General features: G+C 34.8%; 2 protein-coding genes, 1 long non-coding RNA gene and 1 pseudogene across 11 annotated transcripts; 1 reads left to right on the forward strand and 3 right to left on the reverse strand.

Annotated features, from left to right (window-relative positions):
• Nucleotides 1–8,615: 8,615 nt before the first annotated feature.
• Nucleotides 8,616–13,445, reverse strand: FATB (fatty acyl-ACP thioesterases B). 2 transcript variants are annotated; one of them, XM_086602657.1, is made up of 7 exons: nucleotides 13,212–13,445; nucleotides 12,307–12,828; nucleotides 12,071–12,204; nucleotides 10,814–10,927; nucleotides 10,490–10,661; nucleotides 10,283–10,351; nucleotides 8,616–9,128 (listed from the first exon to the last, which is right to left on the reverse strand). In XM_086602657.1, the coding sequence occupies exons 2-7, from the start codon at nucleotides 12,793–12,795 to the stop codon at nucleotides 8,877–8,879; spliced, it is 1,230 nt and encodes a 409-aa protein (XP_086458783.1). In that variant the 5' UTR covers nucleotides 12,796–12,828; nucleotides 13,212–13,445; the 3' UTR covers nucleotides 8,616–8,876. The 2 variants fall into 2 exon arrangements, with proteins under 2 accessions (XP_086458783.1, XP_086458784.1); XM_086602658.1 differs by lacking the exon at nucleotides 13,212–13,445 and adding an exon at nucleotides 13,020–13,209.
• Nucleotides 13,446–28,350: 14,905 nt separating this feature from the next.
• Nucleotides 28,351–54,032, reverse strand: LOC147510833 (uncharacterized). 8 transcript variants are annotated; one of them, XM_086602662.1, is made up of 16 exons: nucleotides 53,980–54,032; nucleotides 47,773–48,019; nucleotides 47,325–47,405; nucleotides 46,982–47,080; nucleotides 46,257–46,400; nucleotides 46,150–46,179; nucleotides 44,954–45,016; nucleotides 44,696–44,806; nucleotides 43,744–44,072; nucleotides 43,521–43,637; nucleotides 43,273–43,367; nucleotides 40,493–40,693; nucleotides 40,235–40,351; nucleotides 37,361–37,464; nucleotides 37,159–37,259; nucleotides 28,351–28,630 (listed from the first exon to the last, which is right to left on the reverse strand). In XM_086602662.1, exons 3-10 carry the CDS (start codon nucleotides 47,388–47,390, stop codon nucleotides 43,583–43,585), a joined length of 897 nt encoding a protein of 298 aa, XP_086458788.1. In that variant the 5' UTR covers nucleotides 47,391–47,405; nucleotides 47,773–48,019; nucleotides 53,980–54,032; the 3' UTR covers nucleotides 28,351–28,630; nucleotides 37,159–37,259; nucleotides 37,361–37,464; nucleotides 40,235–40,351; nucleotides 40,493–40,693; nucleotides 43,273–43,367; nucleotides 43,521–43,582. The 8 variants fall into 8 exon arrangements, with proteins under 8 accessions (XP_086458788.1, XP_086458792.1, XP_086458789.1 ...); XM_086602666.1 differs by lacking the exon at nucleotides 28,351–28,630 and having other exon boundaries at nucleotides 37,054–37,259; nucleotides 43,744–43,995; XM_086602663.1 differs by lacking the exon at nucleotides 28,351–28,630 and having other exon boundaries at nucleotides 37,054–37,259; nucleotides 40,258–40,351.
• Nucleotides 47,411–50,278, forward strand: LOC147510834 (uncharacterized; annotated as a pseudogene).
• A 13-nt stretch (nucleotides 54,033–54,045) lies between the features above and the next one.
• On the reverse strand, nucleotides 54,046–55,576 carry LOC147510835 (uncharacterized). The gene is made up of 3 exons (XR_015219041.1): nucleotides 55,288–55,576; nucleotides 55,123–55,197; nucleotides 54,046–54,357 (listed from the first exon to the last, which is right to left on the reverse strand). It is a non-coding gene; the product is annotated as an uncharacterized LOC147510835 (long non-coding RNA).
• Between the last annotated feature and the right edge of the window lie 16,513 nt (nucleotides 55,577–72,089).

Here is a 72,089-nt window from a genome sequence, read left to right on the forward strand (position 1 = left end):
TTTTTCTGTTAACTGGTTGGCTTTGGTTTTGCAGTAAAGAATTAGTATATAGTTTTGAGATTATTTGGAACTTGGAATATATGTAAATATTCAACGCATTGAAAGAGAAATTTCACTGTAAGTGCATCTCATTACTTCGATTAAGATTTGCTTATCTGGCTCTTATTTGTTTCTAATGCTCACCGTCCATCTAATCAAAATTCCTATTAGTTGTAGTTATTTTGCTTTGATTGTGTTTCGACACTAATACTTACAAAGAGAAGACCATAAATCATTTACAGTGCAATTCACTGACTTAGAGGTTTTATTTTTCAAGTTTGTGCTTCAATGATTTGGAGTTTTGCGGAACAAGTGAAATGTTCAAGCAAATTGTTCTTTTACTTTCTGCAGAGGTGATCCCATCTCGTTTTTTTTAAACCCCTATGTAGCTAGAGTAGAATAATGGAATTTTATCATTGTTTTTTTTTTCTATGATATATTACAGCTCATTGAATTGGCATAAAATCATTGCTTGTTATAGATCTTGCATGTATTAGTCATTTTCATATAATAACAATGTCTGTACCTATGTGTATTAGTCTAGACTAGTTCTAATTAAGGGTGGTTGCCTTATTATTGGGTGGGCTTAAGTTCGTTTAATCATGCTAGATGTGTGTCTTACAACATGGGGCGTCCAATAAAATAGTAAGGCTTTATTGTTCAGTTTTTAACATCACTAAGTATATGTGAATTGACAAAGTAGGGACTGGTCTCGGACAAAAATGCACTTATTTCTCATTCATCTTGGTGGTGAAATACAGTGATTTAGTGGACTGAGGTATAGTTATCTTTGTGATTGAGAATTGATTCTCTAGTGAATTGTTTTGTGCTAGCTTTTCAGCTGCATTCCTCCCAAGAATGAACATTCTTTCAGGCACCTTGTGGCAGCTACAAGGTCATCTACTGGGATCATTTTCTTGCAGTTTCTAATTGGCATATGTTTTTCTAGTTTCTTAACTTCAATTATTAGTTTCTAATTGTTAGGTGGCAGATTCGAGATCAATCAACAGACTGGGATTTACCAGTTAACCAACCTGTGTTACTGAAAAATTATTAGTAGGTATGTTTTCTTGATATTCAAAATTGATTTTCTTGTGATGTATGATTGATTTTTAATATGGTGTTCATTTGAATGATATAATGGTACCTTAGTTTTATTGCTTGCTTATATGTTTTAACCTTGGCATGAGTTTTACCAGGAATGCCAGGGTAACCAATTAGAGCATCTTTAGGAGAGATACTTTATAAGCATCAAACACCAAATTTCAACAATTTGGTGTTTTTTCATTTTCAGGAGAGTCACATATTGATGAAAACACCAAAAAAATACCAAACCAAACACCCAATCAGCCAAAATTTGGTTCCAGCTTTGGTGTTGTATCAAATCTCTCATGCGGTTTTGGAAAAACCGCGCGGCTTTTCTAACACCGCATGGGCTTGGGCTGCTAAGTGGGCTTCTATGGCGCGGTTTTGTCAACACCGCCTGGGCTTGGGCTTCTATTGGTGCGGTTTTGCCAACACCGCGTGCATTTTTTCTAAAAATTAGGAACTGTGCAAAACAAGAAATTAAGAATTGTGCAATTGAAGAAATTAGGAATTGTGCAATTGTATCTAAAAATGATAAAAATGATTATGATTATGTATCCAAAATGATAAAAATGATCCAAAACCTATGATTATGATCCAATATCCAAAATTATCCAAAACCTATCATATTACATAAAATTTATTTAGCTATCTTCTTATGCCTCTTACCACTTGATGCCTCTCCTCTATCTATTTGGATGTTCCGAAGCTGCTCCTCTAAATTCCTAACCTGAGAACCAAGATCTTCTCTATCTGCACGAAGGTTAACTACCTCAGCCTGAAGTTCTTCATATCCCTGATGTTGTTGCGTGTACACCTGCTGAATATCCTCATACGCTTTTCGAGTCTCGTCATACGCACGTTGAGATTGGTGATATGTTTGAGAATATGCCTCCTTTCTTTCTTGGCTATAATGATACACGGCAGTCATCATCCCATCAAACATACGAACCTTGTTCTCATATCTTTCCAGAACCTCAGCCTGAAAATCTAAGAAAATACAGTATGAGTACATATTATATATATAATGAATAAGATAAATAAAACAATTAAACTCATTGTGGTATACTGATCAATCTATGGCTCTAACTCATAGAAACGAGCATCAGGCACCTCGGGAATGGAAATGTAAGTAGCCTCCCCATCAGGTCCACACACGGCAAACATCTGAGGATTACTGGCAGACACAGGAGCTAGATGATATGCATTCAAAGGTTGTGGGTTGTAAACAGGCTGTGGCGGATGAGGAATACGTAGCTCACATCTCATCCCTTCTAGTCCCACAAACTCGAAGTTACTAGCTCGACCAACAGGGGGCAACAACGGACCCATGGAGACACGGTTCCACCATCTATAATCGATCGGCGATCCGCTTCAACAACAAAAGAAGACGCATCTGGCCAAGGACCACAACTGGCATGAACTTCATGAACTTGAGTTCTACTCCACGACTTAGCATCACTAACATCTGGTATGAGAGCACATGGAACTCCATAATGTCCAGTCATCTGTCTCCAACATCTATCGCCACAGTACCAAACCTTACAGTCACGTGCGGCAAAAACAACTCTGTGACGTGACAAAACATAAGCATGTTGCACAATTGGATCGTCGAAGGCAGTAGACAAACGCCAAGGTCTCCATTCAATAGATGACAATGATCTAATATCAATCTGAGCACGAGCCATACAGATATTATTTCTAATATGCCCCCTATTACGAGTCAAGTGAGGCCCTGACTAACTAGCAAATCTAGGGCGAGTATCAATAATCATGTCTATGTTAGGACAAAGACAACGGAAGTACTCATAAAACCAAATCTCTAAAAGTCCTGTGAATCCTGCAATTTGAACACTTCTACTTCTGAATGTCTGTGAAGATTTATCTAACGCCGATATCAATGTGGTATATACTGAGCTACCAAGGTCATAATCTCTCATATTATGCAAATCATAAACATAAGCATAATATCCAAGTCGTACCGTAGAATGACCATTTGGAAACAGAACATGCCCAATAAAAAACATCAAAAATGCCCTAACATACACATCAGCACCCTCATTACCTGGTAGAATAGCCAAAGCTAACTCCGCTCATGTATCAGGATCCAAGAGGGTTCCATATATGCAGTTTTAATATGAGATAGCTTAATGCCATAAGAATCATAAGCATCCACATCTAAGTGAGGAATACTCATAAGCATACTACCAATGTTCTCATAATTTGTATTAAAAGGTATCAGTTGGCCTATACCGATACTTAACCCATAAATCATGGTGAAGTCTAGTGGTGTGAACCCTAACTCCACACAAAGAAAATGAAATGTATGAGTTGTGTATTCCACCATCTTTCTACTAAAGCTATAACCATTGCCCAATCAGCCTTCTCATAATCTACATTAACCAAAAGACCCAAAGGTGTACACAGAATACTATCTCTAATATGTACAAACTCTAATATGTACAAACTCATCCAAACTCTTAATAACCTTCCACCACTCTCTAACACCAAGTAAAGCCGATCTAACTCGGTAGTCAATAACTTGCTGATATTATAAAAACAAAAATAATGCATATAAGATAAATAATTAATTGGTTCAACTCAACTAATTAATATATAATATTCAAAATATTTAATCAAAACTAATTAATTACCTGAGAATCAGCCACTGCACTCTGCACGTGTTTTGTATCATGTGTAGAAGACACAACTTGCATAGAAATAGCACGCGGTGTTAAGAACACTGCGCGGTTTTTGGAAAACTGCGTGGACTTGGGCTTGTCAGATGGGGCTTCAGTGCTGCGGTTTTGGGAAAACCGCATGGGCTATATGGCGCAGTTTATCCAAAACCTCATCATTTGATATCGAAAATTTGATGTTTCTCCTAAAGATGGTTAGTGTTTGGTTTGGTTCAAAAATTTGGTATTTTTTTGGTTTCTCTCCTAAAGATGCTCTTATATAACCATTTCTTTGAAGACAATAAGAAAGTCATCATTAACATAAAATAGGCTTTATATGTCCCGCCTCTCGTAGACAAACTTGATATGAAGGAGATATATCATGTCTTCAGTACTTGAAACATAAACTAATTAGCAACATAAATTGCAGTAATTACCATAAATCTAAGAAACTAGGTACGGTACGATATAAAGGATCAACATTTCACTAAGAATTATAAAGGGCGCTGACACAAATTTCATGTTTTGACCTGCTTCAAACAACAATCCATTTTCCAACGCACATCTAAAAGATACATCAGGTCTTCCACATCCCACTGCATGTGGCATCATGTTCCCAACCTGTAATTACCATATGCGCGCCTTAAAGTGAGCATCCATATATAGAGCTGCATTTTGGGCATGAAACCCATCCATCAATACGAAGTGCATATCCTCTGACGGTTTCCAATGTTGTTTCCTTTGCGTTTATGAACCAATTATTTATTTGTTTCTGATCCAAACCAGTTGATTCTGCTGAAGCAACCTTCTATGTCTCTGACGGATATGGCCATTTATAGTGTAGTTCCCACCAATTGAGTATCTTTTGCCTGGCTTCCTTTGGCAATTTGCCTCTTTTCTATTTCTTTGAAAGCTCTTGCTTGAGGCTGCCTAGGTAACCACTATATTTTTTTCAACAGGTGATTCTTTAGTTTTATGTCATTAGTGCAACACCAAGAACTGCAGAGTATAAGAAACTCCCTCTTGAAGGTGTGTTCGTGATTACTCATTTGAGAATAATCTTCCATGACTCTTTTTTTTGTATAAGTTTTAGAGTTAAGGCAGACTAGCTTTGATGAGGATGTTATTCAATTTGTTACTGTTATTTATTTTTTTGTTGAAGATATGTATTATTCAATGGGGTATGTAACCAGTGGAAGTGTTCATGTAAACTAGTTTGCATATATAAGACAAAATCATATTGAATTTCCAGTAACATTCAATTGGGTTTCTCATCTTAGTCTCTCCAATTACCTTGTGGACAAATTAAACAAGTTAGAACATGGCAAGGGTTGTTTGATTAAGCATTTGCTCCCTAGGGGTTGTTTAATATATTTGACATTGATATGCTCATGTAGTTAGTGGTTGTTTAATATATCCGACATTGATATGCTCATGTAGTTACGTTAATGAGACTAAGACTTAGTGAATCTAATGATTGGGATTTGAAAGGGTTAAAGTTTCATTTCATTTAGTTGAAGTGCGATTTCACGAGTTGAAGTGCTGTTACTTTTGCTTACAACTTATGGATTTGTTTCATGAGTTGAAGTGCAATTTCTTGTATGTTTTTGACCCCTTGTTTTCATGTTGGATATGGCTAGATTTTCTCATTGGATATAATCAAGAAGTGCAACAAGAGTTTTGGTTGCTTAGGCTTCGTTTTCTAGGAAATTAAAGTGAAACAAGAATTGTGTTTGCTTAGGCTTATTTTACTAGGAAAAGTGAAGCAAGGATTGTGGCTGCTAAGGCTTATTTTGCAAGGAGGAGCCTTCAAACTAGTTACCATCTTCTTTTGACTAAGGTATGTCTTCATCTCAAGGGGATTATATCAAGATGGTGTTGAATGCTTATAAGAAGGTTATATATATCTATATCTTACTTATATTAAGTTATAATTACCTCTTGATCATTGATCGCGCAGATGACAAACTTAACACTCAGAGATACCTAGACACAAGATGAACTTGATGTTGCTTGACTTGAAATTATGAAGTTCGTCCAACATAATGGAATGTTCGAGCCAGCCGTGGTGTTTCCAATTATGGTGTGGCGATTGATCTCACCATTTGCATATTGGTGTTGTCAAACTCTTTTGATGTATAGGTAGAACAAGTATATTACTCTTTTGATATAGTGGAAGGAACAAGTTGCTCACTATTTTGATGTTTTAGATGGAACAAGTAGATATGGATAGTTCTTTCTTTATTGACTCGAAAATGCTATCAAATTCTTTTAGCAATTCATTGTCTCATGTTGGATAAATTTGTTTCTTTTGTTTGTTGCACTATATATTTTTTATATTGAGCAATGCGTTTTTAAATTCGGTATGGATAGGGTGAAAATGGGCAGGTTGTAGTTTGTGAGTCATTTTGCCGGTTGAATATGATGAAAATCAACTGATCAGGGTGTAGTTCTTTTAAAAAAAGGATCTATAGACCATGGTTTTGCAAAAACAGTGGTATAAGGAGACTATATAAGCCACGGTTTGCATCAGAAATAGCAAATCATACAGACTATTAACCACGGTTTTCGAAAATATAATACCATGGTTTGTTCTGAAACCGTGGTAAATAAGGGGTACTTAATACCACGGTTTTGCTAGAAATATTTGGGCCTGCTGATACCATGGTTTATGGTTTAGAAACAGTGGTTAAAAGGCTTTTACCACTGTATATAACAGTGGTTAATGAGCATTTCTGTAGTAGTGTTGGGCCTGCTAAAAAGCCAATGTAGCACTTTTTAGCATCCCATTATAGCAGCCCTCCATTGGACTTGCTCTAAATCAGTACTTCAATAGATGTTTTATATAATACTATATTACTAGACCGACCAAAAAAAATACTAGATTACTAGTTGTCCATCACTAGCATCTATAAAGCAAATCTGGAAGCAAATTATTATCAATCAACAAAATAATAACTTTGGTCCAAAATCCACCTCAATCATCGCATCTACAAATTAACAAGCCTAAATCTATTCACAAACTTGTTTGTAAGGGGCATCCCACCAGTCACGTGATGTGCACAAGACTCACATGCAACAACTCTTTCAGTATAACACGACCCCAGACATATGGATATCTGTCACACTCGTAGACGACTCCAAGCACTTGCTACATCTGAAGACTCGCATACTCAGCAGCCCCAATGACTCATCACTCAACCCTACCTCATGACGTTATCACATGTCACTGTCATCATTACTAACATTATCTTTAAGTTTTTTTCCCGACATAATACATGAACCATTAGAGCCACTCACCATCACTACACCCTATGCCAACTCAATTAAGTCTAAACACCTACAACTGCTACCCCATGTGTCTTTTATAGAAACATGTCATTCATCTCGACCACACATCTGTACTCATCAGTACACGTGTTGCATTTGATGCACACTCCTAATGTCTATAAAAGCCACCTTCAAGAACTATGTGTGACTTGATTCCAGTCTGGTCAATTAATCCTAACCTGAGTTACTAACTCTCAACTCACTACTATCTCCCAATATACAGACTGGATACGTAGGCATCTTCATCTACATGAAGAGCAGCCATTAACAACAAACCAAACTATCTCTTTTTTTCATCTTAACTTAAGAGCTAACTCTTAACATGGTGTAATGTCCTAATAATCCAAAAGGATAATTTTAGACATTTACATTGTTGATTGGCTTGTTAATAAGCAACTCGTATAGGATCTTGGGTAAGACCGTGTGGCATGAAGAAACTCGTTTGAACATTTCCTGAGTTTGTTAATTAATTCTTATGAAAAGAGTGATAAACTGATAATATTAAGAGAAACAACTAGTGATTATCGGGTGGGGAGGGAAGAGAAACAACTACTGCGTTTTAGACTAAGGTACTAAGCGCCACTCATGAGAGTTTTGTAGTTGCTCATTGCTCCCCATCTATAACCAATAAACCATACTATTGCTTATTTGCTTTTGCTTATAGATTGTTGAACAATTAAAAATACTCTTAGACTAGCATATCAGCTACAATAGCATTATCTATTTATCTCACAATTATGTAATGTCACTAAATCTTTTTATTATTACTATTTTGTTACTTTTATAGTATGACCAGCAAAAGAGAGCAAAACTGCCATTCCTCTGATATAGACTATTTGGCCCACCCTGAATTCCCCTACTATTTGGATAGATCAGATATTATTTTCTCAAAAATAGTCAAAGTGCAAGATTCAGAATCCTTTCAAATTTATTTTCAAGTGTCTATCAGTGATTCCTAAATAGACAAATTTTCAGAGCAGATCCAGCAAAGAGACGATGACAGATATGGCCAGGGGAAAAGGCAAAGCGGACTAATTTAAAGTTCAAAGCAACTTTATCTAAACGGGTCCAATAATCCAATTATGTGGGCCTTTAACCAATTGTCTGGTTTTTGTTTACTGCTATGGACAAGTAAACAATTAAATGATAAAAGAAATTAAGTTTCACACGTGGAGAGAGGTTTGGTCGCTACTGATTACCTAATCTTACCTGTTTTTATTCCTCTTCTAAAGTATTCAGAACCGCACAACATGGACAACCATTTTGCACATGACCATCAATCTGGACAACTACTTATGGACCCACAGAACACAAACAACATCCATCGATTTCTCTGCTGTATCCGGGTCCAAATCTCCATATACATCATTTCCATATTCTAAGACTGTCAAATAAGATACAGCTTTCATGGGAATTTTCTTCTTTTTTTGTTTCTTTTTTTTTTCGAAGAAAGAACTATGAAGTATGAACAACAACGCTCTGTGAAATAACTTCTCTCTCCAATTCATTTCAGTAAATAAACATGCCACTCCAGGTAAAAGACATACATCAACCACTAATTACATAGGCTTCCATTTAGTAAAACAACAAAAATAAATAAAGAAAAAAATATAAAAAATGAGAAAACAAAAAAGAGGGGTGGGGTAAAAGATATCTGAGGAAATATGCTGGATTCACAAGAGCAGTGTGAGATACATAGATAAGACGTTTGCTACCAGGAGAAGAGAGCCAACACCAGGTTTGCTACATGCTCTCTGCCGGAATTTGCCCCACAGATCCATAGTTGTTAATGCGCTTAGGCCTCCACAAGGTCCTTCCGCGCACAATTTCAGGTCCGTTCTCCAGACGAAGCAAGTGAACACACTCAGGCAGATCATTAGCCCCATCCTTGCTGACAGCAGTCAAAGATTGCAGCACATTGTCCTTTCGACACTCTTTCCTATATTCTAGAGCAATGCCTGCAAGCTCATGATTCTCCAGCATTGAAATAGAACTCTGCAACATAGATATTATTGTTCAACCTCCAACACAACTATCAGACTAAAACCAAAAAGAAACAGACTACAAACTTTGTGAAGGAAGACAAATGGAAGAGCCTTTATTTATTTTAACTTCTTTTCGGTTTTTCCTTTTTGATTTGGGTGGTTTGGGGAGAAAGATTTGATTCCAAAAGTATTTTTCTGGCACAATGAAAACGGCTTCAAAAGAACGTAGTTAACAACACATTCCATTTCATCTGAAACCATGATGCCATTAACCTACTTTCAATATACAACCATCAGTGTTGTGAATTAAGCTCTAGTAGCTACTAAAGATTGGAGTTTACAGCACTACTCTAGATGGTCAACAGGTCTACAAGCATTTGGAGAGGGCTTGCAATTTTCTTTATCAGCATTCAGTAAGAAAAGTAAGATCACATTCAAAATGATGGCAAGTATTCATTTATCCTATGAACTGTTAGAGCAGTGCAGAAAACGGAGGTACTACTGCTCAGGAGCAATGGCAAACTTCATAACTAATAAGCATAAACAACTGGAATAATGCCTAATAATTATAAACAACTTCATAACGCTTCTGTTTCTGTTTCCTAATACTGATCCCGAGACACAATACCCAGAGGAAAAAGAGTACACTGCTCAAAGGACTTGTAATTCGATTACTCTTCCACAAGTGATTTAATAAAAGGACCGCATGATTCCAGAATAAACTCTTCCACTAGTCAACTTACAGAAAAGGGTGATGGCAAAATAATAACCACTAGTAGGTATTTATCATAACAAACAAAATTAAAAAGCTAGAATTAGCCCTTAAAACCCCGTGTTTCCCTAAATAAGTACAGCAAAACTATGTCACAGATTTTACTTGAGATTTGTCAGCAGTGGACCTAGAACTGATCCAAAAAATAATTAAGTGTGATATGGTTAGATATGAATCCCAAGCATTTTCTTATCTTATTGGAAGGTGACTAGCTTCCCATGGCTACCAGACATTCCCTACTATTTTAATAACTCCTTCAGAGTTGCAGAGCCAAGTAACAACAAGAAATGAGAAGCTATTTACACAAAGATATAAGCTTAAGAAGAGAACAAAAAAACACCAGAAGAAAGGAAGGTGGGGGGGGGGGGTGTGATCCAGAAAAGATGAACTACCTCAAGAATCCAGCCAATGTACTTGACATTGTTCACATGCTGATTGAGATCCAAATCATTCCACCGAGGCTGGAGAATACACAATTAAGGTGATTATGAGAGATGTTTTTTGTAACATGGTTTCATTAGAAGAACAAGTTAGCGAAGGCCAAAACAATTGGTAGAAAAATAAATATATAAAGCCTTAATACTCCCCATCTGACTTACAGTTAATCCTGTTCGGACATAATCCGCAGTGTCATCATCGAGTTTTGGTAGCTTCCTGCTATCTTCCTCAACAATAGGAGGACAGTCCATATAATAGGGTTCTATTTCTACTCTAACCTCATCTGGAAGCTTAGATAGTTTCCTTGTACTGGTATTCATCAACACCCACACACTGCATCACGTAATAACAAAAATCACGGAATAAAAAAAAAATCAATCAGCTAACCCAGCGATTTCCATTTGGTTCCAATAACAGGTTAAAGAGATCCTGCTGATATAGAAAGTAATAACTTTAATCCAGTGAACTTAAATGAGTTTTCGAACCTTGACGCTCGTGCGAGGGTTTCACCAGAAATACCATCGCGGATAAGCCAATCACGCCGCATACCATTCTTCCCGTTTGGAGCAACCCAAGTATCTACTTGAACAACATCACCCCTGCCAAGGCATAAAAGGAAATATATAAGATTTATTTCTTTTATCACACATATATAACATGTGTCTTTTGAAAGAGTCTTTTACACGTTTCTCCAAAGGATCACTCAAGTCTTCTAGCCACCGTGACTTAATAATTGTAGGTAAGAAATCATAGATAACCGTGCTTATAAGTTATAACTAATATATCATCCACAAAGAATTAAAATTTCAGATTTTCAGCAGCTATAACATCTTTAGAAGTTGTTGGCATCCACAGTTTCATTGAACATTTGCACTAGTCAGTATTAGCAGTCATCTTCTTTTCTTTAGAATGAATTTTAACATGACAAAATTACGTATTGATCTTTATTGTCCAGCTCTTCAATGAACATGCAGAAAGTGATATGTGCATTTAAGAGAAGAGGCAAAACTCAAAAACCCTCCAGAAAGATGTCAAGTGACCTGATATCCAATCATGTACAAGGGGGGCAGAAAGAAACCACTTGTACCATCTTTTCTTTTTTGCAAGAGCAAGCTGGGTTTAGGTGGACCACTACCAATTTTCATACTGGACCACTACTCGTCTCCATAAATCAAAACTTCCCTCTGGTGCATAAAGTACCCTACGGCATATATCGGTTTACAAAAGAACCCAGCTGTTGAGAGAAAGGCATTGAAAACCAAGCTACAGTTATTAGCTAAATAATCTTGGCTTGGTTGGTCCCCCTGTATATGTGATTATACCAGACTCATTTGAAGCAATTAACTATCTAAGATCAAATAACTCAACAACAGGACCAAATTAAATTGTTCTCCTAGACTCGTACGTTTACAACTTTTGAGATATATTAATACTGATTACCAATTGTTTCAGCAGCTATTCCAAATGTGTCTTTTAGGTTATATTTTAGTAATTTTACGCATTCTACTCTACCCATAACAAGTTCCAAATAAAGATTCCACATCCACATTGTATGAACTTCTATATCCATGATTTTCCACTTCCCCACAGTAAAACAAATACATTGAAAAATATGCTTTAGTTTGTATTTATTTATAGAAGAACCCCCTGTGCAACTATCAAAATTGAGGACTATAAAGCAGATGAAAGGTAATCAAATGTAATGAGCCAAATGAAATATGCTAGGAAGTGAAGAAGCTTACCAAGTAGGATAACGATTCACAGAAATCTGCATTTTAGCTACCACCCAAATCAAGTTTCTACTGGTCATGGCTTCCGTTGAACCAAAGCCATCACCTAGCAGCCCCACAGTCTTAGCATGATTAAGAGCTGTTTCCTGCACATACCAAAGTCATGTAAGAAATCAAACATACTTAAGAACAAAAGTATACACATGAATACTACAACGCTATACAAAAGTTTTTTGTTTTTTCCTTGCCTGTAAATGGTTCATAAACGATTCTATAGACGTAGTCCCATCAACCCCTATCTCATACGATCTAATCGAAAAATTCTGTTGAAAAACAAGTCCATCCTGAACTATCTTCCCTAAACCAAAAGGATCTACAAGCATATCAGATCTCCTTGGTTTCCAATCAAGAAGTGTCCATTGCTTCTCAGCTGCCAAAAACATCGCTGTTATAGCAGTAAGAAGAACACTCCAATCAGGTAATTGATTAATAAACGTTCTAGCCGGTACTGATGACGTAGACATCTCCTCATTCTTAGCTGGTGGATAAGTAATTGTCCCATTAATTTTAGGTGAGGCTTGTGCATTAGCCTTAACTTTCAAACCACCAGACAACGAAGCTGGTTTCGAAGAATTGATACCCCTCGTTTCCAAATTATCTGATCCCCCCTTCATTGCCGCCTTTGTAGACGAGGACGCAACAGGGAAAAATGCGGCTGTGGCGGCGGTGGCAACCATCACAAATAACTCTTGCCTAAATTTCCAATCACCCTTCAAAACATAAACAAATTCAAAAAATTATTAATATCCTCAAATTACAAAACTAACATAAATTCCATTATCTAACGGATCTAATAAACCCATCCCATTTATAAAACATTCATTTGGAAACAAATTTTTTTCAAACAAGAATAATGTGAGTGTCATAAATTTTATCCGCCAGGAAAAACACAAACTTTTACCAATATCCAATCATATAAAACGAATATAATGTGACAACCATCAATTTGTCCACATTTTTTCCAACAGATCTGAACAACCCCTCATTTACATATTTCAAAAAAATCTTTACATAAAACCACCGTAATGAATGAGCTTAAAATACGGACAAAAAACAAACACTCTAACAAATGAGACAAAAGTATCAGCCTTACCAATTTTCTTTTTCTTTTTTTTTTTTAAATGAAACAACAACAATTGTTTTCACTCTCTTTCTTTTTCAAGGGTTTTCGGGTTTTACGGGAGTTTCAATCTCAAAAAAAAAAAAAGAGCGAAACAAGAAACCGGGAAACTAACGACACCAAGATGAAGAGAGAGAAATAAGGGAAAGGCGAAGAGATGTTTGTTTGTGTTTATTAATAGAGTTTTTTTTTTTTTTTTAAGTGTGCAAATATTTTGTTACGAGACACTTCTATATATACTCGCCACCTGTACGTGCTTCCCTGGTTCAAAGTTCAAGTACGTTAGTCAAAGTGGAATTGACTTACTTGGCCTTGGTTATTCATTTGAATTACGTTGTACACGTTTGACGTTTTTGTAATTAAGAGAGATGGAAATGGAACCACTTTGGTTCAACTACTCATTCGGTTTGCACCATAAAAGAGTCGTTCGCATGGAGTTATAGTGGTGGAGCCCTAAGGTTATTAGGCATGGTGTTGTGCATGGGTCACTAGTCTACCTATGTAGACTAGGTAAATTTTTATATTTCTGGAAAATCTTCTGCTCTGCTCTCTCTGGGAAATGTAAGCCAGTCTGGAAAATATAGATACTTTTCGAACTAGACCTTTGATTTTTCGATGATGTATATGTGAGAATATGATTTCATAACAATGTATATCACAAAATATCAAAGGGTATGCACGGTCTACTCTTTCTAGCTCAATATCTATCTATCTATATATCTATTTATATATTAATATGAAAACTCTTAAAATGAATATTTTTCTAGCTCTCTTAAAATTCCACATTATCCGTTCCAATTATAATAAGAATTCTTCTCTTATTGAAAAAGAAAAACGGGATATCCCTTCTATTAAAAAATATTCTTGTTCAAAAATAGTACTTTTAATTAAAACAAGAATCATTTTCCTCTTAAAAATAGGAATCACACTTTTAAATTGAAAACGGGATCCCTCTTCCAATTAAAAATTGGGTTTTTAAAACTTAATTAAAACAATTTGTTGATAAATTAAATCAGGTTTTTAAACTTTTGTTAGGAAATTTTTATATGTATAGTTATGATTGTTGAATGTATAGTTATGATTGTTGAACAAATTTTTTAAAAGAGTCAGTGTGTATGCACAGGTCTATTTTCTAGTTAATATATAAAGCTCCCACAAGTGGTATTTTTTTAGCTCTCTTAAAATTTCACGTCATCAACTCCTATTAAAACGGGAATTCCTCTCCTATTAAAAAAAAAATCTAACACTTCTAATTAAAATGGAAATCATTCTCCTATTAAAAATGGGAATCACACTTCTATATTAAAATGGGGTCTTCCCCCAATTAAAAAACGGGTTTTTAAAACTGAATTAAAATAAGTTGTTAAGAAATTAAAATGGGTTTTTAAGACTTGATTAAAATAATTTGTTATTAAATTAAAATGGGTTAGTGACGAAAACAGAAATCATGATTTATTACAAAATTTATATATGTATAATTATGATTGTTGAGCAAGCTTTTAAAAGAGCCGATGCGCGGGTCTACTTTATAGTCAATCAATATATTAATATTAAAGTTCTCACAATGGATATTTTTCGAGCTCTCTTAAAATTTCACATCATCAACTCCTATTAAAATAGGAATTATTTTCTTATTGAAAAGATAAATTTTTACACTTATAATTAAAACGAGAATCTTTCTCCTATTAAAACGGGAATCACACTTCTAAATTAAATTAACTATTAAAACGGGATTCCTCTCCCAATTAAAAAATGGGTTTCTACCACTTAATTGAAACAATTTGTTAGAAAATTAAAATGGATTAGCAATGAAAATAGAAATAACGATTTGTTAACTATAAAATTTCCATATGTATAGTTATGATTGTTGAGCAAATTTTCAAAATAGCCGGTGTGTATGCACGGGTCTACTTTTATATATTAACTTGTTAGTAAATTTTGTAGAGATGTTCTTTATGGTTAGTAGATCATATGCACAAAATATTAGGTTTTAAATCATTTTGTATGTGAAGTTGTGGGTTGTTTTATATTTTGTACTTATTTAAGGTCCCTTTAGGAGCCGAGCTGTGTGTGTGTGTGTGTGTGTGTGTGTGTGTGTGTGTGTGTGTGTGTATATATATATATATATAATGATAATGATAAAGTCATTCCCGAGCCACTCCATCGACTTACAAATTGAATTAAGACCTGAGTTTTTTGTGGATATGATGTTCTTACAATAGATATCATGCCTACGAAATTTTGTCCGATTTGGATATGTCTAACCTTGCGAAAACTAGTATTCAATTTTGAACATTAATCTAACGGTCCAGAATTTTCCGATTTCATAATAATATTTGATTAGGTTATACATATTTGAATGAGCCGAAATTTGGTGGGCATGTTATTCATGGTGGGGAGATCATATCTACAAAATATCAGCCCTTAATTCAATCAGTATGATGGGATATGGTTTTGTACGTTTTGGGAGTGGCTATAATGGGAGTGGTTCTATCCCTCCACATATGGGAAGGGATAGAGCTACAAGCACTGTAGCCACATTATAGGCACAGTCTATCCCAACCCTCTACTCACTTAAGATCTAACGAATCCAGTTTTAACTCAGAAATAAGGAATATGCACTGTAGCTACAGTACATAATTTTGGAAACTTGTTTGACTGCAACCAAAAAAGAAATTGAACAAAATTTAGATCGGAAACACCTTCTTCTCCACTGAAACATTCCTTTTTCCTCTCTCTCCAAAATCACAATACACCACCACTCCAAAATATTAAAGGAATGGATGACTCCTTTATTAGATTAGATTTACCCGAACCTTTCTAAACACCGCACAATTCAGCTGTCTGCATCTTAGATTCTCTAGAGGTACTATTGATGATGCTCTCGCGTCTTCCAACCTTTGAAGTCTCTGCAAGCGCAACAGGTCAAAAAAAAATTTCCAAGAGATCGGATTTGGCTCGATTGTTTCAGGATCCTACTTCCACGACATTTTCAAATGCAACAAGGTGTAGACAACCAACAATATTTCTCTAATGAATGAGTGTTATCACTACACATATTGCACATAGTTCTTTCTATCTACAATAACAAAAATCAAAACAAACAAACATCCATTTAGCTACAGCGAAAAACATATACTAAATTCAGTTTGCATCTTAGATTTCTTTCCATCTACTAATTACAGTTAATAACAACAAATGAAGATGAGAGTAAAACCCAAACTTGATTTTAGTTATTTCCACAAAACAACAACAACTAATAATAAGATTTAATAATGGGTAGGAAATCGAATATTATGTACAACCATAAATATGATGACCAACATTGAAAAGATTTAAGGGTGAACAAATAGTACGTTAATAATTAAAGAGAGAAGTCGATTAAAGATCGAGAAATAAATAAATTGAGAGAGTGAACTACCATCTCGAAATTTACCTCGAACGAAGCACACAAACCGAAAGAGAGAAACCCGCTCGTGATAGTCACCAAATTTTGGAGAGAAGGAGAGAAGAGTGTTTCACAATAGAAGATCGATCTAATTTTGGAGAAGAATATTTCAGAGAGAAATAGATCAATCTTTTGTTTTTTGGTTTCGGTCAAATTGTTTCCCCAAAATTACCCCTCCTTATTTTCACGTTATCGCAAAATTAGATTATGAATTGAGTTTAAGTCAAATCTGTTGGATTGGAAACAGACAGATGGATGGGATTGGTTGTGGCTACAGTGCCTGTGGCTCTATCCCTCCCCTATATATATATATATATATATATATATATATATATATATATATATATATATATATATATATATATATATATATATATATATATATATATGTGGGAGATGATTATTAAATTGTTGTAGTTATTTGGGGTATGTTGTTGTTTATTTGGGTGTGATCTGAATAAATCAATATAAAGAGTTGAAAGTGTGAAACTCGCCTTAATTATATCATTTGTAATATGTGAATTGCTAATTAATGAAATCATGTAGATGTTGGACTTGTACACGTTGATGCTTAACAGCTATAAAAATCACAATTCCTTAAAAACAATGTATATATATATATATATATATATATGTGGGAGATGATTATTAAATTGTTGTAGTTATTTGGGGTATGTTGTTGTTTATTTGGGTGTGATCTGAATAAATCAATATAAAGAGTTGAAAGTGTGAAACTCGCCTTAATTATATCATTTGTAATATGTGAATTGCTAATTAATGAAATCATGTAGATGTTGGACTTGTACACGTTGATGCTTAACAGCTATAAAAATCACAATTCCTTAAAAACAATGTAGAATTGTAGGTTCTACAAACTTCTACCTTTGACATATGTAGTTACACACATTTAGAGTTTTTCATAATGCATAACAACTTTGATTTAGGGTCCTATTATTGGTACACCCCAAATTGTGTTGGGCAGACTCTAGCTCAATTTCAGCCCAATTTGGGGTCTGTAATTATGTTGGGCACAATATAGACTCCAATACACCTCCCACCACCAAAGCCCGAACAAAAAGAAACCGGAAAAAACTGGTTAGAATCAGTTTCTTATTTCTTCTCCTTCGTGCCTTCTTCTTCAATTTCAATTCGCTATGTCGAGAATTCTCTGAGCCGTTGCTGCCATTTAGGTGTTGGGAAAGTTTCAAGCTAGATCTTGATTTCTTTAGAGTTCATAAATTTCATATACAAATTTTCGTATGTTGGGTGCTTAAATTATTGATATCTCACTCTTTTGCTTCTTTTGGATTCTTGGTCTTGTGCTTTATGCTCTTTGGTTTGATTTGAAGTTGAGTTTTGTAGAGGTTGAGATAATCCAGATGATATTGATGAAATAGAGCAATCTATGTGCTTGAATTTGGTGTGCGTGCTTCAGGGATTGTTGACTGTAATCCAAATTGTAAAAAGCTGAAGACGACCCAATGTTTGTTTTGTTTTTAACTCATTGAATTCTCTTGTTCTATTAGGAAAAAGGTTAACCAGATCCACCACCAAACTTATCAAGTCAGTACAAAGAGAAACACAAGAAAGCGAAGAAAGACATTATTCTATTTAGTTATTGTCATATTCGTATCCTGTCTCTAATTTGCGATCCTTTTTAAGTTAAAATTTTCATAGACTGCTTTTTAATGGAACTTCATCCTGCAACCCATTTTCATTTAATTTGCTTGGTTTTTGGAGCGGTATTGTAGTTTCGTGAGAAGGGTATCCATTTGACCTACGGGTATCTTTTGAAATAATATGAAACAACTCAACCAATGTCGCCCAAGTCCAAAATTCTAGCAAATTTTTCGAGTGACTCCCACATGCATGCCGCATTTTCTATTTCGAAACGATTTAGCAGTGTCGCTCTAGCTTCCCCTAAACGACTTCACTAGGTTGATTGAGCGAACTACATAGCAGTATTTATGGGCGTTTAGAGATGTTTGTTTTTGGAAATTTTTAGACTGAGAATTGTTTTTTGGAATTAGATTTTAAGAATTATCTTAGAAAAGGGAAGCCATTTTCACATTTGAATTTGTAAAATTTTAAACATTTCTTAAAATTTTGTATTTTTATTGATCAAATTTTGAGTGGATTATTTTTTAATTGATAGCAATTTATTAATATGGGGTGAAGCTAGTTTTTTCGCGAATTTCAAATAACCTACAAAATTTCAAATAACTATGTATTTTGTAATTTGTGTGATTAATAATTTCAAACTGCACTGCGGTGTAATGAAAGTGGAGCTTAAACTACACAACGGTGTAGAGAAAATGGAGTTCAAACTACACTATGGTGTAGTGGAGGTTGCAACCCGTGCTAGTTTTTTTTTTTTGGAAGTGAGGTCTTTTAGGGTAAGGGCAATAGGAGGTTGCAACAAGTTACCCTTGATGTAGGGGGTGCCCAACACAAAACAAGATTTTTAGGATAATAGCAAATTTGTAAAAAAAAAAATTGGGTCTGCCCAAGTGCCCGACACAAAATGGAAGGTGCTTGTAGCGAAAAAAAGAAAATGGAATTAGGTTTAGATTTATTAGCCTGAAATAACTCAAGTTATATGTAAGTCATGGCCTTTTTAGAAAGTCTGTACGTGGAAATACAAAAAAAAAAAGGTTTTTTAGACATACCCCCCATTTATATTTGGGAATTAGACATAACACACTCTAATTTTCTTTAGACATGCCCCCCCCAACTTTAACGTTTGATGTTGGTCAACTAGATTTGACTCTCATTGACCGTTAATACAAGTTTTATATTTTCTTCCAATAAAAAATATAAATAATAATTTAAAACTCCCATGATGTAATACCGAATATGCCCTCAATGATTTCTATTTCGCATTTGCTATTTTAAATCAAAGTATTTATATTCTACTATTTAACAAGTATGAACCGATGAACACACTCAACGGGTGTTTAAAATTTTAATTCATGTATTTGATGACAATTGAGGGCATATTCGGCATTTCATCATAGGAGTTTTAGATTATTATTATTATTTTATTAGAATAAAATAGAAACCTGGGCTAACGGTCAATGAGAATCAAATCTAATTAACTGGCATCAAGCGTTAAAATGGGGGACATGTCTAAAGAAAATTAGAGTGGAGGGTTATGTTTAATTCCAAAACATTCAAATTTATAACACGTGCGTGAGCGGTGGCAAATTAGCAATTGCATTAGCCTCAATCAAATCGTAATATTAGTTTTGTAGTTGGTCATTATCCATTTTTGTTAACTAACCTTATACAATACAAAAATTGAGAAAGACAAAACGACACCTATGTTTAACTTCTTCAATACTTCCTGGGTTGAAAACTTGTCTTGAGATGGAACAGGACATTTTCGAAATTAAAAACCTAAACGTTTATAGTTTGCAACAGTAAAATTAACACGAGTATGACCACGGGGGATTCACTATCCATACGTATTATGTTCATTTACTATTGTTTTCTCTTTGTTACATTTCTTTACTCCATTGACGAAATCATTAATAATATAATCAAGATCAATTACTTTAGTTACTTGTCACTCTCAAATTTCTCATATCATTTCATTATTCAAATTATTTTTAGCTAGAGGTTGTTCGCTTAACAATTTTTTTACCTCCGCATTTGACTTAATATTGGTCGCCATGTATGTTCCAAGAAACACAGAAAAATCAAGACAAAAGGTACAGGGGTGCACGTCCATTTTCAGTGGCAATCGTGTTATTTTAGGAATTCCCCAAGGACAATTTTATATATTTGGTTCAATGAGAATGATTTGCGGTGGATGCATGTGGCTCGAAAATCCACGTAACGAGTTAGTTTGTTACCTACAAAGTACAAACAATGGTATTAATGCTTTGAAACTGGCTCAGCTGCACCAACAGGCGAGATGTAGAACAAGTTAGTCACTAGTATACCGCAAAATGGTGTTGCCGAACAAAGTTAAAAAGATGGAAAGAAAAATATCATTAAGAATGAAGGAAAAATCTTACTATATAGAAAAATATGGGGTACGATGAATAGTGTTTTCATGTATGTCACAGAGACATTTTGGTAATTTTACATTCTTTTTTATTTTTTACTTTTTTTTTGTCATTTTGTAGGAACAAAATTGTAGTTTTATATTTTTTTTAAATTAATTTCTAATCATAAATAATAGGTCTTATATTTGGAAGGTTAAATAAATAGGAGTAAAATAGTTTTTTTCACATATGTTATAAGAGTTAGTCTTTAGTGCGCGAGATGTATGGTGCGCAGGTAATGTGGGCCTTTGGATCAGTACTTTTGTCATGCAATACACACGCACCCCTTGGTATGAGTGGCCCAGATTTGTTAGCATATCATACGACCTGCACACCATAGATTTAGCCATGTTATAAAGGTATAATTGTAACTTTCCTTTTTTAAATATCTAAACTTTGCCGTTTTTGTAGGTCTCTCCTCATCACGTGAGAAGTTAAACAACAGCTGCATAGTTGAATACGTGAGAAACACGTGCCTTTTGCTAGTATGTTTTAGGAGATTTGGGAGTTATGGGGACAGACGGACAAAGTGGGTTTAAGTGCCACTGGGCCAAGACCTTACTTCGTTCGGGGCTAGTTACGCCAAAAACAATCAGTAATACAAAGGGGGGGGGAATGACTGGAATTTTGGTGGCCCAAACCCAAACCAATCATGAGGTTATTAAATCAAATTTTTGTCACGTGTTTATGTTCAACATGATCTATAGAAACCCAGGGTTAGATAGACTAAGGGCATATGGATCTTCAAATTTGAAAAATGAAAAAACACCCTTCCAATGCAATCCTATATGGGCTTCTACTATTATTATTATTATTATTATTATTATTATAGGAAAGTGTTTCCAATATTATTATCTGAAGTGTAAAAGAAAATTTCGCGCGTAACTTATAGTTTCATCTCAATTGTTTTCAAGCAAATATATAGAAGGAACGCAGTTTGTAAAAGGTTGTTGTTTTTGGATCTCAAGCTATCCCGGGTTTAGACGAAAAATAGCAAAATTTGACACTAAATAAGGCTCTAACTTGTGAGCAATGAATCCCAAAGTCATGCTCAATACCACCATTCGTTCCATTCCCACGTGACTGAAAGGTTTTAGAGAACCTAATATCTATTTGGAAAATTACCTATAAGCTGTGGTATAATTTTTAGGACCAGTCAAATAGTAATCAACAATTTTTGTTACAAAAAACCAGACTAATTAATTAGGGGGTCCATTTATATTAATGCAATGCAGTGTTTTATTACCCTTTTTTCTCAAAAATACCATTTTTTAAAAATTTAAAACGGTGCATGATTCTCTCACTACTCAACAACTTCAAAATCAAAAAAGAAAATTTGGAGTTTGGAGTTTGTGTAGAAATTTTAAAGTAACATTTTAATTGGAGGAAATACTTTTAATTAGAGTGCTTATTGGTTTGATAAGATAAAGAGGAGAAAAGGTGAATGGTGAAGTGAATAAGATGATTGACTAAGAGAGAAATAAGATAATAGACGTGGAGGGTATATGTGGAAGAAATAAATATTTTATGCTCCTTGAGTGAGTTTTATCCAGCTCCCCATAGTTAGTATGATTTTTGGTAACAAAAATTATAGATTACCATTTGACTGGTCCTAAAAGTTAGACCGACCACCTAATTTTTGGTCATAGAAATTTGAAAGTTCCACCCACAAGTAATTTTCCGATATCTATTTTATTTAAAGCTCCACAATGTAGAACCCCACTTTTAAGGTTAATGTGGCCCTCTATTTTGAGGGCTGGCTGCATTGGTGATGCCCTAAGCCTACTAAATTTCGGGTTGCGCTCACTTCCTTTGATTATTTCCGTGTTTTGAACTCACCCCATTTTCAAATTGTTGCCTAAAAAGTGGTTATAAGAAATAACAAATTGAGTCATGCCTTTTCAAATCCCTTTTGTTTAACCCCATGTTAATAAGTTCGCAAATTATTCGTGTTTTAAACACGAATATTAGAAGTATTTTTAAAATCAAATTAAATGGGAATAATTCGGATTCGGGAATAAAAAGTATTAATTAAATGGGTAAAGTTCGGGATGAATAATTCGGCCAAAAAAATTGAGATTTTTATAAAATTTTATTACAGAAATTCCTATTTGTGATGATGATTGATGAGATGTGAATTTTAAACGGAAATTTGAATTGTTTTTATTGTTAAAGATGTTTGTTTTAATTAGAACACTTAATATAAGTAATTTCATATGGTTTTGACCATTTTTTGGTGAAATGAATGTGGTTAATATCTACAAAGTTTTACCGAATTTTCACAAACAATTGTTTAGATGAATATTTCTTGTACTGTGAATATTTGACCGATTTTTTAAAAATTAAAATCGAATTATATCGGATTGATTCATGTTCCAAATAATTCCTATCCCTGAACTTACTAACTAGGGTTTAACCTAATCTAAAACTTAGAAATGCCCTGACGATTATGGGTTTGTTTAGTGTTTTTCTAATATATATCCCTAGCAGTCCGGCTTGTCCTTAAGGCGAAAAAGGCCACCGCCTAGGCCTCATTTTCAAGGTGGTCTTGCAATCTCCAAAAGTTTCATGGAAATAGGCATCATCTCTCCTAAATTGATAAAATCTCTAAAAGATTCCATACAAATAGGCCTCATCTCTGTTTGGTCGAGCCAGCCCTGATCCCTAGAACCCCTCCTTGTAGTTTTATCCGTACACTATATTTTGTGGATAATTGTCCGACGGTCAATTAGTTGCACTTGGTATGCCAAAAAAATTCGGAAGCTTGTCCATCATCTAAGAAGTAAGACCGGTGTATTTTAGAGCTTTGTGTTTTGGTTGGAGCTCTATCAGTGATTATGCAAATTCAAAAGAATTTTATATCATTTCGCGATTAAGAAAATTGGTTGGATTTAGCATTAGGCACGACTTAGGACTGAGATTTATGCCAGCAAAGAACCAACTGTCGAGAAGCCACATGATTTGTTCTTCGCTTTGTACCATTAATTCTCTGCAACGTTTGTTTAGTACGTTGCACAGTTTGCTTCTTGGGGTTTAATTGATACCTGCTACTGATGGACCTACAACCAAACAACAGTCTGAATGAGGCTTGTTAGAGCATTTTCAATGCAAGTCAAAATAATCCCCCCTTTATCACCTCCATGTAGGCAGTTATTATCCTTCTTTTTACCGTTTTGGTGAAAAATAAGGTGAAACTGTGCAATGCAAATGTGAAAAAATATCTCGGACGGGATGTTGGATTCCGTCTGGACGTAAAAATCGAAAAAACACTCCGGAATGAAACATTCCGTCTGAAATTTAAAAAAAAACCGAAAAAAGTTGAAAAATCATGCGAGACGGAATCCAACATCCCGTCCGAAGTTAACAAGTCAGCCACTATCTCGGTGATGAGTTTTACCTTGAAATCAACTTGGCAAAATATTCATCAAATAATCACCTCTGCATTGCAGATTAGTTTTTCCTCAGAACTGGTGACTATAGTCACAAACCCCTTGAAATCCCCTGCATTGGGAATGCTCTTAGTGATTGATATGATTCCATATAATTATAGTAACACTATGGTGCAACCGGCCTTCTCTTAAACGGACTAGTCCGTTAACGGATGTGATATTTTGGACGGTTTATTTAGTGTCTTGAACAATTTTTTCATTTATATTTATTATATGGTCGTATACAACACACTAAATAAACTGTCAAATACACTAAATAGCTGAGACACTATATAACATGTACATGAACCGGACAATCCGTTTAAGAGAATTCCTGTATGGTTATAAACCAGGTGTGATTGGCCCGCCACAAAAGAACCAAAAAGTGATTATCGAAACAAAGGTGTGATTGGCCCGTACGCCCATGGTCGAAAATGCTGAAACTAGCTAGTTGCATTAAAACACCGAACATTGATGAACAAATGAGTTTCAATAAATGCCGCATTGTTCGGAGCTCTCTAATTACCAATGCTTCCATAATCATGTCACGAATGGCGTAACCATGGGGTACGTTATTTTCGTAGCCCCCTAAGCCTTTAGTCTTTAGATGTATAGTGTACTTCTCAGAGTGTATACGTAGGCACTCCAGACCAGTCTCCAATTACACTCTAATACCAATAGCTTTGTCTAGCAGTTGTGACGATAATTATCAAAGAATGGCTTTAAGCCAATTATCACCATATATAAGCTAATTGGTGGGCAGCAGAGTTGCAATTAAGAAGCAAACGGGTGAACGCAAGCACACAAGTAAGGAAGATTAGGGCCTTAAGGTTCACTTGGGAAGACGACCATCTCTTTTCGTGTACCTCGTCTAATGTACACTTGATTTTACACTTTAATTTATAGACCATATTTATTGGATATTGTATTGCTCCTTAGAATCTGAATTATTTGGGGTACGTGTAGGAAAAAAAAAAGATCTCTCCTATCTCCTAAGCATAAAGATCGAAGAGCTATCGAGCTTCAATAGGTCCACTCTGTCCACAGACTACTTAAGGTATCATGTCACACGTGAAAATACAAGGGTGTCATTAAAATGGATTCAAGGGATATGACGGAGTATCCTTTATATTTTGACAGAGAAAAGGGCGCCCATCTCTCATGTGCATTGATTAGTTATTAGAGTTAGACGTGGAATAATAATAGTGGAAGATGGTTCATCCCGGCCATTTCCCTATTTATTAAAACAGGTATGGCTGTCTTTATCACTCTAAATTTCTGATTGTACAAATGTTGAGCACTTGATAGAAGAACTTCTCTCTCAAAAAGGTCGAAAGCCACCGTTTTATGGTTGATATTGAATGAGACAGTTAACTAAGAAAGAGGCCGAGGCCGTATCTATGACTTGAATTCGTAACAGGACCCAAGTACCTACCGACCATGGCTAGTTAAGAGGGAGTTGGGCCTAGAACGCGCACTCGACCTAGAACACAGTTGGAGAAATACCAATGTCACACGCCAATCGCCATGTTTCCTAGGTCAATCATTTGGTCGATCACTGTGGATTATCATTTACATTCTGAGATTTATCGATTGAACCAGGACGATATATTCATTGAGATAACTTCACAAGAAGACCACGTGAGGGTGCACTTATTATGTTCTCCCTCTCTTGTTTAGTTGTCAATTTGTTATATCAATATATTGATAGTGCCAAACATTCTGTAAGGTAGAATCAAAGACGACAAAAAGACCGGAGCATTATATAGTTAGGATTTCGGAAGCATAATACAAAATATCAGGATATGAGTATTTATCGATATTTAATTTTTAGATATGTATCGTGGATATATCCTCTTTTTTGGAGATATTTGATATTGTTTCACATGTAAATATCGTGAAAATATTCAAAATATCGACAAATATCGTGGATATTGTAGATATTTCTTGATATATCTTGATATATTATTTATATTTATTTGAAATATAATGGTAAATATTAAATAAAATTATTATATACACAAAATATCTCCAAATATCCCAAATATCACAAATATCATCAAAATATCGTCGATATTTGCAGTCGTATATATTTCTGAACATATCGTGATATTTATATATCTTTCTTTAAAATCTGGATAGATATCCCCAAATATCACGATATATCGAGATATTTTGTACTATGGTCCGAAATAAGGTTCTTAGTAGTGTAAGAATAAAAAGTCATTTAATTTTATGGTTTTGGTTTTTAAAATTGTGAAATCTTACCCATAACTACCGGTTCTTAACGGATATTTTCGGTTCCAGTTTTTCATTTCGGTTATTAAGAGATTCACTATTTATACACATTTTTATTGGTATTATTAAAAAATATGTACTAAAAATATAAAAATATTAGACGAACGAGTTATTTTTTTAATATTAACATAAATAATTGTCATTCAATAATAAATTAAATAAAACCATATATTTAAAATTATAAGCTATATTTTTATATTATTTATAACACTAAATAGTAAATACTATAAAAACTACACATTATACTAATAAATATATTTTAGTAATATATTAATAAATGTTTTGAGTTTTTATATATTTTATTTTAATATTTTTTAGTATGGTTTTTTTATTCGGTTCCGATCCTATTCCAATTTTAGTACGAGTATGCGAACCGTGTTACGCATCGGTGTTTTTTCAAATCTTTAAACCTATCGCTCTAACATCTCTCTGATAGTATGATTTTTTGAATTATAGTTATAATCTAAAAAATAATATAAAAATATTAGGAGGGGTTGAATATAATTTGAGTGACGTGAATGAGGTTTTTTAAATTATTTTAAATAATATGAAGCTAATTCTAATTTCAATAAAGTGAGAGAGTTTTTGGTAAATTGTTTAAAAAGGAGGGAGCAGATTAGAATAATTAAAGAAGGTGGTTCTAAAATCATAAAATAGAGAGATTACAAATACACAATTCGGTTGAGAAATTTTTCTCTTAAAGATCCGGCTATCATATAGTGTAGAGATGGTTTTTTTATTTAAAAAATCATTCTCCCGGTTTCCATATGGTCTGATTTTTTTAGCACCCATTCTTAAATAGTGCCTAAAAGTAAAAACCGTAATTATGATTTTTTCTACGGTTCGTCGGTTAAACAGTACCCACTGACACCCTTACACCGAAGACAGTTTGAGCTACTGGAGTTAACGCAAACTCAACACACTAGTACATATTTTACTTTTTGTCACGCTTTTAAAATATCTTTTATCACCTGCAAATCTGCAATCCTGCGTTGCCGAAAACGTGACAACTAGTTTTTTAGTATTTCGCTCAAGCACAACAGTATACCCGGGCCACCATTTGATGTACAAGAAAACAACTTGACATACAAAACAAGGAGCTACAGGTCCTTCGCGAGAAACAAACATATTTCATGAGATTGATGCAATTATGCAAATACATGTCAAACTTAGAAATCAAAAACAAATAAAACAAATACATATCCAAAATAGTTAGACATTAATGACTTCCATTTGTGGGTGCAGTGTGATCTATTTATCATCAATTGCGTCAATGTTAGAAGGAAATAGTTAGTTGTTAGATCGACATAACTAGCAACTCAGATCGATCAGGACCTACAGTCAAGGCCCAAAATATATATTTTTTTATTGGTAAGTCTATTTTAAATGAGATCAATAACTTTTTGATGTTTGCGGGGTTCGATCTCCAGACTTCTGGTATCATCACCCAAAAATTTTACCGACTTTGCTAGTCGGCACCGGCGCAAGGCCCAAAATATCAATATCGATAAATATATCGGTGTACTAAAAAACCGATATATATTAGATATATAGAAATATCGGAAATATCTATTTTTTTCGTGACTAGTCCAAACTATTTAAAATATCAGAAATATAATATCGGAAATATATTGAAAATATTGGATTTATATTAAAAAATGGTCAAAAATTCAAATGATATATATTGTAAATATCGGATATATCGATTATCTCGGCGATATAAAGTTTTATATCAGAAATTCCAATATATATCGGAAAACAAAATTTATATTCGGTGAATATATATCAGAAATATCAATATCGGTGTACTAAAATACCAATATATATCGGCAATATATCGGATATATCAACGATATTTTGGTCCATACCTACAGCTAGCAAAAGTAGAATGGCCTAAAAAGCTTCAGGAGTACGTACAGCAGGTTTTGCTAGTTTCAAATCTCGCATGCATGTATGTACAGATATTGATCACATTCAAGCTATTTAATTTCCAGGCATATAATTTCTAGAATTCTATTTTCTCTAATTCACTAGAAAAACTAGTTAGGCCGGGTTCACTTATCACAAATTCACAATCTCCATGCCGAACATCGTTAAAAACTTCCTTCAATTCTGCGCGCGTCAATTCATTACCGTACATTGCATATAAATCCGGCCTATGTATGCCTACAAAAACAAACAGAAAGTTAAGGTCAACTAATCGGATTCAAGAATACATGAGATTGAAGTGGGATGTAGTTGCGTATAATGAATTTGACATGATCTAACTCACCATTTCCACTGTTCTAAAAATCTGTCTAGGCGGTCTCTAGGAGCTAGACGGTGCCCAACCGACCCATTTAGGCTCAAATTGTTTAAAAAATCGGTTGATCGATTAGGCGGGCTAGACGGTCCAATCAAGTTTTTTTTTTTTTTTTTTTTTTTTTTTGAATAATTAAATATTGAAAATTAAAGACCAATATAGACTTAGGATTTGAATGAGTTTAAAAACCTAAAGTCTAATGTAAATGATATGCCACTATAAAAAATGATATGTTTTTATATGAAGTCAATATTCTTAAACTATTACGCATTTTTGTAATAAGTATCTTTGTTTGTGTTTATTTTTTGAGTTATGGTAAATGATTATTATTTTTTTATTTTTCTTCTTCTTATAAGTGTGTATTACTATATATATTATAGATATATTAAGAAAAAAACCTGCCTAGCGCCTAACGTTTTTTTAGAACACTGACCATTTCACAATATATCGTACCCAATATTTCATTCCATCAGGCCGGCTCAACTCAAACAGAGGCCTAAGGCAGAGTCCATACTTACGCCTTTTTCTCAAACATTTAGACACATTTAGTTTTGTTAGAAAAAAAAATGTTATATACGTGTAAGAAAATATCTTTATTAGTCTATATTTTGGAATTATTGGTGGCCTACTTTTCAAGAAAAGTGTGCGTTTAGAGTCCTAATGTTTTAAATTTCTATATGAGAGAAAGATTTAGGCCTATTTTCAAGGGGATATGTTGGGCGATTTTAATTAGAGGCGTTTTTCAAAGTGAGACCTGTAAATGCGTGATTCAGCTTTCCTTTACAAATACAGTTGGATGTGAACTGAAAAGGGTTATTATTGGGACCGAGTTCGGCTTAGGAGCGAACTGCCTACGTATCTTGCTCCCGATTCGTGAGGGAGAGAAGAATCAGGTCTGGCGTAGTTCATAGGAGTGGTATTTATAGATGTTGAGAGTGAATCCTCACCCACCACGTGTAAAGTGTACCACAAACGTGGGGTCTCGAAAAGGAGGAGGCGTCAGAGACCCGCCTTTATAGGTCTGCTGTGATGATGGGGAGTAGTAGTCCGGGCAAGTAGCTTGCGGCCGGCATCGGTCGAGGGCGGTGGCGATGATTAGTAGCTTGCGGCAGTTGGTTTGTGAAAGTATACCTTCGGTAATGATTGCATATGGATAAGAGATGATGTCATAAGTCGAGGCGCTGAGGATGGAGATCGCCCGCTCGACTGCGTTATCCCCGAGCGAAATGGTAGACCACCTACATAAGGCGAAGTTGCTTATGAAGTGAGCTTTGAGGGCGTTGACATGAGATTGGTGTGGTATTTCGTTTATCTTTGGACGCGTCTAATATTCATTAGATGTGAATATTACTCCCTCATTACTCTTCTCGGGGTCGCTTTATACGGAGAAGTGATCTGGCGAGAAAGAATGGTGCCACGGTTTAGCATATGTGAGGAGGCGAACGGATGTGAACGTAAAATATTCACCGTCTTTGGAGAGATCGTTCATTATTATATAGCAAACCGGTGGTGGATTGAAGCGCATAACCGCGTGATTGGCACGTGTTTAGCATAACTTTGAGAGTCTTGCTAGAGTTAAGTTAAGCCTTAGAGCTACGTAAAAATGTATGGTGCTGGAGAACGTTGGAACTCCTAAGAGTTTTTTTGTTCGAATAAATGGTTGGCTCGTAGAGAGCGCTTACGACCGAAGTTGAAAGGTCGAGGGACCCTAGAGAGCTCGAGTGTTCGCTCTAGCATATGTAAGTGTGTTGCTCCAATGGGTCAAGGGACCTTGTAGCGCTTTATGAAGCATTCGCTTTCAGGAGAGCGTAGGTCAAGGGACCTTGTAGCGCTTATGGAAGCGTTCTGCTCGCGGAGAGCGTAGGTCAAGGGACCTTATAGCACTTATGGAAGCGTTCTACTCGCAGAGAGCGTGCTAGCTTAAGAAAGTGTATTGCTCACGGAGAGCATTATCACTGAGTTGATCCTAAAGATGTAGGTCCGCAACTAGCGAGAATTGGAGAGGCTATGGAGCCTGTAAGCTCAAGAGAGCATGCTGCTCACGGAGAGCGTGTTAGCTTATGAACGCGTATTGCTCACGGAGAGCATTCTCACTGAGTTGATCCTAGAGATGTAGGTCCTTAGTTAGCGAGAATTGGAGAGGTTATGGAGCCTGTAAGCTCAAGAGAGCGTGCTGCTCACGGAGAGCGTGTTAGCTTATGAAAGCGTATTGTTCATGGAGAGCGTTCTCACTGAGTTGATCCTAAAGATGTAGGTCCTCAACTAGCGAGAATTGGAGAGGCTATGGAGCCTATAAGCTCAAGAGAGCGTTCTGCTCGCGGAGAGCGTGTTAGCTTATGAAAGCATATTGCTTACTGAGAGCGTTCTCACTGAGTCGATCCTAGAAGTATAGGTTCTCAACTAGCAAGACTCGGAGAGGCTATGGAGCCTGTAAGCTCAAGAGAGCGTGTTAGCTTATGAAAGCGTATTGCTCACTGAGAGCGTTCTCGCTGAGTCGATCCTAGAAGTATAGGTCTTCAACTGGCGAGACTCGGAGAGGCTATCGAGCCTGTAAGCTCAAGAGAGCGTGCTGCTCACGGAGAGTGTGTTAGCTAATGAAAGCGTATTGCTCACGAAGAGCGTTCTCACTGAGTTAATCCGAGAGATGTAGGTCCTTAACTAGCGAGACTCGGAGAGGCTATCGAGCTTGTAAGCTCAAGAGTGCGTGCTACTCACGGAGAGTGTGTTAGCTTATGAAAGCGTATTGCTCACTGAGAGCGTTCTCGCTGAGTCGATCATAGAAGTATAGGTCCTCAACTAGGGAGACTTGGAGAGGCTCTGGAGCCTATGAGCTCAAGAGAGCGTTTTGTGCTTGAGCACGTTTGAACTCCTAAGAGTATTTTGTTCTGTAGAGACCGAGCTGTGAGTGGTTTCCTCATGCTGAACTGCTGTAGAGGATGAAGCGACCTCAGCGGAGATGGTCTCAGGTGATTGTTTCTCGACCGGAGGAATGGAGATCTTGGCAACAGGAGTTGGTGCGACCTCTAGGGTCTTGACAATAAGAGCGGAGGCGACCTCTGGGGTCTTGGCAACAGGAGTTGAGACGACCTCTGGGGTCTCGTCAACGGGAGAGAAGTGGTGACGCTATGTAGCGTTCGAGCTCAAGTGAGCATTATATTCAGCTAGGTGTTGTGACCCGAGTGAGTCTGTGGGCATCCTGCTTTGGAGATCGTCGTCAATAGCTAGCCTTGAATTGGCCCCAGTTTTGGAGCTTCATTGACTAGCCCCAGTTCGGAGATGGTTGTGGCTAGCCCCTAGTTTGGAGCTTGAAGAACCTGTACAAAATGCGAGAGTAGTAATTCTGGAGATGCATAGAGCATAATAACTGAATTGAGCCTATTGAGATGATAATGACTATCCCCAGTTCGGAGATGGCTGTGGCTACCCCCTAGTTTGGAGCTTGAAGAACCTGTACAAAATGTGAGCTAACACCAAAGAGTTAGTACAACCTAACAGTAGTAATTTTGAAGATGCATGGATCATAATAACAGAATTGAACTTGTTTAGATGGCAACAATGAGCCCCAACCGAGATGGTTGTGGCTAGCCCCAGTGTGCATCGGAGCTTGATTGACTGCACTAGATCGAACTAATGTCCAAAAGAAATTAGAACAAAAACCGTAACTTGGAGACTTTTCCCGGAGCGGGGTAATGTGCCCGTTCATTGTGCCTAGGTGACCGACTAAACTCTGGACTTGAGCTTCGAGGCTTGCCATGCTTCGTAGGCTTGAGACTTTTGGTTTCTGGAGTTTGGATTTATTAGGTGGTTTCTTAAGAAATTGAGACCACAGACGGCGCCAATGTAAAGGCGTGATTCAGCTTTCCTTTACAAATACAGTTGGATGGGAATTGGAAAGGGTTATTATTGGGACCGAGTTCGGCTTAGGAGCGAACTGCCTACGTATCTTGCTCCCGATTCGTGAGGGAGAGAAGAATCAGGTCTGGCGTAGTTCATAGGAGGGGCATTTATAGATGTTGAGAGTGAATCCTCGCCCACCACGTGTAAAGTGTACCACAAATGTGGGGTCTCGATTAAGGAGGCGTGCGAGACCTATCTTTATAGGTTTGCTGTGATGATGGGGATTAGTAGTCTAGGCAAGTAGCTTGCGGCGATGGTCGATGGTGGTGGCGATTGATTAGTAGCTTCTGCGGCGGTGGTTTGTGAAAGTACACCTTCGGTAATGATTGCATATGGATAAGAGATGATGTCATAAGTCGAGGCGCTCGCGAGAGATCGCCCTGCTCGACGTTATCCCGGAGCGAAATGGGCGTAGACCACCTACATAAGGCGAGTTGCTTATGAAGTGAGCTTTGAGGACGTTGACATGAGATCGGTGTGGTATTTCTGTTTATGCTAGACACGTGTCTAATATTCATTAGATGTGAATATTACTCCCTCCCAAGGCCTTAGGCAATTGCCTTTTTGGCTTTAGGGATGAGCCGACACTGCATTCCATTATATATTTTATGGAGAAGATAACCTACCGAGCATGTTGGCTAGTTGAGACTTGTTAGAATGAAAAAAATGCCATTTGTTAAACTTGCGCTAGAAAGCCCATCCTTTTTCATACACTTGCAGAGTGCGAGGCGGGAAAAAATTCACTTGCAGCATATAAACAATCGTCACTTTGTTAATCAACGTGGAAACGTTTTTTAGGCTTTGTTTGGCTGTAAGAGATATTGTATTACTTAACTATGATTAGGTGATACAAGTCATGAGATGAAGTACTTGTGCGTCTGCTCCTTATCCTGTCACATGTTTTACTTGGCTACTGTTTGGTTGACATTCACACCTATATACTCATTTTTGATATCATACAAAAAAAAACTAAAAAAAAAAAAATCACAAACAAAATTTGCAAATAAAAATTTAAAAACAAATAAAAACTCATAAACAAATAAAATAAAAAAAACTCTAATTAAATACTGAATACATAAGCACCCAATTGATTTAAACAAAAAACATCCCAAAAAAAAAAGGAAAATCCCAATTTGATGAATAATGTGAAGATTTAAACACCATTTTTTAGAAAAAAAAAAAAAATTTAATGTTAGAAAATAAATAAGGCGGAGAGAGAGAAAATACATAGTTCTATTACTAGGAGAGAAAGAGAGAATTAAAGAGAGAGAGAGACGGGGGGGGGGAGAGAGAATTAGAGAGAGAGAGCATTCTTTACGTGTTTTTTTTTTATTATTTTTTTCTCTCTCATGAATTGAAAACACGTTTTAGTGAATCTGGACTTTTTCTTTAGATTTGTTTATCCACACTTTTGTGTTCCTGCAATTCAAGAGGCTTACTAGAATATCCACGTTTTAAACAGACCAAACACATATACAAGATAAACATGACTGCCACGTCACCAATTCCTGAATATGGACTCTCTATTCATATTGCCAAACAGAGCCTTACTTGCATTAGGAAGTCCATTTTTTTACACTTGCCCTAGGAGGTCCATTTTTTAGTAGTAGTACCTGAGACGGAAGCCCAATTCCTAGCAGTAATGCCGCCTGAGACGAAAAACCCATTTCTTATATGTATATATATAGCAGTAATACCTGAGCCAAAAGCCCAATTTTCTAGCAGTAATGCCTTAGAAAGCCCAAATTCTTAGCAGCTGGATTTGTTTTGTTTTTTTGTCATTTTTTTCTACCTATTCTTTTTGTAACTTGATATCAATATAATTTACATAATGAGAGAATTCAGCTGATAGAATTTGAGAAATTTTAATACAAACCTGTTTTCAACTCAAAATTTGCTTTTTGTTTCGTTTGTGGTGTACTGGTGTGTAAACAATTATTCGAAGCACATACATACTGGTAGTTTTAAGATCACTATAAAGACCAGTAGTGAATGGAACACATTATTAACTCACCTGGAAATATGCAATCTACTATAGTTTAAGCATTTGGTCTCGCATATGATTCTTGTTCACCAAAGAACTAGAACCATGAAACTGAATCGAACCAAACCAAACCGATCAGTTTTTATGGTTCTGGCCTGATAGTCTTGGTTCGGTTTATGGTCCTAAAGTTCAGAACTGGCATGTTTGGTTCGGTCTTCGGTTTCTAGGCTTTGGTTCGAAGTGGAAACCAAACCGGACCGTATAACTTATATTTATTAAAATATTATCTGTATATTTATACACATACCTACATTTAATATAGATTTATAATAAATAAGTGCATGATTTTTACTTACTACAAACATAAATCTCAAATTTGTGTTCGGCTAGTTCAGTTCATAACTTTTGGTTGTCCAGCCTAACAGGAGGCCCAAATAGCCACCATATTTTCTTTAGCTTAGTCAGTTGGTTTTCAACATTATGTACTCGGTTTGAAATTGCTCCAAATTCATTCGGATATATGGATATTGACAATATCACAATAGGCCCAATGGCTAGCCCAAACCAAATAACGAAATTGGTTAGGTTTTATACTGGGTTCTACGAATGTCGATTCGGTTTTGGTTTTGAGAATTGAAAAACCGGTTTGTCAGTTTCTATAGGAACCGAACCAAGAACACCCCTATGCATGTACATGATGTATCAAATATGCTATAAGCTACCCAGCTAAACATTATTGATAAGACGCTATGCTAGTGGTAAAATGGAGATAGCATATCCACTTCGTGATAGTAATGGGGAACAAGGGAGTATAAGAAAACAGGTTTTTGCCCACGGTCCAAAACCGTGGACAAAGCATTTTTCCCACAATTTTAAACCGTCATAGGACCGTGGACTTTTTATGCGTCAACAATAGTCTACTCACAATCATAACCGTGGGTAAAGCCTACCAATAGTGACGGTCTTTGCGTCAGCTATTGCCGTCGGTATGGCCATAGCAGAAACCATAAGAAAAGTCATGGCAAAAGGTCACTTTTGCCGACAGTTTTGGGCCGTGGCAAAAAGTCACTTTTACTGACAAATTTGGGCCGTGGTAAAAAGTCACTTTTACCTAAGGTGTTAGACCGTGGGAAAAGGACATTTTTCCTACGGTTGTGATTTGTGGGATTTTATTTTTAGCTACGGCTATAGACCGTGGCAGAGTTTTTTTTTTTTTTAATAAAAAGAATAATTGATATTTCAATTCTTAGATCTTTTCACCTGCAATCCACAAATAACCACCAATCACCTACCATAGGTCTTATACTTCCAAATAACCATCATACACCTCATTAATTATCCCGAAAGATATATAAAAAAAAAACTCGCAAAGCCAAAGATTGAATTAACCAAGATCTTGAAAACAAGCATGCTAAGTATATAAAAATTAATCATCCATACATGCAAGTTAATGCTAAACACCACGTATACTTTTTTATACAAGCACGAACTATGAAAATCAAAGAAACAAACATATATATATATATATATATATATATATATATATATATATATATATATATATATATATATAGTACTTCTCTAAAAAGTAGCTACTTAAGTTAACTTCAAAATAAGTACGTAAGTAAAATTTCACCTACAAAATGATTTTAAACATAATTTTTTATGGATATGATATACTCAATATTAAGATTATCTCTACAAAATTTTAGTTCATTTGGAAATTTCTAACAATGGCAAAAAACGATTACAAAAATTCAATATTTCTAGACCGTTAGATTTATTTTTAAAGATGACAATAATTTTTATCTATGTTAGATGTTTTCAAATGAGCTGAAATTTTGGGAAGATAATCATTATAGTGAATGCTTCGTAACCACAAAAAATTAGGTTTGAATTCATTTTATAGGTGAAGTTTTTATTTATCGTCTTATTTTTAAGCTTAACTTAAATAAAACTTTTTAGAAATTATTATATATATATGGGGAGGGATAGAGGCACATTCATTATCTTGACATTCTGACTACATTTTCGACATACAAATGAATTAAGGCCTAGTTTTTTGTGGAGATGATCTCCCCGCCATGAAGATCATTCTCACAAAAAATCATAATATTTGGATATGTCTAACTATGTAAAAATTAGTGTTCATTTGTCTTCATTTTTAAACTTTTCATCTAATGGTCTAAAAGTTTTGTGAGCATGTTATAATGTTAGACTTCTTTGAATAAGCTAAATTTTTGTGAGCATGTTCTCCATGGTGGGGAGATCATATCTACAAAAAATCAGCCCTTAATTCAACTTTTAAGTCCATGATTTTGCTTGAATTAATTTACAATGTGGCTATAATATGCGCATAAGAATGTGCCTATCCCTCCCCTATATATATATACACACACACACACCTTTCAGCAAAGTGTTTTGCCATTTCCAACGTTATTAGCTATCTAGACTCATCATCACAAGTTCACTACTAGACCTTACATTTGCAGCTTAAAAAAATAAACTAACCATGTCAGCCAGCATTTGTTGAAGCACTCTAACCACCTGGGCTCTTGCCGAATGTCCAACAAAATGAATAAGATGATCTTCATCCCACTCAGGGTAGTGCCCTACATTGAGATCAAATACACCAACACAGAATATGAAATTCAACAGATATACAACTTCCACAAATAAAATGTAACAATCTCGCCAATAACAATCTTCTAACCTTCTTCATATATCCTCCCAAACTGCGAATGACCAAATATATTGCTATGTTCTTCTCTATAATCTACTTGTCCACCTTTCAAATAATAAAACAATTCACGAGCCCTGACAAATGCCATCAAAGACTATTAATACTGAGTAGTGGAAAATGCTTCCAGTGACCCACATCAGCCCCCCATTTTTTTTCCTGAGACTGACACATCAGATTTTTCGTAAAAAAAGGAATTCTACGCCTGTTTTTGCCGATTTCAATTGTTCGGGGTAACCCAAAATAGATAAAAACCTCTTTTTATATTCTCTTTTCAATTCTACTAAACACTCCCAACTCTGTAAAAAAAAAAAATCATCTTTTCAAACCCTCTCTCTTATTTTTCTCTTCTTCCAAAATTAAACTAAGAAATTGTTCAGATGATAGAGTGATATCAAAATTACAGAAGATGCTGTTCTCTGGCAACACCTCCTCAAATCCCTCCAGATCGAATTTCATTTTTGTTTTCGATATTAGAACTTCGGACTTCAAATTTATCTTCTTCTTATTCTATTGGCGTCATCATCTTCTTGGATTCATTTGAGATCTTTCGTGTATTGTTAACTCATTCGCCTTCATTGCATGATATATTTGATGTGACCAAAACTTGCAAGTCTTGCTTTTAAGGGGCAACATGAGACTCTCGGACAAATCCACTTATTCAATGGGAAACATATCTTCTTTGTTCACCCTTGATCTAGCAAACAACATCTTAGCGGGACATATTGGTGCAAGTTTTGAGAATTTCCAGTTTTTGGGTGCACTCTACCTAGATCACAATAACCTTACCGGTGATTCGCCAAAACAAGTACTTAGGCTAGCCGGACAATTAACTTTTCTCGACTTATCTCATAACTCTTTGGTTGGGCGCTACCTTTGGAAGTCGGAACCTTCTGAATCTTAGAGTGTTGGACCTTTCTGACAACAGTATCAATGGTGAAATTCCTTCCACTCTTGGTAATTGTTTAAGTTTGCAATAACTGTATTTACAAGGTAATTTCATTCAAGGAGTTGTCCCCTCTTCTTTTGGCGGTTTGAAAGGTATTGAAGATATCGATCTTTCACAAAATAACTTGTCAGGAAAAATTCATAAACTTCTTGAAAACCTTGGTGCTCTGGAAAGTTTAAATCTATCATTCAATAACTTTGAGGGTGACGTACCAATAAGAGGGATCTTTGAAAATGTGAGTGCATATTCAATTGGTGGAAACAGTAACTTATGCGGGGGTGTTACCGAACTTCATTTGCCGAAATGCCCTATCTAAATGTCAAAGAAAAAGGAAATATCTCTTGCTTTAAAGGTGATACTTGGTGTTATTCTCCCTCTGTTAAGTATATCATTCCTGCTTCTTGCATTTTGCTCGAAGCAAAAACATTGAGCAAATCTTTCTTCAAAACTCTTTTGGAAAAGTAGTCTCCAACGGATTTCTTACAACGAGCTTCGCTAAGCAACAAATGGTTTTTCTCCACAAAACTTGATTGGTACGGGAAATTTTGGATCCGTATATAAAGGTGTTCTTAATAGAGATGAAAGTATTATAGCAGTGAAGGTGCTCAACCTCATGGAAAGAGGTGCATCCAAGATTTTCATGGCCGAGTGTGAAGTCTTGAGAAAAGTTCGACATCAGAATTTATTGAAAATCAAGACTGTTTGCGCCAATATTGATTTCGAAGGTAATGACTTTAAGGCTTTAGTTTTTGAATTCATAACAAATGGAAGCTTAGAAAGTTGGTTGCATCGAAGCTCATCAGATAGATCACGAAGGCCTTCGAGAAACTTGAACCTTATCCAAAGGTTAAATATAGCAATTGATGTGGCTTCTGCATTGGATTATCTTCATAGTTATTGTCCAACGCCAATTGTTCACTGTGATCTGAAGCCAAACAACGTCCTTCTCAATGATGACATAGTCGCCTATGTTGCTGACTTTGGACTAGCAAAGTTTCTTCACGGGAACACTAGCATTTCTATTGAAAGCGAAACAAGTTCAATGGGCGTAAGAGGAACTCTTGGGTATATCCCTCCAGGTATGGGTTTAACTGTTTTAATTAGTTATTGTGAATTTTTTGAAATCTATGATCGTACTTAAAAAAGCAATGAATGTTGTGTAGAGTATGGAATGGGTGCAGAAGTCTCTACATAAGGAGATGTGTACAGCTATGGAATAATGTTGTTAGAGATATTTATAGGAAAGAGACCAACTGAGGCAATGTTTGACGATAGCCTAAACCTTCACAACTTTTGTAAAGTAAACTTAACTGTGGGATTGATGGGCATTCTCAACTGTTTATCATTGGATATATAGGCATGCATTTCTCCCTCTTTTTATCATAAGTTCAATTCCATGATTAAGTTTAATAAGACTGTAATTTCTAAAGTGTGTTCATACATTTCATTGGTGGTGATTATAGAAAAACTCAACTTTCTTATGATGTATGGCCCTGATATGTCAGTATTTTGTTTTACTGTTTATATGTTTTTTAATTAATTAATTCCATTTGATTAGTAGCTTTTGATCGGTTCTCATGAGCATTTTCGTGTACCATATATGCATTCTATATATGATTATAGAAATAGCTCTGAAGTGATTAACCTCGGGGTAAAAGTTTGATTCGACTTTTACACATTACACCACAACACCATACCAGTTGTTGCCTCTTTGAAAATGCACACAGTGATCATGTCCAACTGTCCAAAACTGTTGTTTTGTGGTGTCAAGGGAACAATCACTGGGCTCACTACATTGGATTCGGTATTTTACTCTTTATGTTTTACGCATAATACAGCCAGAACCTAAATCTCACTGAATTGCAGTAAAAGTATGTTTGGTAAAATATATGACTTACAACTTTAGGAGATTTGTGCTTACTCTCTGTAACAACACAAACATTGTTTGCACTCTAAGTCTGAACTGCTGAAGTGTAACAAACAAGATATCCTGATGCATGCTCCAAAGTCCAAACCTGCTTATAAAAAGATAGTATTAAATCTGGCTAGCTGCTAAGCTGAATAAAATAGACAAAAAGAAAAGATAAAAAGAAAACAAACTACCAGATCCTACACCACTAAATAGTACTAGATTAGTTAATAAAGGATCAAGATACCTTGCTTCTTCTCGAATAGCACCAAAACTTTTCTCAAGGCCGGTTGCAGGCTGCAGAACTAAATAGATTTTCTGTTCTCAGTTGTGTTTTACACTCTTCTATGTCACTGGCAAGAACTTAACATTGAGTTTGATGAAATTGATGTCTAAGAATGACTTTCGCGGCTAGGAGGGGATTCAAGGTGTGTTTGGGCACTATGACCTGAAACAACAGTATATAGTTAGTAAGTAATAATGGAGCTTTGACTATAACGAGAACTGAAATTGGAGTACTCAAATGTAGTGAAAAATATAGTAATATTAAGTTTGTTATGATAAAAGATTTTGGAGCTATTATGCAAAGGACTGAAAGATGTCAGCTTATGGAATGCAACTAACACAATAGTAGCAAGTTATCATTCCAAAAGTGCAAAAGGAGGCACCACCTTGGTATTGTTAATACTTGGTACCACCAATCAATTTTGTTTACTCTTCCTTTTCTCTTATTTTTTTTTCATACTTTAGGAAATCATGATACTCAATGCTCAATGCAATGCTCTTTTATCGTATTTGGAGTGAAACTTCAATGAGGAGTACGTACACTATGTCAGTTTAGTATTCTTCCTTTGCCATATGTGTTTTTTTTTCACCTACTCTTACTAATTTATGAAGCCTTGATATGAGGCTATCTGGCTATGACGTGAAGACATGTTAAGAACAAAATCTATAGATAATATCCTAAGGTGGTGTATGTATATTTTTGTCAAAAGTAGATTTAAACTTTGAAGTGCTAGGTGTTTTTGTTTGTATCACTTTCTTTTTCTTTGAAATGCAAAACTTAGATATGAACCATGTGAGTGAATCACTTTTAAATTTCATGCACTTATACACAGGAACTTACTATCAAAGAAGAATATTACAATAGGATAGGAATGCCAGGACGTGAAATAGACGGTAGAAGAATGACACCAAAGGCAACATAAATAAGGATGTCAGAGGTGATTTTGAATAATGCGCCAAAGGCAACACAAGTAAGACACAAATAAGATCGCCAAAATCGATTTTGCTCCGAGCTAGATTATAGTTTTGAATGTTTTTTCTTCAACAACTTTGGACTCTGGTTAAATTTTCAAATATTCTCAGTTGTTATTTGCAAGGGTATTTGACAATGTTTGTAAGTAGTGGATGTATACTCTGTATGTTCTATACCGTCGAAACATTTTGCAATTCATAGTACATAAGATTTTACTTTCTCTATAGTGTTTTTAAAGAGTTTGCGTTGGAGATGTTAAGAGGGCATTGTAGAGTAGTAGTGTTATTTACAAACTATACTATATGTTGTGTTGTGATTGTGCTGGAAAAAAAAAACATTTCAATTAACAAACCCATCCGGATCAGGATCATGACTATCGTTTTTATGCACAAAGTAATTCCTAAACTTAATCTTATTGCCATTATTTACTACTTCCGGCATCATGTCAGATGGTTGGTTTACAGAACTATCTTTTTTTTGGTTTTGACAACTAGAGAATAATATTAATTGGAGTACATGCTAATATGCTAATATGCTATGCGTTTTTTTTAGGATGCAATGCTTACAACCAATACTAAAAAGTGGTGGGTTGTAATGTCTAGATAGAAGAGAGCATTAAAGATTAAAATAATATAAAATAATGCAAACACGGGGAGGGGCAAAGTTTCATTAATAACGAAACTCTTCAATTTTCTCTTTTCCTTCTTTATTTTCTTCATCTAAAAAAAGTAATCTTTCTTCTCCAAAAATGGGAGGTTGATCCCAAAAGTAAATAAATAATTTACGAAGAATAATGGAAGTTTACAAGTAGAACGTAGCAAACGTTCCAAGGTAAGATTTTTTTTCTTTCATTTTTTTTCTTTCTGATTATTCTATTAGTTAGATTTGTAATAGATTTGTTTTTTATTTGTTCAATGATTGTTTGTAACTGAATATGCTTTTGAATGATTTCATATTATTGTCCAAATAAAGCAGTTGATTATTTCATTGTTTAGTACAAGTCATTATATATACACTTTTAATTGCTATGCAGTTAGTTTGTATTCAGATGTTGGTTTGTAAACATAGAGAGTAAGCAGCATTGTGAAAGAGATGACAAACATTTGTGTGGTGCAAATGTGACTTATCTTGGCCCAACCCGGTCTCGAAAATAACTACCTCAAGGACAAGCTTTTAAAGTTGCATCTAATTCGAAAGACTATAGAATTCAGTTGACATATATAATAGTTTCCTGAAGTAGTCCTAAGTACAAGAAATTGATGGAGCAAATGTCAATCTCCAAAGCAGGTAACTTGAATGATCAAATTGACTTGGGAATCTAAAGAAATTACATTTTTGTTGTGATAACTATTATTTGTCTCAATACTTCAATATTGCAAATGATGCAATATGGTGTACAAACAATGAAACAAACATTTATTGTCACCTATATCATGATATTCATCTAAATTTGAAATTGACAACGATTTGTTTTTCGCTACTACTGATGCATCAGCCTGAAAAAATATATGCATTACACTTACTAGATCAAGGTTTGAGAGCTTGCAATTTCTTTAAAAAAAATAGAAAACCATAAACCCTTCAAACAGTATGCAATGAATCATTATCTATCAATATACATATATTATTTATTCAAGTGGACTTTAGGCTTTTGAGTCATTAGCTATCTATGCAGCAAGTCCGGCCATAGGCCGGGCCAAATGGCTGGTAACAACATAAGTAATCCAACTAATACAGAACAAAAAATCACACAAACGAAAGTAGCCTACCTATTATGTATGCTTGTTAAAGAGCCCAAGTCATGAACTAGTACCCTTTCATCTTTCTCCTCCGCTCCAACGAAATACGACAAGCCTCCTAATCTCTACAAATAAGATAAATCCCAAAACTCCAATCAATAATAAAACGAAATAGTGAAAATCCCAAACAAAAAAATAAAGATTACAAGGCACCCTTGACCAAATCTAAAAATTCCATGAACCAAAACAATAGGAGGCAGCTCATTACTAGAAAATACCTGGAAGGGGGAAGTACTTGGGACACAGAATATGTTGTGACGTTGAGCCTTCTTAAACTCTTTTAAAACTGCCTGGAAATCTTTTGCAAGTTTAGCATCGACAATCTTTTTGCGTGCCTGCAATTAGATAGGGGAAAAAAAACCACTCAGTTACGAAGAAAGAAAACTTTTGAAAACCATATATTATAAACTACATCCAAAGAATCAATCAATTTGTACTTACACTAACTTCGGATTTTCGGGAATAACACGTTCATCGAGACCCAAGGGATCCAACTTGGCCTTCATGTGCCCATTAACTTGATAAGCTCTCACAAGCAACAACAATCGCATACTCTCCTGGATAGTTTGCCCCGAGATGCCAGGAGATGTGGCAGCCTGCCCGACAAAATTCCTGAAGAAATTGTCCCAAGACTCGTCCACACTGCTTGGATCGTCTTCCCAAGCTCTCTGCAGCTCCTCTAAGTAAATACAGCTAGACCCATCAAGGAAACTATGAGTCAGCCTCGACAGGGGAACCGCACAAGGAATCGGTGCAGTTGCAGCTTGCACCTTGGAATTGATTATCATTGAGTGAAAGTATCGATTACTACGGGGTTGAAGAACCAGTGTCCCATTTCTCTTATCTTAGAAATGTCGATTACTACAAGGTTGTTAGGATATCTTAGAAATGTCGTTTAATCTAGTAAGATACTGAATTATGATGACTCCAAACTAGTAACTTGCTAAGTTACATTGACATGGATAAGTTGTGTACGGATCCGACACAAATGCGAAGTGTCTGACACGGCAAATATAAAAAATTGAGGTATATGACATACACTGAGTCTGTGTCGTGTCCGACACAGACACGGACACATCAATACGTAGCCAACACGAATTATTTTTAAAATATGGTGTGTCTATGTAACATAGGTAATTTGACATTCTTCATTTCAGACTAGAGAAACTTTTCTATACCCAAGAACTTTATAATAGTAAAAACAACTTTTAAAAGAGCTTGGACACTGATTTGTTCGAAATCATCAAATTTGACCAAATTCACACAATAGTATAACACATTGTCAACAATTTAGTAAAAGAAAGAACACAAGGTTTTGCAGGAACATTATTTAGAAAGAAAGAAAAAGTCAATGAATCGATGATGATACATGATTTGAGAAACTGGTACTTACAGCAAGAAGGCCTCCTCTGCCTGGAAAGCTTTCTGTCAAAGGAAGTTCCTCGCTAGAAGGGAGCAAACCTTGTTTCTCAACCCACTGGCGTGCAACATCAACATCAACCCACTGACGTGCAACTCAGCCCAGTCATCCAGAATGAGTATATCAAAAATAAAGTTGGAAACAAAATGTACTCCTGAAGACTTGCTCATTAACAAAGTTGGACTCCACCTTCCCCAAAAGTAAAAGTATACATAAGTTGAGATAGCTTACAGCTTTAGGATTGTTGGATGCAACACATGAAGGTTGGCTGTTTGATAGATCCCATAGTTTTACCTGAAATCAGTATAAAGAGTACTAAAAAATCACATAATGGTAACAAGTTAAGAGCTGACTCTTCTTAGACACAAAGGAACTTTCTTGGGGGATGTTGTTCAGAACTTCAATATTCAGCCAGTTATCTTGCAGTCCTACAAAAGGACACCTGTTCAGAGTTCAGATTTCCCACCACTCTTCATATGTTGTTAATTTCTTTATTAATAGGAAGTTAAAGAGTACAGTATCCATTAAGCTATTCAAAATTGTTCAATTACAAATACAAATACATACAAATACAGCTAGAGTTTAAGTAGCCAAAAGTTATTTGCCAGATACTAATGTGTACGTCACTATTTTATCGACAGGACATACCTTTTGCTTATCACTAATATACCCAGAACCATTATACAAACTAGCCAGTCAGTAGAGGATACGGCCTTAGCTGGTTTCAGCCTATATATAAGAATATAACAGGGAGATGTCCTCTTAGAACTTTCACATGGATTTTAAATCTTAAAAAGGGATTCGCATGAATACATGACTTATATAACACCTTCGTGTTTAATCCCCTCCGACAGATGTCCTCTTAGAACTCTGACATGGATTTTAACTCTTAAAAAGGGATCCCCAAGAAATACCTTAGTGTTTACCTAAAAAAGTAAGATTAAAAAAACTCAAATACCATAGTGCTATCTGTAGATTAAAGCAATTTATGTGTAAGAAAAAACTAAAAGTGTATCTCACTGATTGTAATCTTATTTGAGTTATTTCACACAGTTACGCAATGCGTAAGTGAAGTGGGGTCATTACTCCTGTCTCTACCTTTTTGGAAGAAAATAATGTAATGACGAAACTATCTATCTTAAGATGAGACTTTTAAGAGTATATAAGGGCAAAATAATCTACTAGACAATCATGTGAATTTACGTATTTGCCCAACTTTTTATTTAGCATGTAAATTATTCCAAGGATCACATTTGGTATTAAAGGAAAAAAGGCAATTGAAAATCTGATGCCGAAGCCTTTATAAGAGGAGAGGTTTCACTTACAATCAGAAAAGCAAATTACTGATGAATTTAGTTAAAATCAATGTATGATGAAGTAAGAGTTAGCCTAGAGTTCTTTAATAAAAGACACAAAAGAGTACATACCATTTTATCAATGGACCCCGTTGCAAGCAGCTGCAAACAAACCATACAATCGATTAAAGCAGCAATTCAATTAGAAAATTTGGAGATTTTGGGTGAGAAACACATGCCTTAGGTGCAGAAGTATTAAATGAAACTGTAGTAACAGCCTCGTCATGAGCATGGAGAGTGAAGCATGGCTTGCAACCAGAATCTGGGTTTGATGCAGCACCCCGGACGTCAAAACCTTGCACAGTACCATCTTGAAGACTGACCTAATAACACAATTGGAGATAAATTCATTCAACTCACCAGTATTGGGGAGATCTCCTGTAAAGGGAATTGGTCGAACTTCAGAAAACTTATTTAGACCTAAAGATCATCCTCTTTGTTGGGGGCAGGAATACACCATGCTTTCTTCACCACATAATTTCTAACTTTTAATATTAAACCTGTCAACAGTGAGGTGATATGGTGTCACATAGTATTCCCTGTTTAGACTTGGAATTTTTTTTCCGCTATTGTACTTGTAGGTTGCTTTTTCTATGAAACTCAACTAATAAAGAATCTGTTACGTCATTTTGACAGGTATGAAATTACAGGTTGATATATGGGTGTTTAAAAAGAATCTATTACGCCATCTTGACTGAGTATGAAATGAAATTACAGGATGATATATAGATGTTTTGGTCAAAAAGATCCAAAAGACAGCTATAAAATCTAGTTCCTAAGCTCTAGCACAAAGACTCAACGACATGTGCTCTGCCATCTTGAAGGACTATTCCCGTCCCAACACTAGATTACATGTTGATGACGAAAATAAATTTCAAACAGCATTTCAGAACGAGTAAATTACCACAAATGAGTTCTGATCATTTGGGTCCCATGCCAAGCTTTCAACGTCAGCTGTAACTGCTGACCTGATACCTGTATGTGAAGGATACCTCATGTCCATCTGCGTGAAATAGAGAGAGAAGAAATCAGGTTTAGTACTTAACTATTTATTTAAGCACTTGTAAACTTGCATTACCAATAAGCCTTCAGGAGAGGCATGGTAAGATCACCACTTTAATAGAAATGTAGTTTTTTAAACATAGGATGTCAGTCCTTTGCAGACATATCTGCTTTATTACCAATCACAATATATGATACAGGAAGACCACCAGGACCACCAGATCCTAGAGGGGTAGAAAATGTACCAGTTGCAGCAACCTCTGCTGCCCACTTTTGCAAGCTTGCTTTTGTCCTTCTTTGAGAGAGGTCATGAACAAATATTACGCCTGCAATGGAATATCAGGCAACAAGAGAAGAAAATTAATAATCTTTTACAGAACAAACATAGAATTAACCAATCAGACATATCCTAAAATGCATAGCAATTTAGTTAGCTGTTAAACTAGGGATCTTTAGGTAAAGCTTTAGCCCAGGGAAAAATAAATCTCATCCAGAACCCCTCTAAAACTAGAACTTAGTTAACACATAGTATACTAGTAGCTGTGTAGAAAGGACAACTAAACACTGGGATGACAAGGACAACAACTTTGGTGGACTCTAGAATCAAAGAATTTTAATCATATATAGTATTAATTTGATCCAATATATATATTCTTCAACGCTTTATCCACAGAATGGAAGGCCATTCCTCACCACTAATTTGTGAATAGAAAAGAGACCGGCAATCTTTGTATCGTTCATGCCCAGACACATCCCAAAGTTCAACAAAGAAATCCTTGTCTGCATCACCTTTAATGCTATTTGAGGAGCTACCATAAGTTGTATGCTGGATAAGATGAGGAGATTAAAATTAGTTCAGAACTTGAATTTTCAAAAACTTCATTCTTCCATAGATCTTGCTTGCATTTCCATTGCCTACAAGTGATGATAACTCCATCTTCTGCATGATTTACACAAAAAGGAAAATTTGAAAATGGTTGCTTAGGATATAATAAAAACTCTTACTTCTAAAGAGTTCTTCTAGTAAATTGAAATTTGAGCAATCTAGGCAAATAGAGCTAATCCATGTCAAATTTAATACTTGATTTGGACATGATCCCTAAATTGATTATATATATATATATATATATCGGTTTGTCTAGAGTGCCACTCTTATAGTGACACTCTTATCTCACACTTCTACTGGTCCGTCATATCTGTTTCTGAAATCATCAAATCTAATTCGAAATAAAGGGTATAATGGTAATTATAGTGTTTCTCTCCCAAATTTCGTTTCTCAATCTCCAGCAAAACCAACGCCTTCTCTCTCTCTCTCTGTCTCCTCTCACTACAGAAAATCTTCAAAAATCGAAACCCAAAATCAACAATAACTATCATTCATAATCCAAAATCAAACCCAAAATTTCGAAACCCACAAATTGATTCACGAATTGATTTCGAGTTTGATTCACAAATTTGCCTCTTCAAAAATCGAAACCTAAAATCAAATAACCCAAAATCATGGTGCATGCTAACGTTTATCATAAATGTAAATCTCTTTCACTCTTTTATTTTCATAAGATTTATTATTATTGTTTGTTTCATTTTTATGATAATCATGCTTTGATCCGATCTAATCTTAGTAGTTTATGGGTTGTTTAGATCTAATATTTCAGTTTCACATAGTGCTTGGTGTTCTGCAATCCACTGCAAATGCTACTAGTTTTCTACTTATCAATATGTTGAACGAGGGACACGCCATATTTTTTGCAAGTTCAAAGTCCACATTAAGGGTTCAATTCCTTCTATTTTTATGTTGTATCATGATGAATATGTAAAGTTGTGAACCATAATTTAGTTTCGCATTTCATTCATTTAATTTCCTTTAATGTATAAATTTGAACACTCAATCCGATTTTAGCCAAAGCGTCCAGTTAACTATTTAGTCAGTAACTAATATATTCTTTCTCCCTTGGTACATGTCCTTTGCGACCTCCTTCACACTTGTGTAGTGCCTTATGCTGCTAATAAAGTCCTCTTTGTTCATTAGCTTACTAGCAGTGGCAGAATCTAGACAAGGCTATAGCCTCATCAAATGATCAGTTTGATTTTGAGGTTTCCTTCCCTTCAATCGCTTCGATCTCATTGTTGTCTTTGCTATTTTACTTAGTTACATTTCAATGGATAACTAGACTATATTTTACAGGTTAGTTACATTTCTACGATAACGAGACTATATTTTACAGTCGGTGGCACCCTTATTTCTGAATCCTTGACTCCAAAAGAAGGTGTTGTTAAGAAAAGTTCATTCTGAGGAGAAATTTGGACCTCAATCTGAAAGAATAAAAGCTCGAATGGCTAAGGTTTTTCTTCCGTTCTTTTTTTATCTATATATACTGTGTGTTTCTTTGGTCCAATGCATTTGGTGTTAATGAGGTTTTGAATCATTTAGGTGTTCCGTGGTCATGGTCTTGACTACGATGTGGATGGGCTCACGTAAGCTTGAATCAAACTTTAATTCCAATCGTTACAAATAGATGAATCAAGAAACCTTTGCTAAATTAACATTGACCGATATGCTTAAATATGTAGGGGAAACACTTTAGATAACCACGGACTCATAACATTTGCGGGGCATCGGGTTACGATAAGCAAAATGCTCTTGTGGAGGAGTTGCACCTCGGCTATTTCACCCAGGAGAAGTATATAGGAGACAAGTGCTCATTCTGTGATCATAGCCCGACAATGGTTTGCAGTTTTTATTTTAGAAATATTAACAATGTGACTCTTTGTAACTCCGATGCGGGGAGTTTCTTGTAGAAGGCGCTAAAAAGGTTGGAATAGAAGGAGCAAATGAGTTTCTTGATGACCCTAATAAGGGAGTCCAAGAGGTCTATTCTCCATAAACAAATAGGTTTTTTCTTACATTTACACTTATTATTTTCTTTTTAAAACTGACATTCTTCTTGGTGGTTATCTGAAGGTTTACGCTGAACTTGAGAAGTACTCCGACCACATAACAGGCATTCCATACTATGTGGTATGTGCTCCATCTCATCATTATTCTCACTAAGAAGTAAAAGAAAATTTTCCTTCTGTTGATATTATGGATTTTTTTTTTTGCTTACTAAGACGATTCTTCTGACAGATCAATGGAAAAAACAAGCTCGATGGCAACAACCCCCGAGGTCTTTGCAAGAGCTTTTCAGGCGGTGACTAAATCAATGTAACTAGGGTGCATTTGTTGGAGATTTGTACCTACCTTTGTTCACTTTGAAAAATAAATTGGTTTGGATTTGAGGACGCAGTTGTTTATGTACTCTATTGAAGCATTCTATCCCCGGCATACTATGTATTCTATTGAAGCATTCGTCTCCCAGCATATTATGTATTCTATTGGAGCATTCGTCTCCGAGCATATTGAAACGGATTTGCGCATTTTGGGATGTAATGGTGATTTTAACATGACATTTGTCTATTGTGATATAGTAGCTAACCATAATTCTTAACTTAAATTTAGTCAACTTAAAGCTCTTCGGTTCGCATAAGCCAAGCAAATACAAATTGAACTGCACTTGCCGAGCCAGATATAATGTCATTGATAACGTTCGTTCCTCGAGGATTGTGATTCCGGTGTACACCATGACTACCAAATAGTGCGTGTAATAAAATTTGAAGGATGTACATGAATGCCCATTGAGCCAAGTCCGAGTGAATAATCTTAGGATGTGTTCGATTTGTAGGAATATAGTTCCGTGGGGAACTGCCATTTTATATGTTTAGTTTGATTCGAAACTTCGGAGATACTGAGACGAGAGAAACCATGCTCAAAAATTGCATTTTGCCAAGTTCGACTGTTGAAAACACGTATTTTTTACAATCCATATGCACACTTCGTTTGAGACCAACTTAGTTGACAATATTTATCTTGGATATTCACAAATTGTACAATTTCTTCACTTCCCCTTCAGTTTTCTTTACCCGTTGGTCCTTTCCGCCCACACCGTTTGGGACAAAGTCCAAACAGACACGCCATTTTTTTTTGCAAGTTCAAAGTCCAAACGGCATGGCCACACCGTTTGGACTTAGTTCCAAACGGCATGGCCACACCGTTTGCGACTAAGGCCAAACGGTGTGGCCATGCCGCTTGGACTTTGAACTTGCAAAAAATATGAAATGGTTCTGTTTTATTTTTGTCCCAAACGCATGGCCACACCGTTTGGACTTAGTCCCAAACGGTGTGGCCATGCCGTTGGACTAAGTCCAAACGGTGTGGCCATATCGTTTGATTTGAACTTGCAAAAAATGGCGTGTCTGTTTGGACTTTGTCCCAAAACGGCATGGCCACACCGTTTGGACTTAGTCCCAAACTGCATGGCCACACCGTTTGGTACTAAGGCCAACGGCATGGCCACACCGTTTGGACTTAGTCCCAAACTGCATGGCCACACCGTTTGGTACTAAGGCCAAACGGCATGGCCACACCGTTTGGGACAAAGTCCAAACGCATTACATTTGATTGTTGAAGGTGTTTGATAGTTTTGTAACATACATTGAGCAATCAAATTATTGGAATCCATTCCAAGGGGAAAATAAGTTATCCCCAAGGTCGATTAGTTTTTCGGTTTCTTCCATTTTGCAAAATATTTGACTTAGTTGTGATTGTTATTTGCATTTTGTTAGTTAAAATAGTTAAAGAGAACTTTGTTTTCCGATCATGTTGAACGATTTATTCCCGGGGATGCCAAGTCTTGTGGAAGGGAGTGTAATTAATAGCGAGGGTAGGATTCAAGGTCGCGATAGCAATAGCTAGAACCAATTTATACACTCTTTGATTCCTTTTGCCTCACAACTTTGCCTTAAAATTGAGTCTGCCTCACAAATACCAAGACAAGCCAAAAGAGTGAAAATAACTAAATAAGCCACTTATAGTTCGGTGCACCGCTTATAGTTTTATCTTGAAGGCACAGTTGATACATGAAATTCATAATATATGAAATTTCTATTTCTCCTCCCCGAAAGTATAAATAAGTACAACCACAAGACAAATACATGAAAAACTTCACTCATCAACCTTATTTATAATCAAGCACAATTGGAATTTGAGCACAATTTTTTCATGAAAAACTTTAGCGATCGCGTCTTCATAATCTACTTCTTCTTCAACAATCGCATCTTGATATTGTTGATACTTCAAATTCGATAAAATTCCATCTCATTCATTCCTTCGCCATTGTACCAATGCAAGAAGACCTTCCTCTGAAACATAATCGTAAATTTTTTGCACATAACTGTAATCCAAAGCAATTATTGTGAAGCTACATCCAAAGCAACTTAGGATAACTCATCATCGACAACGCCACACGACATCCAAAGCAACTTAAGCCAATAACACCTTAACCAGCCACTTGATAATACACAAAACCGCTAAGAGAAGACAGACCAACAACAACTTAAATATTAACATTCCGATTGAGTGTACTAGCACCCTGCTTATCAAAAACCTACATGGATCCTGCTTCATCTGAACTACTAGAAGCTTCCGCACACACGCGGACGTGTACTAGCACCACTGACTGTCCTCACTTTGAAGATATCATTGTCACTTGAATGGGAAAATGACTCCGATCATCATCCGTAACAGCATTTGCTTTTCGCCCCTTCCTCGGCCTCTCTTACTCCTTTTCCTTGCGGTGCCAATCGATTGCTTTCAAGGCTTTCCTCTTGCCTTTAGGGGAAGTCTTCTCAATGTGACCCAACAATTTTACTTTCTAGCTCCTTTGTGGTTCTCCCCTTGGCATATTCAATCTCCTCTGTTTCAACTAGAGGTGACTCGAGTTAGGTTTGCGTTTCTTCCTTCCACCATTAAATGAAAAATACAAGATTACCATTCAACAATTTTTCTAACGGATTTTCATGCTTAGAAAGAACTTGTACCATAACATATTAGGATATATAAATATCTCGGTGTTACTTGTTGGCCTCTTGCTTTTAATTGATCGGAAGTCAATTGTTTATGCTCTAATAGTTAATTGTCTACTAGGAATACCACTATTCTATTACTATTATTATTGACTTGAGGCCATATCTTTCGAAAGAAATAACTTTTCATTGAACACCAAAGAAATAGAAAGTTTCACATTGATTTTCGTTTGTATACCTTGGGACCACGATCAACCAAATTGAGCCTATTCATTTCTGTTTACAAAACAATCAAGAACGACTTGCGAATGACTTGAATATGCATAACGCTCTCCATTGTGTTTTCTCAAGTTATTCGGTGCTACAACAAATAAATATTGGAAAATTAGTATATAAAATGTAAAACAGAGTAAATTGAGTTCCATATCAGAAGTGAAGAACATACACATACCGGAAGAACAACATTGCACAGTTCTTCATATGTCATCCGCCTGCCTTCGCTCATTATCTAATCAAGTAGGCCTGTAAACAAGATTTGGAACTTAAAATTCTGAATAGAAATAAGTAATGGGAGTGGAATTTGTGTGAAATAAATAAATAATTAATTTAGAGAGATGTTTTAATTTAAAAGGCTTCGAAATTCAAGAGAGAGATAGAGAAAAAATAGATCGAGAGAGAAACCGTACCTGTTTGAATCCTTCTTCATCGACACTTGAATGGGGGTTGAATTTCTGGAGATGGTTCAGTTTTTGTAGATTCGAAAATTTCTAGAGTGGAGAAGAAGACCATGAGAGATAATCAAAAATTTCGCATTTTTTTGTTTTTAGGTTTCCGAAATAATTTGAAATTTCGCATTTTTATCATAATTAGATCTGATGATCTCATCTTGAGATCTTACGGTGCAGGAGAAGTGTTAGATAAGGGTGGCACTATAAGAGTGGCACCCTAGACAAATATATATATATATTTAAACCTCAAAATGATGTTCGTTAGAATTACCTGTTTTTATTTTGTGAAGAGTGCTTTGGGAGGATAAGGTCTCTCCCTCAAATCGATGGCGAAAGCCGGATGGCTCCCTCGAGGTGTTTGTAGGATATAGGTTCGCAAGAGGGACCGCAAGAGCAGACAAATGAACAGGCCCTTCACATTCCCTTTTAAGCCTATCAAACTTCGAAGAAGATCCAGAAAAGAAAATGAAAGCTCTCCTTCCAAATCAATCTTCTGTTCTTTCCTCTACTCTGTTGACCAAGTGTTCCGAATGTCACATGCAGTGTTGTAAACTCTAGAAACTCATCAACACCCTTTAGAAAGCGTTCGTCATGGTGATCTAATTCAATCCAACTTCTATCGATTGGAATAGAACCCTCCATGGTGTATCTAGGAATAAATAAAACATACACACAACATTCAAAAATGTTAGACATAATAATATATCACCATGCATATATACCACACTAATCCAATCTTGTTCGTATCTACAATACCAAAATGCCTAGAAGAATGCGTCGTACAAATGAATCTAATGAATGTGCAAATGGCGTCTGATTTCATGAGCGCTATTCTAGCTACAAATTTCAAACTTCCACAAATAAAACTAATCAACTAGAGATTATTTCATGGACATGTCCAGACTAGTAAAACTAATCAGCTAAAGATTAACTCATAGCACATGCCCAGACTCTCGACTAGTCAAACAAATCAAATATTCATAACACCTGTCCAGACTAGTAAAACTAATCAAACTTTAAAAAGTAAGTAAAGTGACTAGTAATGACTAACCACCAATATCTCCAATTCGACCTTCTAAAATCCATAGGCTATCTCACAAATTTATAGACAATAAGAACATCATATCAGAAGTGAATGTATCGACACTTGTCCCTGAAATTACAGTAATCATTTTTAAATTGACACGAGCAGTTCTATACGGGGGATGGTTGGTAGCTCTAATGTTCCAACAACAAGCACTACAAGCAGTTCTATACAGGGAATAAAGGCTGCACTTTGAGGACAATCAAACAATCTGAGGTGTTTGGTCGAGAGATAGATTAGGTCTTGCTTACTGCCCATAACAACAACATCTAATGTTAGATTAAAAACGAAACAAATAAAAAATCAATCTTTAATAGCATAATAAGTCACCTTCAATTTGTAATGGAGGAATCGCGTTCGGAGAAGAGAAACAAAGCTTGTAATCCCTTTCCCACTCAGTGAATCCTAAAAAAATTAAAATTGAAAAATTAGTTCTAATTTTAATTTGTCAAAAAAAATTGGTGCTTGAAATAATTTTTTTGCTCTAATCATTACCTTGTTGAGATGAGAGTAGGGGGGTTGGGTTGGGTTGGCCGGGTTTAAGTGGCAGTGGGAGACGAAGGGTAAGTGGGTCGTATTTTTTTTTCTCCAAACTGGTCTGGCCGCCCAAAATTTTCAGCCCTATCCCCACGGTCAAAACGCGTAGAACAGCCGTTGTAGTTAATAAATCGTACCCGACCGATTTTGGCTGTGGCTGCACCCAGGCTAAATTTCATGACTGTGGGTAAAAATTCCGGAAATCCGTGGGCAAAAGTATATTTTCTTGTAGTCGCGCGTGTAGAGAGGATGCGAAAATTGTCAAAAGGGAGAATAGAATCAAGAAGAAGAATCGAATTGAAGTTTGAAGAATTGTAGAAGTTGAGGGAGAAAAATATAATAGGTTTTTTGAGATTTAATAATTTGATAATTGATAATTGAGTAAATATAATTAAACAAACTAATTCACTATAACAAAAAAACCTTTATGTCACTGTTAAAAACGGTGACAAGTCTTTTGTGACCGTTTTTTTTTTTTTTTTCCCAAAACAGTGACCAAGTGAGAGTCATTTTTTTTCCCAAAACCGTTAAAAATATTTCCTCTAGAGAAGCCTTCCAGCCACATAAAAACCGTGACAAATAGTAGAAAACAGTCACTTAACATCATGGTTTTCGTGACTATTTTGGTTAAACAGTTGCAAGTTGCATTGTAAACCGTCATAAACAAACTGTGATTGACATCTGTTTTCTTAAAACCATCATAAAAAACTCTCCATTGTATAAAAAAAAATTCATTCTACACTGTAATTTCGCACTCATAAGCAGCTATTTACATACACTTCATTTAATTCATTACATTCAAAAAAATATATTTTATAACAACCACTAACTCCACTTAAACTTCTCCATCTCCGTACACAGATGAAAAAAGAAAGAGAAACATTTCAATTTGATTGTGAAAAAAAGACGTGCGAGATATAGCGACATGCATTTCCCCCCGCTCATGATGAATCTTGGTGGTAGTTCGACAAAATTCTTGGCTAAACAAACTCAGTTCGAAAGATTCTTCCCAGCATTGTATAAAAAAAAGATAGTTAATATTCGACCAATATAATATAATTTACTAAAATTAAAATGGTTATGACAATTATTGTATTATACTCGTGCTTACTTAATGGAGTGCGCTATCTATTAAAGAATGTATGTTAAAAGCGTAAAAATAGGTGTGAAACAAAGTTGAAAGTGAGCATATGAAAGTAAAGAGACACAGAGAAAGTTTTGACAGCTTGCGATAGTTTAGTTGTCTAATCCTTATACCTGCATGAAGTTGCATAAGTATTTGACCAATAAGATGGCTTCAAAGTGGGAAACTAATCCACATTTATTGAACTAGCTAGTTGTACTTTGCAACTTGCATAAGAACCACAAGGTAAATGTCTTGATCAATAGAATCCTACACTCTAGGGTCGAATCCTGTTTGAAATATCACATAACTAATTGGAAGCAGGTATGTATATAATTAAATTACAATTCTATTAAATGTTTCTGATTTAATAATATTTACGCTGTAACAAGATGAAGGCCTTCTCCATGACAATTAAAACACAAAATAACAGAACCAACAAAACAATTCATGGGTATGTTCAACATTTGTAAAAAGCATAATACATCTTTCATGTCTAGTACATCGGTGAACATGATAATAGATGGACGACACCTTCACTAAGACAATTACTGCCTGCATGAGAATACTTTGACTTTTTGATAAACTAAAAGAGCATAAAGACAAAATTCTATATCAGATTAATAGATTATGCAATGCCGGTCATAGTTGTAAAATATATTCCGTTTAACCAAACAATTGCAATTAAATAATTTAGTGCAACAGGTCAACTAGATGCTAAAAGTCATACCAGATGTATCTTTTGCCGCTTCGTTTTGTGCTTTCAACATCCGAACAGCAGTGAGATTGAAGAGTAAATTAAGTGTTAAGGCGTCGCACAATTAAACAAAAATATAATCCAGGATAATCTTAAATACACTCTCCATTTCCATTTCTAAGAGGGCATTCTCCGACCCAAAATTTGTTATTACATTTGTGTCCCAACTTAAAACCCGTGTTTTCTAAGAGGGCACTCCCCATAAAAAATAGTTGTAACCTCCTATTGCCCTTAACTAACCAATTTGTACTATGCAACTCTATACATTATCAAAATACACTATCCTTTTCCAATTATCTACATCCAACTCAATTTTCATTTACTTAACTCTCAATATCTCTATATTTTAACTCTCAAATAGAGTATGTATCATTACCCAACTCTCAAATAAACGGTTTATTGCAATACAACTATCCACATCTCAATGTCGAATAAATTGAAGATTATATGATGTTAGAAGAACCAATTGAACATGAAAAAAAATAAATTGGAGATTAATGTAATTGAAACTAAATGGATTACGATAGTTTGAATCTTATATTTCAAAATAAATTTTGTGTAATATTGATGTATGTGCTATTTTGAGGAACGGTAACATATTGCCGTAAATTACCATAAACCACGGTAACGGGTTGCTGAAACATAACCATAAATTACAGTGTCGGGTTACCATTTACCAAGTAAAGATACAACAAATAGACACTGAAAATTCTTAAACCATTCGGTATCTTGTTGCTGTGTTGTCAAATTCCAATATTTAAATGTTTCATCATCTATTTGATAATAATTTGATTAATAAATAGTATATTTTAACTTAATAATATTCCAAATCCAACCCAATTATTAATAGTGTCGAGTTTGTCAAACCCAAACCCAACCCGCCTATATAACGGGTTATCCAACAGGTGACCCACTAAGTTAGCGGGTCAATTTCAAATCAGTTTCGGATCGGATTCACAAATTAGTATTTCATGATTATATATATATATATATATATAATATGTATTAATTTTCAAAAACCATCAATAATTTAATTACATATTAATGAAAATTGAATAATGAAACATATCTTTATCGAATGAATCAATATGACAGCTAATCTTTTTCCTTTTAGTCATTTATTTTAGGTAATTGCGATGATAGATGAGATTTTAGATCAGTTTCGGATCGGATTCACAAACAATTTGTATGTAAAATATTTAGTATTTCACGATTTTATTTATCGAAAAAATATATATAATATCAATTACACATATTAATTCCCAAAAACCATTCATAATTCAATTACATATTAATGAAAATTAAATAGTGAAACATGTATTTATCGAATGAATCAATATGACGGCTAATCTTTTTCTTTTTAGTCTTTTATTTTAGGTTGTTGGGATAGTGAGATTTTAAAAAATAATCCACTTATCTTAAAACAGGTTATTCATGTCACAGGTTGATGACCCGACCCATTAGACCCGATAACTAATCAAGTCTACCAAAGGGTTACTCGGGTTAACATATATGACCCTAACCCAATCCATTTATTTGACGGGTTCGACGGGTTAACCCTTAATTAAATGACCTAAAAGCATTTTTTCCCAACCCAAACCCGCTAATTTCGTGTTGGGTTAGCGAGTCGTGTACAAAACTGTCACCCCTAGTTCTAACTAGACTTTATTTGAATCGATTTAACATTTAAATTTTTACCAACAAATTAAAGTTTGATTAAATGATATAATTTAAACCCATTTTCTATTCCATAATAAAACATTTTGGTTATTATTTATGATTTTAGAATTGGTATGTAGCAACTGTACATATGTTTAGGATTTAGCCAATACATGCAGTTCTAACAATAATAGAACTATATTTCGAAAATAAAAACCCAATACAGTTCTAACTATATTTTGAATCTAGTATCTAACATTTAGTACATTTGGAAGTTAATATTCATTATCTAATCTAACACTTATTTTATTATATATATTTTTTATTATTGTTTTTTTAATTTATAATGGTATCAAAATTTGAGATTCATCGATATTCCCAATTTAGGGTTTAGGGTTAGATATCTCGATATTTCAATATTTCAATTATTTCGATATCTCGACATCCGAAATTGAGTTTTCATTTTGACCAATTATTTCAATATTTCAAAACTATTTTGATATTTCGACCAATTATTCAATAATTCAATATTTTGCCCAATTGTTTTTATGAAATTTCGAAATCAATTTATTCTCCTTTTAGGTTGATTTGGATTTCCCTCTCAAAATCAAACTCAAAACTCATTTTCAACTTTTTGGCTTCCCCCTCAAATTCAAACCCAAATTTTAGCCATTTTTCTACTCTATTTCTTTCTCCACCCTCAAATCTACTTATCTTTAAACACTTCTTCTCCATTCCTAATATAGAAACTTACAAAAACTCAAAACTATGGGAGGTGGTGTGCATGAAAACTCACCCAATCCATACACTTGCAAGGTAATTTGTTTGACTTATCTTATCCACTTCAATTGTTTTCTTTAAGTTGGGTATATGTCTAACTATTTTCTTTTTGTTGAATTTAAGTCTAATTTAAGCACATTGAAAGCTTACATTGGAATTGGAAGTGGAAATTGGCAACATATGGAAATAGGTTTGGGACAAAAGTTATTGTGAAAGGAAAGGGGAAAAAAGAGAAATTGTAGAATGTTGTTATCTTCTCGATCTTATGTTAATTTTGATAACTGGTTACTACTTTACAAATACAATTTTCAGCAACTGAACACCAAAAGTTTGAGCAATTTTCAGCAACTAGATACAATTTGTCAAATTAGGATACCGAAATTGGGTTTTAGTAACTGGTTACCGCTTTCCAAATACAATTTTTAGCAACTGAACACCAAAATTTTGAGCAATTGTCAATAACTAAATACCATTTATCAAATTAGCAACTGTATACCGAAATTAAAACTTAATTTCGGTAACTGGTTACCACTTTACTATTTTATTTTTTGCAATTGAACACCAAAATTTTGAGTAATTTTCTCAAATTAGGGATACCAAAATTGAGTTTTAGTAACTGGTTACCGCTTTACAAATACAATTTTCAGCAACTGAACACCAAACGTTTGAGCAATTTTCAACAACTAGATACCATTTATCAAATTAGCAACTAGATACCGAAATTGAGTTTTAATTTCGGTAACTGGTTACCGCTTTACTATTACAATTTTCAGCAATTGAACACCAAAATTTTGAGCAATTTTCTCAAATTAGGGAGACCAAAATTGAGTTTTATTAACTGATTACCGCTTTACAAATACAATTTTCAGTAACTAATAAACACTAAAATTTTGAGCAATTTTCAGCAACTAGATACCATTTATCAAATTAGCAACTGGATACCGAAATTGAGTTTTAATTTCGGTAAATGGTTACCGCTTTACTATTACAATTTTCAGCAATTGAACACCAAAATGTTGAGCAATTTTCTCAAATTAGAGATATTGAAATTGAGTTTTAATAATTGGTTACCGCTTTACAAATACAATTTTCAGTAACTAAACACCAAAACCGAGTTTAAGTTTTAATTTTGGTGACTGGATACCATTTGTCAAAATAGCAACTACATACCGAGTTTAAGTTTTAATTTCGGTGATTGGTTACCAATTTACAAAAAACAACCTGCCTAACTAACAATTTTCAGCAACTGAACACCAAAGTTTTTAGCAGTTTTCAACAATTGGATAGCAACTGAACACCAAAGTTTTTAGCAGTTTTCAACAATTGGATACCATTCTTAACATTCTTAAAAAAAAATAGCAACTAGAGACATTCTTAAAAGTTGATAGGCCATATGAACAGTCTACACATTCATCAAAATAACAGCTCTGAAGCTGACAATTATATGTCAATCTACCTATGCCAATTCAGGCTCCATTAGTGCTAAACAATAACATTACATAAAAGAGCTACAACATGACACAAGGAACAACTGAAGATAAACTTGGAAAAACAGTTTGTAAATTCCCAGACATGCTCCTCAACATGGACCTTGATGGATTTCCATGGTGCAATTCCAACACATTAATCTTCTGCTCAAAATTCTTCTATGCCTGTTGAAAATGAATAAATAACCCAATAAGTACAAAAGGTCGAGTAGATTGGGAAGTAAGAATGTTATAGACAAAGCAAAATACACAGTCAAAGACAACTTCATCGGCTCAGCCAAAGGACCATCAAGACTAAAATGTCCTCAAACCCAAATCACATTGCACTCAGTAGTAGGTAAATCAAAACCAGACCCACACCCAATAGGATCAACATTCTTTTAAGGAAACTTTAAAGGCATTATGTGCTTTGTAACATAATCATAAGGTGAACACTAAACTAATAGTCAAAGTTGAGGCTGAAAACAAAACAAGCAATAAACTGAACCCACTACAATGCCTCACCAAACACCATATGCATGGATCATGAAATGGAAAAAAATTCTTTGATGTCCTACTTAATCTAGCTCTCAAGCTTATTAGGAACCTTAGCAATGCCACTGTCACATAGATGCTAAATCCGTAAAGGTTCGAGCCTAAAAGTCAAACTAATAAAAGCTATATATTATTATTTCTTAAGATAGGCAAGTAGTAGACTAAAATTGAATGAATTAAAGAAGGGTGCAAAGATTCGCTAACACTTGCTCAAAGAAACTTAAAGAACACAAAATGGGATTTATCCGAGAAAAAGAACTCAAGCGACGTAACACATCAGCTGAATAATTGAACTGACAACAACAACAACACTTAAACACTTATTACCACTTAATTAGCAACTTTTAAACCTAATAAGAAAAAAATCAATGACAACAACAACAACACATGCATGAAGGCGTAAAACGAAGTCGTTTATTACGTCTTTACACAAACATAATCCAAACAACCACAATGTAATATATACTTCTACTTTAAATAATAGTGATCATCACTCATCAACACAACACAAATGACAACAAAACTTCCAACAATATTCAGAACTAAAAAATAAGTCTTTTTCATCAACAAATCAACACTAGCAACTTAAAATTCCAACTACACTTATTCAATTGTCTTCAACATGCTAAATTAAAGTATTCTAACGTGATTCTAAACTAACCATACACTTAAAACTTCAAATTCAATAGGAAATTTCCAATACCCACTTGTCTAAATACGAATCAAAGCATAGAGTCAACATCAGATCTACAAAAAACACATTTTTTTTTTAATAATTCAATAAGTTAAATTTCATTTCGAAAATCATATACGCTATATCTATGATTTTGGTACAACATAGTAAGACAGCAACTCTACCATTGTATCCAATGACTAGCAATTGAATTTTTGTAATTAAGCTAGCTAGAAATTTATCCATAAACCAATCTCTAATGATTAAATTCAAACAACGAAAAATCTCATAAGGAAACAACATTCAAGTATAAAGTAAAACTCACTTGATTTAGTTTGCAACGAGCAGTGTAAACCAATTCTTTGTTTACTTGATCCTGAACTCAACTGAGGTTACTCAAGGAATGTAACGAAAGTCAACTGGTGTTTTTTTGCAACTCAATTGAGTGACATCTAACTCAAAAACCCGTTTTTTTGTGTATCTTCCACTTTCTTTCATCGATTTTTCGTTTCCTTAATCTAAATGGAAAAAGAGGCGCGGAGGAGAGAAGAGAAAGTGTCGAAGGGTTTACACGGTTAGTAACCTATAAAAAAAACCTGCATACCAAGTCAACCAGTTTCAAGGAGCGTGCCCTTCTAATTTTTTAGTGAACCGGCTGGGTTACTCTTTACCAAAACCGGTTCCCAGGTCGGAGAGTGCCCTCTTAGGAACCGGAGCGTGTATTTAACAGGACCCATTTCGAATCAACTGTTTCTCAATAGACAAAGACCTTTAGTAGCAAGCATGAATACAACTAAGGGTGGACCTAGGGTCGGGTTAGCCCAAGCCGGATGGACTAAAACCCGACTTGGTTTTGGGTTGGGCTTGGGTTAGAATATCAAAAAACCAAAAACTCCGACCCCGTGTGCATGTAAGGTCAAAAATCTCTATTTTAGAGAGAATAATGTAATCAACAAGATTAGTTTCCATTTCAAACAATCAAATCTCTTTGATTTCATTAAAAGATTTCAATTTTAGTGTTCTTTTATCTCATAATTCCAAAAAAAAAATCGAGAAGTTTGACCAACTCGACATAATCCGACCCAATCCGAATTGGTCGGGCTAGGACTTGGATAGAAAATTTAATGACCGACTAGGGCTTAGTCCCGGGCTCGGGTTGAAATATTTGAAACTCAGGTTAGACTCGGGCTATACTTCAACCCGACCCAACCCGCCCGAGTTCCACCCCTACAACCGATAAGTAATTTTACCTGCTACATGCATAGCTAGTATCTTTCAGCAAGAATTAGAAGGATGATTGTTCCCGGAAAAAAAAAACATTGCAAATAAATGGACAAAGAAGAAACCCAAATTATACCAGCAAACTAAGTTATAGTAGTTGAGAGTTCGGTAAATAAGAGAGATCCAAGATTGTATCAGCGATTTACACTACATCTTAATACAAGTAAAAATCACTTTTTCCAGAAGAAAAAAAAAATCAGTTTTTTGGAGTTGCCGCTGTTAGAGAATTACCATTGTAGCAACCTAATTAAAGGTATATTGCAAAGTTAAACCAATAAACAATATTAGTATGAATGAAATGAAAAATGGAGAACAATGAAATTGCTAAGGAATTTCAAACCCACCCAAAGCAAGAACATTAAAGCTTGAGGGATTGGTTGGGGTTTTGCATACTCTGTAGAATCATAACGCTAAGCTTTTAAGCTACCCTAATTCTCACCTGCCTTGCTTGAAATTTGAAAAAGAAATGAAGAGAGAGCGAGAGTTGAAATTTGTGTTGACTGCAATTGAACAAAGAATTAGAGAAGAAATTCGGCCAAAAGAAAACCCTCAATATAATGGCAAAAAAAAATCTTAAATTAGAGCTAGCAAATTAAAAGGGCAAAAAAAAGAAAGAAAAAGTAACCCTAGAATAACTAACCTAGTTCGATTGGTCAATGCAAAGAAATCGATTTGACAGTTCTCTTACCCTCTTCTCATCATCCATCTCAAAGGTAGAGCAACGACACACAAACAAGGATGAACATCGTAAATGTCTCACACTCAAATCAAACCCTTCTCTTATCCCTTTCTCCATTTTATCTTCTTCTCAACTACTTCATAGCCTAGATCGGAACACCGTTTGCAATCCACTTTCTTCCCGGTCTCGATTGGTGGATTTGAATAAACAAAATAACTTACAGTTAATAAACAAAATCACCATTGATGTATGAACAGTAATTGTTCATACCCCAAATATGTATGAACAATGATTATTCATACTCCAATAAGTGTTCTTATTGATCATACATTATGTCGAGGTATGAACAATGAGTGTTCATAGCTTATGTTGATGTATGAACAGTGATTGTTCATACGCCAATAAATGTTCTTATTGATCATATATTATGATTGTTTATTCCCCAAATAGGTATGAACAATAATTGTTCACATGAATATTTATTGTTCATACCCTAAATAGGTATGAATAATGATTGTTCATAGCTTATATTGATGTATGGACAGTGATTGTTCATACCCCAAATAGGTATGAACCATAATTGTTCATACTCCAATAAGTAGTTGAGGTATGAACATTGATTGTTCATACCCCAACTAGTTATGAACAATAATTGTTCACATGAAAACATTGATTGTTCATAAGCCAAATAGGTATGAACAATGATTGTTCATAGCTCATATTAATGTATGAACAGTGATTATTCATACCCCAAATAGATATGAACAATGATTGTTCATACTCTAATAAGTGTTCTTATTGATCATACATTATGTTGAGGTATGAAGATTAATTGTTCATACCCCAAACAGGTATGAACAATGAATTATTGTTCATATGAACAATTATTGTTCATAGCTCATGTTGAGGTATAAACAATGGGTATGAACAATAATTGTTCATATGTTCACATGAACATTGATTGTTCATACCCCAAATAGGTATGAACAATGATTGTTCATACTCCAATAAATGTTCTTATTGATCATATATTATGTTGAGGTATGAAGATTGATTGTTCATACCCCAAATAGGTATAAATAATGATTGTTTAGGTATAAACAATTATTGTTTATAATCCAATAGGTGTTTTTACTGATCATACATTATGTTGAGGTATGAACAATGATTGTTTATATCCCAAATAGGTATGAACAATCAACAATGATTGTTTATATGAACAATGAGTGTTCATAGCTCATGTTAATGTATGAACAGTGATTGTTCATACCCCAAATAGGTATGAACAATCATTGTTCATACTATATACACTGGGTCGTTTTGGTTGGGACGGATCGTTTATTATTTCGTACCAGGGGTATGCTTGACATTTCATCTACCCGAGCCATTTTTAATTTCGCGTCAAGGGTATACTTGACCTTTCATCTACCCTGTACTTGTGAGTGATTAAAAAAAAGTGTCCTATAGAGTTACTTTTTCCTCCGATTTGTCTTCTAGAGTTACTCCCTGTTATGACCAGCCTATTGGAGCGGTCATACATAACATTAATAAGAAATTGGTCCCAAGGCCTATTTGCGAATGAAAATCACTTACAGAACCAATGTTTTTTTTTAAAATCACTCTCAAAGACAATTTTCGGGTGTAAATAACCCGAAAACCCAATTTTCGAGTGAAAATAACTCGTAAGGACAAATAGCTCGGATTTGAAATAAATATTTTATGATTCTACCCTTTCAGTCGTTATGCTATGAACAATAAGTGTTTATACTTTATGCTGATGTATGAACATTGATTGTTCATACCAAAATAGGTTAACGTACCTCATACAATATGTTAAGGCATAAACAATGATTGTTCATAACTCATGTTGAGGTATAAACAATGATTGTTCATACTCCAATATGTGTTCTTACTGATCATACATTATGTTGAGGTAAGAACAATGATTGTTCATAACTCATGTTAGTATGAACAATCTATACATACCCTAAGTAAGTATGAACAATGATTATCCGTACTCCAATAGGTGTTCTTACTGATCATACATTACGTTGAGGTGTGAACAATGATTGTTCATATGAATAATAAGTGTTCATCGCTCATGTTGAGGTATGAATAGTGATTGTTCATACCCCAAATAGGTATGAACAATCAGGTATGAACAATGATTGTTCATACTCCAATAAGTGTTCTTACTAATCATACATTATGTTGATATATGAACAGTATGAACAATGAGTGTTCATAGCTCATGTTGAGGTATGGTATGAACAATGATTGAACAATAATTGTTCATACTCCAATAGATGTTCTTACTGATCATACATTATATTGAGGTATGAACATTGATTGTTAACACCCCAAATATGTATGAACAATGATTGTTTATAGCTCATGTTGAGGTATGAACAGTGATTGTTCATACCCCAAATAAGTATGAACAATTGTTCATACTCCAATAAGTGTTCATACTATTCATACATTGCATAATGTATGATCAGTGATAAGAGCCTAAAATTGTAGTTTTAACCCTTTAATAATATTACATTTAGACCAATTACATTTATAATAAATAATAGTTAGTACTATTTACGTACTTTTGTGTATTTCAAGTCTTAGAGTCAACTATATGAAGAAATATGTCACTTTTGAGAAATGAGCAAAATTGGTTGCTAAAGAAGTTCTATGGTCAAAGCCCAAGTTTCAAGGTGAAATTGCATTTTTAAAGCCCAGTTAAACTTGAAAAGTCAAAGTCAACGCGGGCAGAAATAGAACATAAAAGTCAACAGAACTTTCATAGGCAGTATATTTGGACTCAGACCTCGGAATTGGGCCTATTATATGACAAAGCGACCGGCTCGGAAAGAGATTTCTAATGGTCTAGGCCTTGACCCAATCAGAGTAGTAAAAGTAGACGAAAATGTTGTTGCAGTAATTTCAAGCAGAGAAACCCTTTTTGGACTTAAGTAATTTGGTTTTGGGCTTGATTTAGTGGCCTAAAGCACAACTCAAAAGCTGATAATCGCTAAAATTGACCCTTAATTATCTATAGAAGAACACAAACAACTAATGATCAATTTCCTTATCAATATTATTCCTACTCTCAATTCATTATGCAATATAGAGAGTCATAATTCGTTCCACTCTTAATCGTTAAGAACTTAGAATTCCACTAGAAATCACGGTGAGAACAATGAGAGTAGTGTTATGATTTATTTAAACTAAAACTAATTATAAATTAATTAAACTAACAATGCAATAAACTAATTATAAATTAAACTAATTCAAATTAAGCAATTAAAAGGTGAATTTAATGAATAGGAAGAACATAAAGGAATGATTAATCCATCTATGTGAAGTTATGATTATTCTAACTAGTTTCTCATGTTTTAATCTTAACCTTTATTAATCTACACAAGGTAAAACAACAAAAGTCACAATTTTTATTGATCCCTAACCAATCCCAGCAATCTCTGTACTAATATATGATTAGCATAAGAGAAATTCTCCTCTACAAATCTCTTTGTGGAGTTTCTTTTCTCTAGTTCAACTTATATAATCTCTATCTCTAGACAACTATAGAATTTGAACTTAAAGCACATAAGACAATAAGAAAACTAAAGAAGAACAATCATAACTCTCACATAGACTTCATAAAACTTCTCTAATGGAATTTTTAGCCTAGTTTCATTGGGTTCATTAATAATAAACAATAATAATAAAGAGAAGAAGACATAATTAAAGAACACTTGTATTGGAATTTGAATTGATTGAATTAATGGTGGCTAGACTAATAAAACAATAACTAAAATTTAAAACTAAAGAAGAAAACTAATTTATTATCTAATGGGAGAGATAGAGAGAGATAACCCTAATTTACAACTAAACTAAATAGGGGAGTAGCAAGATATGGGGTTTAGGGTTTTTATTCTCTTATATTATGATACAAAATCGTGCATGGGTTTTTAGGCTAGGTTATTGACCCATAAATCAAGTCCATAACCCAATTGGTTGAATCCAAGACTTCCAATTCTGGTCGTGTTACTGTAGTGTGCGTTTTCATTGACTTATACTACTCTGATCGAGTCAAGGCCTAGACCATAGGAAAGGGCTTTCTGAGCTGGTCATTTTGATATAAAATGGGCCCAAATTCGAGGATCGAGTCCAAAGAAATGGACTTTTGAAGTTCTGTTGACTTTTCCTCAGCTCTCTAATCCGGTTTGACTCACTTAACAGTTATGACTTGGGCTTTTTAAGGGCTTTTTCTCCATAAAACTAGGGCTTTCTTCATGGAACTTCCCTAGCAATCACTTTAGCTCCTTTTAGTGCATAATTAGTAATGAATTGACATTTAGTCAACTCTGAAACCTAAAATACTTAAAAGTACGTAATTAGTGATAAACCTATATTATTAATAACATAATTGGCCAAATAGAAATACTGTTAAAGGGTTTAAAGTACAATATTTTGATATGTGAAACTGTACTTTAAACCCTTTAATAGTATTTTTATTTGGCCAATTATGTTATTAAAATAAGTGGCCAAAATAAGTGTACTTAAAGTACGTAATTAGTGATAAACCTATATTATTAATAACATAATTGGCCAAATAGAAATACTATTAAAGTGTACTTTAACTATACCCTATTAAAGTACAGTTTTAGGCTCAAGCAAATATGTGAAATTAAAATAAGTGGCCAAAAATGTATTTTTAACTAGTCTCGTTTCGCTGAGTACGATTGCATTGATCATATGCAATAAGGCCTTAAACCACTAGGAATTCCCTAGTGGACGAGTTATAGCCTCGTGAGAGTTTTCTAGAGAAGGTACTCACAAACTTCATTTAGACTACAACGACTAAAAAATAAAAGTAATTGTCCCCTAATTTATCTCAAATATTTATACATCTAACTAGCATTTAAACAAGGATCATCAATCTAACTCCTAAATTAATACATGCATAATAATCAAGTCATCTTAAGATAAACAACTATACAATGAACTATTTCTCAGACTTATTCAGATAGGTAGACTGATATTTATTTATTTATTTATTTTTATTTTGTTTTATTGGGTAAATGATTTGTGGTTTGTGAAAAAAGCTAATGAAAGGCTCAGTGGGGCGACTAGCGGATAATAAATTTCATATAGGTGTGAATTTCTGGCTATATCAATCCAAAGAAAGCTTAAATTCTCGCTTAGGATATGGTGTGGTGATCAAGTAAGTGGATGTGTGATTTCTCTACTTGGAATTTACTTCTCCCTTGTGTCATCACTTAGATATTTCACTCTTATGAGGCTTTTAGGCTAGATGCTCATAAGATATATATTAAGTACTCTAGCCTAGGTCTCAGAAAAATACTGCTAAGTACAATCAAAGATGCTCATGCAAGATATTCGTGAAAAGATGCAATGACTATTACTTACGTATTAATCTAAGTTTCAAAAATTAAATCCTAATTCAAGTACTACGTGAGATTTCTAGACTAATATCATCATGGAGAAGGGAACAATACCATTATCACTAAGTGCATAACTTAAACTATATTTTTGATATATATATATACTCTTAAAAGTAGCTACTTAAGTTAACTTTAAAATAAGTACGTAAGTAAAACTTCACCTACAAAATAAATTTAAACTTATTTTGTGTGTGTATATGATATACTCAATATTAAGATCATCTCTACAAAATTTCAGCTAATTTGGAAACCTCTAATATTGGAAAAAAACAATTACAAAAATTCAACATTTTTGGACAGTTAGATTTCTTTTTAAAGATGAAAACAATTTTTATCTATGTTAGATGTTTCCAAATGAGCTGAAATTTTGGGAAGATAATCATTATGGTGAGTGCTTCATAACCACAATATATTAGGTTTGAATTCATTTTGTAGGTGAAGTTTTACGTATGTACTTATTTTAAGTAGCTACTTTTTAGAAAATTATTGTATATATATATATATATATATATATACATAAGACAAATAATATGTAATATACAACCTAATATGTGCTTAAACATTTACAACGTGTTTCTATACTACCCCCAAACAGAATCATACTTTGTCCCCAAAGTATGGAATGAAAATAAAGGATAGAGAGTACTATAGAAACGTACTTGTAAATGGGAGCACCTGAAAAAGGAGGTTAATCTATACTAATATAAAGAAATAAAAACATACGCAACTCCTATATGAGTTCCACCCGTTATGGGGATAACATGAAATAATAAATAGCACTTGGGACATAAGCGGACTCTAACGTAAATAAAATAATACCATACGTTCACAAATCAAGCATGCGCCTATCATGACTCCTATCGGATTAGCTTCTGAAATTTTGTGAAATAGTGAATTTCACGTAATTAAGGTACCTAATTACATTATGCATCCCAATTAAATCAAGATTTCGATATTTATACATGTAATTTTAATACGTGAACGTACAATGTGCTAAAATTAAATATACCACTCCCAAACAATTTGGGAGGAGAGGGTTCATGAAATAATTCAATAGCACAATTAAATTATGTAACTAACTAATTTTTATGATTTTTAACATTTTATAAAGAAAAATGCGTAATTTACATCCTAAAAGTGCCTAATTTTTGCAAATGTTTCCATCCCACCTCCAAACAATCGAGCGCTTTGTCCTCAAAGTGTAAAGAGATAAGGAAAATTTTTATCATAGAAACGTGGCAAAAATTGGCAGTACCTATAACATAAATATTATAAGGAAAATATGATAACATGAAACACAATTAAACTGCGTACTAACTAATAAGGACTCTACTAGAGTAAACATGACAGGCAAAGGGCGGCAAAAAGATTTGAAAAGAATTACCAAAATACGCCACCCCCAAATAAAATTTGAAAACTTTTTTTAAGTTTGAAAAATTTTGTGGCCTACACTCCAGAAAGGTGGTATGTTACAAAAAAATTATATGGGTCTTTTAAAGTCAGATTCCCTAGACTTAATGTAATATATATGTATTAACATGTAGTTTACCATATATCAATAATCTAAATAATTGTGGATCTTTCCATAAATAGTTAACACGGAATGCACCATCAAACAAAATTAAGCACTAAGATTTCCTATGATGTGACTTAGTGGAATGGGAGTGAATTCTGGTGGATCTAGAACCTAATCGAGCATACAGTTTCTTCTGTTTCCTCCTACGGAAGGGATGCCAAGTGAATGAGCGTGAGAAAATGGATAATTTTGGAAAATACATAGGATGTGGATAAGTTTTAGAAGGAAGGAATGGAAAAAATGAGAAAGTGTCAGGTGGCTTGTCCTTGAGTATTACTTCTTCACCAGATGGGTTTAGAAAATCATGAAGCACAGGAGAAACAAGAAGGTCAAGTACAAACTCAAGGTTCCTTTGAAAAGGTGGAAGGTGAGGAATATTGGTGATGGAAGGTGAATGAGTGACATGAGGATGTGAGGTGGGTGAATGGTGCTTAACTAGTGTTCTCAGTTCTAGATCATCAGAAGCCTTGAGATATGCAATACATTCCTCAATAGGTGGGTCAGAAGAATCAGTGGGATAGAGGTTGAAAAATTCTTCTTCTGTCATGGTGTCAAGGGATGAATGGATGTCAATAGGAGGGGACTAGTGAGGTTGCAAAGAAGGGTTACAAAAGAGTCGAAGGAAATATCCCTCGATTTCATCTAAGTCTAGGGAGTCGAAATTGTGATCTTTGTCTTCTTCCATAAGAAGGGTATCTACTAGTGTGGGGACAAAATCATCGGCCGCACTAATGTGAGATACAAAACTC

The sequence above is a fragment of the Coptis chinensis genome, chromosome 3 (assembly GCF_015680905.1).
Source record: "Coptis chinensis isolate HL-2020 chromosome 3, ASM1568090v1, whole genome shotgun sequence".
NCBI lineage: Eukaryota > Viridiplantae > Streptophyta > Magnoliopsida > Ranunculales > Ranunculaceae > Coptis > Coptis chinensis.

Coding starts and splice junctions, on each gene's coding strand:
- FATB (XM_086602657.1), bottom strand. CDS start 12,795: ATGGTTGCCACCGCCGCCACAGCCGCATTTTTCCCTGTTGCGTCCTCG. Junction 10,352..10,489: donor ATGTCCGAACAGGATTAACT/GTAAGTCAGATG, acceptor TGTATTCTCCAG/CCTCGGTGGAATGATTTGGA. Junction 9,129..10,282: donor ACATTGGCTGGATTCTTGAG/GTAGTTCATCTT, acceptor TCTATGTTGCAG/AGTTCTATTTCAATGCTGGA.
- LOC147510833 (XM_086602662.1), bottom strand. CDS start 47,390: ATGACCTCTCTCAAAGAAGGACAAAAGCAAGCTTGCAAAAGTGGGCAG. Junction 47,081..47,324: donor AGCAGAGGTTGCTGCAACTG/GTACATTTTCTA, acceptor TATTTCACGCAG/ATGGACATGAGGTATCCTTC. Junction 46,180..46,256: donor TTAATACTTCTGCACCTAAG/GCATGTGTTTCT, acceptor GTTTGTTTGCAG/CTGCTTGCAACGGGGTCCAT.